The sequence below is a fragment of the Diceros bicornis genome, chromosome X (assembly GCF_020826845.1).
Source record: "Diceros bicornis minor isolate mBicDic1 chromosome X, mDicBic1.mat.cur, whole genome shotgun sequence".
In the NCBI taxonomy this organism is placed as follows: Eukaryota; Metazoa; Chordata; class Mammalia; order Perissodactyla; family Rhinocerotidae; genus Diceros; species Diceros bicornis.
In genome coordinates, this window is record NC_080781.1 from 86,390,297 (window position 1) to 86,462,385 (window position 72,089).

The window sequence follows — 72,089 nt, forward strand, 5'->3', positions numbered from 1 at the left end:
TTTAATTAGGCATATTTTAATGCCTTAAATTTGAAATGATCTTCGTGTTCTTTGTAGCTGACTCGTCAGCATCAGCAATGATTGGTCAAAAATGTGTTTTAAATTAATCCATAAGAAATACTTTAAAAATAAATTATAATAATACAATCATAAAATTCTATTGGGAAATCAGAGAGTTAATTTTTGTATCACATATTCCTACAGATGTCACTGCTTCAATTGCAGCTTCTGCTCTCTGTGATAATTTATTCCCTGCTTCAAATTGTTTAAATGAGCATGTGGATACATTTTCTTTCTGGCCACAGGGAAACAGATGTCAAATTTCTGCAGATGGGATCTCAAGTAAGAATGGAATGAATGTGGCAGAGTTGCACAAGGCAATTCAGACTAGTGAAGTATATTATTTGAGTTATGTTTTCTCAGGGTTAAAGCTGGTCCCTGGATCATAGAGTTTTGAAGAAACTGCATTTTTTTCTATTGAAAAATATATTATTTTAGTAACATACTATTATAGTATCGGGTATTACTTTAGTAGCATACTAAATTATACTCACTATTTGATAGAGAACTATAAAATAAGCTTTTTTTGCTTCAGATCTGTGACAAAATATTTAGTAGATTTGGTACTTGAGGAATCAGGTTATTGTGCTATTGTGTAAGACTTCAATTCTTTATAATCAGTTCAATTGTACGGCCTGAGTTCTTTTCATCCAGCATATTATAAGTGAGAAGACAATACAGTATAGAGATTAAACGTGCACACTTTGAAGCCAGAAGAGTCATCTAGATTTGAAGCATGTTTCTACCACTTACCAGCTGAAAGATTTTTAAAAGTTATGTAACTTTTATGCCTCAATTTTTAAATTTATAAAATCAGGATAACAATTATATCTGCCTCATAAATATTTAAGAGGATTAAATATTCAAAAGTGCTTAGCATTTTGCCTGGCAGTAGTAGGTGTTAATTAGCCATTAGTATTGGTATATAAGAGGTATCTCTTTTTAAATTCAACACTCAGATTTAAATTACTATCAGATCTATACAATAGGGAGATAACTTTTTAATCATTTCAACAGTTGTACTGCATCTTTAGGACACGTGATTATGCTTCCATGGCAGAGTATGCCTTTAGGAGTACAGAGTGATTTTCTTTTCTTTAGTATATGGCAAGTCCAATGTTTTTTTTGGAGCCACTAATAAACTTCATGTTTTTCCTAGTGCTATATAAGAGGAAACAAGTAAAAAATGCTCTCAAGGAATTTTAATTTTGGAAGAGAAATATGGTACACATACAATAAATATTAACTATCAATTTAAGACAGTGTCCCCAATGTTGGATATGATGTTTTTCAACGTAATAAAAGGATAGACTTACTTGGAAGAGAATCACCATTTTCTAGACTCTGCTCTGTTACTGGAATTAGAGAGTTTTGCAACACGTTGAAAATAAAAATGATTCCAATCAGTACTGTTTTCCTTATCTCCAGTAATTGAAAGTGGCTGATAGTCGTTTTCTGTTTGAATAAAATTAATGGTAGCCACATATTTTTGTATGTTAAAATAGTGGGTCTGGAAAAACCTATAGGAATTATTGTTTATGACTTGGTAAGGATTGTCTTCTAATTTTGACTGATCTGATGGAAAAGAGTAGTTTCTGATTATTTGGATTATGTATGTAGCTGATTATGGAAAGTAATCTCAATTACAAAATCCTTAACTGCTTCCACAACCACAAACATTAATATTGTATGCCTCTAAATCCTTCTAAGTAAAACTTTCCAAATGAAAAATAGACATACTCTTTACCTCACTGTTACAGATTTCATTACTCATTTATTAATATTTTAACAACTTGAGGGCAAGTCCTCTAAAATCTTGCTGAACATTCTCTTTTCTTCTTTTGTGTATGACTTTAAAGTGCCTGTATCATGTAAAGTATCACATGTTTTATATTTTGTTATAGGGTCAATATCAAATGAAAATTGTTCCAAAGATGTTTAAGCAGATACATTATACTATGTCAAAAGACAAAGTTCTGAAAAATGTCATCTCATGTTCACACAATGATTTAATAATGAGCCTTGTACTCTATTAAAATGTAATAAATAAAAGATTTCCTTTTTTTAAAAAAAAGGTAGCATAAATATTGGATGTTTATTGTCACATGGCTAACACAACACTTTTTTTCAGATATAGACTTTACTGTATATTTCTCTGGTCATTCTTAAATGCCCAATTATTACATATCAGAAACTCTACTGTTATACTGTCACTAATTTTACTGTAAGTAACCTAGTTCTCTATAGTATTGATAAGTGATTAGTGTCTACAAGCAATTTTTTTTTCTTTTTGGTGTGCTTGAAAACTTCATTACATGGAAAATTCATAGGTGAGTGCAAAGAGACTGCAGTTAGGTGATGGAGCAGGAGGACCATATAAACTATCAAAACTAACCAACAAAATCTCTCTTCTAAGACAAAGCCTCAAAGTGAAAGAGCCAATGAGATCCAGCAGGTTTCAGAAAGTATGGAGTCATATTTTAAATACAATATGAAAGTCGTAGAGGACCAATTAGAATCCTTATATATTTCTTGTAGGAATGTATAATGGTAAAACCAATTTGGAAAACAGTTTGACAATCTGCTCAAAGCAATTTAGACATTTTCTAACATACTCCTCAAAAATCATCCAGCCTCTGCTCAAACCCTAATTACAAAGCTGTCCTTACATTTTTAGGTATTTGTTACAGTGTAAGCCCCTTCTTAACACTGAGATATATATATATTAGTTTTTTAAATTGCTACTGGCATATAACAAGGATCTTCTATCCCTGATTTTAGCCTTGTGATACCAGGAGTAAAAACACCAGTCAAGTCCACCCACACCTCTGATCTAAAGTGGTGAGAAATCATAAATTTGTGTCATTTTAAGCTGCTAAATTTGCAGTAGTCTTTATGACAGTGTCTTAGTCTGCTCGGGCTGCCATAGCAAACTATCACAAACAGCATGGCTTAAACAACAAAAATTTATTTTCTCACAGTCTGGAGGCTGGAAAGTTCAAGATCAAGGTTCCAGCAGGGTTTGATTTCTTGTGAGGGCACTCTTCCTGTCTTGCAGACAGCTGTCTTCTCACTGTGCTCACATAACCTCTTTGTGTGTGTGAGGAGAGAGAGCAAGCTCTATGGTGCCTCCTTTTATAAGGACACTAATCCTATTGGATCAGAGCCTTACTCTTATGATCTCATTTAATCTTAATTTCCTAGGAGCCCCATCTCCAAATATAGCCACACTGGGGGGTAAAACATTGAATTGGGGGGGATAAAAACATTCAGTATATAACAGAGAGCAAAAGAATACTAATACAATGCATACAAGATTAAAGTTCATAATGATTTTTTAAAGAGAATTACAATACAATAAATGAAATGAGACATATTCCAACAAATTTCAATAAGATATTATGAACAATTGTGAAAAATGAAACTTACTAAAGTGGATAGACATATAGAGAATCTCCAAAGTCCCATATTTATTAAAAGTAATTATTTCCATTTTTAAAAACTTTCTCACAGTAATTCTAGGTTCAGATGGTTACAGTGTAAAATTATTTCAAATTTTTAAGAAAGAAATTACAGTATTCTACACAAATTATTCCACAAAATAATAAAAAAGAGGGAGCACTTTTTTACTAATATTTATGAGGTCAAAATATCCCAGATACCAAAACGTGCCAAGAAGATTTTTAAAAAAGGAAAAGTGTGTGCCAATCTTTGTCAAGGGCAGAGATGCAAATATATATAACAAAACATTAGAATATTGACTATAAAATATATAAAAATGATAATTATATAAAACCACATAAGGTGTATTCAAGGAATGCCACATAGTTTAGTGCTTTTAAAAAATCAATCAAGTTCGTTCACAAGATTAATAGAAAAAAAAGACAAATATAATGAAAATCTCAATAGATTAAAAAAATGCTTCTAGGAAGATAGAATAGACACACTTTTCCTTAGTTCTTTCAGTAAGTACAAATATACTCCAGACATTATATACAAAACAAGCATAAGGAAACTTTAAAAAATGGAAAGAAAAAGACAGACTGGCTAGGGATCTCAGAACCCAAGGAAATACAGAGTGGCCAGTTCTCTGGATTTCCTTTTAACTCATATACCCAAGATTTGGCTTTTAAGAAGCCTGGATCCCAGAAATGACAATAGATGCAGAAAAAAAGGGAAAGAAGACAGCACTCTGCCCCCATACTGGAGTGGTGTCAGAGGAGTGCTATTAGTCAGGACATTTACCATGGCCCAAAATAACAAGGCTACCCCTTCACCCATGGTGTCAGTAGAAGCCACTTGAGAGCAGTAACCAGGAACTCTTACCTTTCATAGGAAGAAGTATATCCAAGGAGCCTAGTGGATAGCCAGAATACCAACCCCTTCCCAGTGATAACAGGGACATCCTTCCTCTCTTGGGGGTCAATGGAGACCAGGTAAGGAAACTGGACTTCTACTTTCAATAGCTGGCTCTCCTGCTAATCTTCTGTTAGAGCAGTACAGAGAAACCTAGCTAAAACAGAAAGTTAAAATAAAATCCAGAATCTTATACCAGAATATCCAAAATACTCAGGCCTCAATTGAAAATCATACAACGTAACGAGAACCAGGGAAATCTCAACTTAAATGGAAAAAGAATCAAAAGATGTGAACACCAAGATGAAAGACATGTTAGAATTATCTGACAAATATTTTAAAGCAGCCATCAAAAAAATGCATCAACAAGCAATTACGAGCATGTTCAAAACAAATACAAAGTTGAAAATTTGAGGAAAGAAATAGAAGTTATAAAGAAGAACCAAATGGTAATTTTAGAACTGAAACATATAATAACTGAAGAGAAAAAAACATGTCAAACAAGAGTCTTTTATCTGGCAAAGTTGTCCTTCAAAAACGAGGGAAAAATTCAGACATTTTAGATAAACCAAAGCTGAGGGAATTCATTACCACAGGGCCCTACCCTGCAAGAAAAGCTAAAGAGAGTCCTTCAGGTTGAAATAACAGGAGACTAGACATAAAAAGAAATGAAGAAATCCAGTAAAGGTAAATATATAAAAAACTATAAAAGGTAGTATTATTATAATTTGGTTTGTAACTTTACTTTTTATTTTATACGTGATTTAAGAGACTAATGCATAAAAATAACTATTGGTCTATGTTTTGGACACAACATATAAAACTTAATATTGTGTCTTTAATAACTGAAAGGGGGTGGAGATGGAGCTGAATAGGTAGGGGCAGAGTTCTTGTATATTATTAAAGTTAAGCTGCTATAAATTTAGATTAAAGTTTTATAACTTTAGGATGTTAAGTGTTATCCCATAGTAACCAAAAAGAAAATAGCTATAGAATATACATGAAGGAAATGAGAAAGGAATTTAAATGTTTCACTACAAAGAAATCAACTAAACACAAAAGAAGACAATAATGCAGGAAATTAGGGACAAAAAAACTATAAGGCATGTTCAAAACAAATAGCAAATTTACAGAAGTAGGTCCTGCCTCATTGGTAATTACTTTGTATGTAAATGGTGCCAGCCAGGGGAGAGGGAGAATCCCCCTCTGCCCTTTCTCTTAAGGTTCTTATGGCTGGCCAAATAATTAAAAGAAAGGTTAGCAGGAGAAAATAATGCCAAGTTTAATAACATGTATACATGGAAGAAACCAGGGAAACTGAGTTTCTCAACAGAATGACAGAGATTCTCATCTTAAATACTGTCATCAGCTAAAGACAAAGGAGGATGTTGGGGGTGGCGGCTTTGAGATTTCAGAGGGGAAGAAGACAATTCATGTGGAGAGGGAAATGTAAATGTTTGTCAGAAAATTCTTTGCAGGGCCACCTATAGAGAATGCGGCTGGAGAGACAGAAATCACAGTAATCAAGAGTATGTAGATTTAAGTCCTTTCTTTCCATACTAATAAGAATTTTCACAGATAAGGTCATCCCTTCCTCTTCCCACTACACAGAGGGAGATACCTTTACAAATGTAAATATTTGGTGAACAGAACTTTGAAAAGAATGGGCTTAGTGAAGACCCTTCCAGTCTGTCCATAACCAGAGTTCGATTCCTTTAGGCAGTTAATGTGGGAGGTCAAATGTGCATCAGAGAAAATAATTAAGGTAAAGAGACATTTCAGGGTGGCCAAATTCTGATCTCCCACAATGGATTAAACTCTCCAATCAAAAGACAGAGATTCATAGAATGGATAAAAAAACATGATCCAAATCTTTGCTGTCTACAAGAGACTCACTTCAGATCCAAAGATACAAATAGATTAAAAGTGAAATGATGGGAAAAGATATTCCATGCAAATAGTAGTCAAAAGAGAAAGGGTGCCAGGGGGTGGCCGGGGGTGGGGGCTGCTAAACAAGTATCAGACAAAAATGGAGTTTAAATAAAAAAAGATTGTAGGAGTAGGGTCAATCAAGATGGTGACATAAAAGTTTCCTGAACTCCCCTCCTCCCATGGACACTGTACATGTGCAGCTACACATGGGACAATTACCTATAAAATAAATTCTAAAATGAGCTGAGTGACTATAACACATTAGACAAATGAGAAAATACTGACTTCAAAACGAGTAGGAAAGGTTGAGGCACACTCAACACAGGCACTTAAATCTCACCACTGGCACAGTGCCATACAATTCAGAGGGAACTCCCAATTTCCAGATTCTCCCTGAGGAGCAAAGAGTTTGGACCACACGTTTAGCATCCCAAGTTTTTAAGGCTCCCACCTGAAGGATAGACCCCCCAAATACCCAGCTCTGAAAGCCACTGAGGCTTTTATTCAGGAGACTCACAAGACTATAGTAAACAAAGGAGCAGTTGTTGATGGATGACAATCACTCACCATGGCTATCTCCCCAGGGATCACTGAAGAGGGAACAGGTAGAAACTCCCATTTCCCAGTCTTTCCCTGAAAGGGGTCTATTTGCATACTTTGAAAGCTGCTGCCTGAAAGTCTGACTTCTAACGTAGCAAAATCTAGGTGCTAGCTGCAGTCTTCCCTGTGAACCAGGGAAACTGGAAGATACCTACCCTGCCATCTTCCTGTAGCCCACTCCAAGTCACCAGTATCCCCCTGAAAGGAGCTTGCACACTTGTCTGCACCCCCCACTTTTGCACTGCTGCCTGATGGATGGTCCCTGGATTGCCTGGCTCTGATAGCCAACAGGGCTTCCATTCACATGTCGCACAGGATTCTAGCAAACAAAGAAGGAGTTCTTAACCAGCTATTCCTCCAGGGCTCAGCACAAAGGGAGCAGGCAAAAACGACCATCTCCCAGTCTTTTCCTGAAAGGAGTCCATTGGCATACTCTAAAAGTGGCTGCCTAAGGGTCAGTCTTCTAATTTAGCACCCATCTAGAGGCTCACTTTGATTCTCCCCAGGGACTGGGGAAACTAAGAAATACCTCCCTCGCCTTGTCCCTCTAGCCCACTCCAAATGACCAGTATTGCCCTGGAAGGAGCTTGTACTCACATCTATGCCCTAGCTTTTGTGGCTGCTGCCCAAGGGATGGGTCTCCACATTACTTGGCTCTGATAGCCAATAGAGCTTCCATTTATGAGTCCCACAAGACTGTAGTAAAGAAGCAATTCTTAAACAGTGTGAGCACTTGCCACACCTATCCTCCCGAGGCTCATCACAGAGGGAGAAGACAAAAATACCCACGTCCCAGTCTTTCCCTGAAAGATGTCTATCTGCATATTTTATATACTGTTGCATGAGGGTCAGGCTTCTAATTTAGCATGCGTCTAGGGGCTAGCTGTGCTCCTCCTCAGAGATGAAAAAAGCTGGTGGACACTGTTCCTGCCTTTTTTCTCTACACCTCCCCAGTTGCCAGTATATCCCTGGAAGGAACTTGTACACATATCTGGTGCCCCCATGTTTGTGACTGCTGCCTGAGGGACTGGTCCCCAGATCACCTGGCTCTGATAACCAATGGGGCTTGCATTCATGAATCCCATAGGACTACAGCAAAAAAGAAACGTTTCTTAATAGGTGCAGGAACACCTCCTCTGGTGGCTATAATTCAGGGCCCAGCACAGAAGGAGCAGGCAAAAATGCCCATTTCCCACTTTCTCCCTGGAAAGGGCTTAACTACATACTTTCCCAGCTGCTGCCTGACAATCCAGTTTCCAATCAGCTTGCATCCAGGTGCTGAATATGATCCCCCCTTTTGGGACCCTACTGAGTCTTGGCACACCTTCAACTACTGAGAGCCACTAAGAACAAAGATGGTGGCTTAGACAATCAAAAAGGTTTGAGAGACAAGCAGGAGCTTGGGTGGGCTGGTTGATGAAGTTCATCTCCTACACGAGACCACTCAGTGAAGACTGGGAGATGTGACTGTTTATCTAATGTGCAGAAACAAACACAAAGAGTAAAAACAAATAAAGAAATAGAGAAATATTTCTCAAATAAAAGAACAAGATAAAACTCCAGAAACAGACCTTAATGAAACTGAGGTAATTGATTTACCTGATAGAGAGTTTAAAATAACAGTCATAAAGATGCTCAAAAGGATCAGGAGAACAATGCATAAACAGAGTAAGAATTTCAATAAAGAGATGAAAAATATTAAAAAAATATCAAACAGAAATCATAGAACTGAAGAACATAATAACTCAACTGAGAAAATCAGTGGAGAGGTTAAACAGCAGGCTAGATCAAGTGGAGGAAATGATCATGGAAATTGAAAATGGAGCAGTGGAATTCATCCAAACAGAGGAGCAAATGAGAAAAAAGAATGAAGCAAATGAGCAAATGAGAAAAAAGAGTGAAGATAGCTTAAGGGACTATAGAACTCATCAAAGGAGCCAATATATGCACTATAGGGGTCCCAGAAGAAGAAGAAGAGCGAGAGAAAGGGGCAGAAAGCTTAATCATAGAAATAATGGCTGAAAACTTCCCTAACCTGGGGTAAGAAACAGACATCCAGATCCAGAAAGAACTGGAAAATTCCGACATGTGGATATTAAACAATATGCTCCTGAACAACTAATATGTCAAAGAGGAAAGCAAAAAAGAAATTAAAAAATATCTTGAGACAAATGAAAGTGAAACACAATATAACCAAACTTATGAGATGCAGCAAGAGCAGTTATAAGGGGGAAGTTCATAGTGATAAATACCTACATTAAGAAAAAATAAAGAGCTCAAATTAACAACCTAATTTTACATATCAAGGAATTGGAAAAAGAAGAACAAACTAAACCCAAAGTTAGTAGAAGGAAAGAAATAACAAAGATCAGAGCACAAATAAATTAAATAGAGACTAAAAAGACAGTAGAAGAGATCAATAAAACTAACAGCTAGCTTTTGAAAAGATAAAATAGACAACCTGTTAGCTAGATTTACCAAGAAAAAAAGAGGACTCAAATAAATAAAATTATAAATGAAAGAGGAGACATTACAACTGATACCACATGAATACAAAGGATTGTGAGAGACTACTATGAACAATTGTATGCCAACAAATTGCACAATCTAGAAGGAATGGATAAATTCCTAGAAACATAAAACCTATCAAGACTGAATTATGAAGTAATAGAAAATTTGAACAGAACAATTAAAAGTAAGGAAATTTAATCATTAATCCAAAACCTTCCAACAAAGAAAATTCCAGGGCCCAATGTCTTCACTGGTAAATTTTAACAAACATTTAAGAATTAATACCAATTCTTCTCAAACTCTTCCAAAAAATAGAAGATAAGGGAAGACATCCAAACTTAATTTATGAGGCCAACATTACCCAGATACTAAAGTCAGACAAGGACACTACAACAAAAAATTACAGGCCAATGTCCCTGATGAGCATAGATGCAAAAATCCTCAACAAAATATTAGCAAACCGAATTAAACAGTGCATGCAAAGTTTCATACACTATAACTAAGTGGCATATGTTGCAGGGATGCAAGGATGCTTCAACATCTGTAAATCAATCCATAGGATATCCTACACTAAGAAACTGAAAATTAAAAATCATGTGATGTTCTCAATAGATGCAGAAAAAGCATTTGACAAAATTCAATATCCTTTCATAATAAAAACTCTCAACAAACAGTATAGAGGGAACGTATCTCAATATAATAAAGGCCATACATGACAAGCCCACAGCTTTTCCTCTAAGATCAGGAACTATACAAGGATGCCTAGTCTCATAACTTCTATTCAACATAGTACTGAACATCCTAGCCTGAGCAATCAGGTAAGAAAAAGAAATAAAGGGCATCCAAATTGGAAAGGAAGAAGTAAAATCGTATCTGTTTGCAAATGAAACAATCTTATATATAGAAAACCCTAGAATCCACCAAAAAATGTTAGAAATAATAAGCAAATTCAGTAAAGTTGCAGGATACAAAATCAATATACAAAAATCAGTTGCATTTCTATACACTAACAATGAACTATCAGAAAGAGAAATTAAGAGAACAATTCCATTTACAATAGCATCAAAAATAATAAAATACTTGGGAGTAAATTTAACCAAGGAAGTGAAAGACCTGCACAATGAAAACTATAAGACATTGATGAAAATAATGAAGGAAGACCCAAATAAATGGAAATATATCACCTGTTCATGGATTGGAAGAATTGATGTTAAAACATCCATACTACCTAAAGTGATCTACAGATTCAATGCAATCCCTATCAAAATTCCAAAGGATTCCTACAGAAGCAGGAAAAGCAATCATAAAATTTGTATGAAACCACAAAAGACCCCAAATAGCCAAAAAAATCTTGAAAAAGAAGAACAAAGAAGGAGGCATCACACTTTCTGATTTCAAACTATACTACAAAGCAATATTAATCAAGACAGTATGGTATTGGCATAAAAACAAACACAGAGGTCAATGGAATGGAATAGAGAGCCCAGAAATAAACCCATATATATATATGCGGTCAATTAATTTTCAGCAAAAGAGCCAAAAATATACAATGGGGAAAAGATAGACTCTTCAATAAATGGTGTTGGGAAACTGGATTGACACATGTGAAAGAATGAAACTGGTTCCCTATCTTACACCATACACAAAAACTAACTCAAAATTAGTTAAAGATGCAAATGTTAAGACCTGAAACTGCTTTATGATTCCTTGACAACAGTCTTGACAATGATTTTTTTGTATTTGACACCAAAAGCAGAGGCATTAAAGGTAAAAATAAACAAATGAGACTTCATCAAAAAAAAAGTTTCTGCTCGGCAAAGGAAACCATCAACAAAATGAAAAAGGAACCTATGGAATAGCACAAAATATTTGTAAACCACATATCTGATAACAAGTTAATATCCAAAATATGTGAAGAGCTCATGCAACTCAACAGTAAAAAATCCCTCATATAACCCAACTTAAAAATGGGCAATGGAACTGAATAGACATTTTTCCAGTAAAGACACACAAATGGCCAACAGGTACATGAAAAGGTACTCAACATCACTAATCATCAGGGGAATGAAAAATCAAAACCACAATGAGATATCATCTCACACCTGTTAGAATGGCTATTATGAAAAGGACAAGTAATAACAAGTGTTGGCAAAAATGTGGAGAAAATAGAACCCTTGTTCCGTGTTGGTAGGAATGTTTTTGGAATGTTATTCAGCCTTAAAAAAGAAGAAAATCTTGTCATTCGTGACAACATGGATGAAACCGGAGAGCATAATGCTAAAATAAAGATAAATACCTGCATGGTACCAGTTATATGTGGAATCTGAAAAAAAAGAAAAAAAAAAAGCTGAACTCATAGAAACACAGAGCAGAAAAGTACTTCCTAGGGTACCAGGGGCTGCCAGCTGGGGAAAGTAGGGAAGTGTTGGTATCAGGGTATAAATTTTCTAAGATGAATAAGGTCCAAATAAGGTTCAAGGATCTAACGTAAAACTTGGTGACTATAGTTAATAACACTGTAATGTATAATTGAAATTTTCTAAGAGAGTAGAACTTAAATGTATTCACCATAAAAAGGTAGATATGGGGGGTGATGGATGTGTTAACTGTCTCAATTGGGGGAATTCTTACACAATTTGTACATGTATTAAATCATGTTGTACACTTTAAATATATTACAATTTTATTTTTCAATTATACCTCAATAAAGCTGAAAAAATGTTACAGGAGGCAAAGAAGGACATTATATATTGGTAAATGCTTCAATACAGCAAGGAGATATGACAATTATAAACATTTGGGTACATCATAATAAACAATAAAAATATATGAAGCAAAAATTGAAAGAATTGAAGATAGAAATAGAAAATTCTACAATAATAGTTAGGGACATCAATACCCACTCTCAATAATGAATGGAATAACCAGACAGAAGATAAGTAAAAAAATATCAGACATGAACAACACAATAAACCAACTAGATTTGAGAGACATATACAGACCAATCTACCAAACAACAGCAGAATACCTATTTTTCTCAAGTGTACAGGGGACATTCTTCAGAATAGACCATATGTTGGGAAAAAATTGTCTCAATCAATTCTAAAAAATAGATATTCTACAAAAAATGTTTTCTTTGATCAAAACAGGATGAAGTTGGAGATCAATAACGAAAGGCGGAAAATTCACAAATTTGTTGAAATAAACAATACTCTTTTAAACAATCAATAGGTCAAAGATGAAAACAGGGGAAATTAGAAAATACATACATCCAAATGAAAATGAAAGCACAACATACCAAAACTTGTAGGTTGCAAAGAAAACAGTCCTAAGGAGGAAACATATAGGTATTAACCTATATTAACAAAGAAGAAAGCTCTCAATACAATAGCCTAACTTTACAATTTAATAAAGCAGAGAAAGAAGAATAAAATAAACCCAAATCTAAAACAGAAAGGAAATAATATATATTAGAGCTGAGAGAAATATAATAGACAATAAAAAAATAGAGAAATTCCACAAAATTAAAAGTTGATTCTTCTAAAAGATTAATAAAATAGACAAAACTTTATCTATATTGACAAGAAAAAGAGAGAGAAGACTCAAATTACTAAAGTCAGAAATGAAAGTGGGGACATTAGTAACATACCTACAGAAATAAAAAGGATTATAAGAGTACTGTGAACAATTATATGCCAACTAATTGGATAACCTACATGAAGTGGAAAAACTCCTAGAAATACAAAACTTGCCAATACGGAATCACAAAAAGACGGAATATCTGAATAGACTCAACTAGTAAGAAGATTGAATTGTTAATCAACAAACCTCCTGACGAAGAAAAATCCTGGACCTGATGGCTTCACTGTTAAATTCTACTAAACATTTAATGAAGAATTAACACCAATCATTCTCAAACTCTTCCAAAAATTTGGAGAGAAGACTTCTTAACTCATTCCCTGAAGTCAGCATCATCCTAATACCAAAACCAGACAAAGACACTACAAGAAAACTATTGACCAATATCCCTCATGAATATTGATTCAAAAATTTTCAACAAAATACCAGCAAACAAAATTCAACAGCACCTTAAAGAGATTATACACCATGACCAAGTGGGATTTATAATGATTATTCAAGGTTGGTTCAACATTCGAAAGAAAATTGATCAAAGGACTACGCCACATTTACAAAATGATGAAAAAACCTACATGATCATCTCAACTGATGCAGAAAAAGAATTTGACAAAATTCAACACCCTTTCATGATAAAATACTCAACAACTATGAGTAGAAGATTCCAAACTCAACATAATGAAATATATATATGAGAAACCCACAGCTACCATCATATGCAATGGTGAAAGACTAAAAGATTTTCCTCTAAAATTAGGAACAAAACATGAAGCCCACTTTCATTACTTCCATTCAACATAGCACTGGAATTTCTACCCAGGGCAATTAGGCAATGAAAAAAATAAAAAGTATTCAAATTGGAAAGGAAGAAGTAAAATAATCTCTGTTTGCAGATAATATGATATTCTATGTAGAAAACTCTAAAGATTCCACAAAAACACTGTTATAATAAAAAAATTCAACAGACAAGCAGAATCCAAAATAAACATGTAAAAATCAGTTGTGTATCTATACACTAACAATGAACAATAAGAAAAAGATGCTAAGAAAAACAATTCCTTTTACAATAGTATCAAAGAGAATAAAATACTTGGGAATAAACGTAACCAAGTAGGTGAAAGACTTGGACAATGAAAACTACAAAATCTTGCTAAAAAAATTAAAGAGGACATGAATAAATGAAAAGAGAGCCTGTACTCATGGATTGGGAGACTTAACATTTAAGATTTCAAAGTGATCTATATATTCAGTGCAATCACTTTCAAAATGCCAATCATGTTTTTTGAAGAAGTAGATAAACCCATGTAAAAATTCATATGAAATCTCAAAGGACCCTGAAGAGCAAAAACAATCTTGACTAAGAACAAAGTTGAATTCTCTCACATCCTAATTTCAAAAATCAATGCAAAGCTACAGTAATCAAAACAGTGTGGAACTGGCATAAAAGCAGACATATAGACTAATAGAATAGAATAGAGAGCCCAGAAGTAAATTCTCCTTTATGTTGTCAAATGACTTTTGATATGGATGCCTAAACCATTCAATGGGGAATTGTCTTTTCAACAAATGGTGCTGGGAAAACTAGATATCTACATGCAAAAGAATGAAGTAGAACCCTTACCTAGCACCATATACAAAAATTAACTCAAAATGGGTCAAACATCTAAATGTTAAGTGCTAAAACTATAAAATTCTTAGAGGAAACCATTGAAGAAAAGCTTCATGACATTACACGTGGCAATAATTTCTTGGATATAACACCAAAAGTATTGGCAACAACAACAAAAAAATAGAAAAATTGGACTTCATCAAAATGAAAAAAATTTGTGCATCAAAGGACACTATCAACAGAATAAAAAGGCAACCCACAGAATGAACGAAAATATATGCAAATCACATATCTGATAAAGGATGAACATCCAGAATATAGAGAACTCATAAAACTCAACAACAAAAACAAAAAAACAGTGAACCAGATTCAAACAAGGCCAGAGGATTTGAATAGACATTTCTCCAAAGAAGATATACAAATGCCCAATAAGCACATGCAAAGATGTTCAGCATCACTAAGCATTGGGGAAATGCAAATCAAAACCACAATAAGATAGCACCTCACACTCATTAGGATGGCTATTATCAAAAAAGTAGAAAAGAAACGTTGTAGAGGATGTGGAGAATTTGGAACCCTTAGTATGATTGGTGAAAAGGTAATGTGGTGTAGCTACTATGGAAAATAGTATGGCAGTTACTCAATAAAATGAAACAGAATTACCATATAATCCAGCAATGCAACTTCTTGGTATGTACCCAAAAGAACTGAAAGCAGGGTCTTGAAGATATATTTTCACATCCATATTCATAGCAGAATTATTCACAATAGACCAAACATGGAAGCAACCCAAATGGATGAACAATGTCTTATATACATCCAATGCAATATTATTCAGCCTTAAAAAGAGGGAAGTTTTGACATGTGCTGCAACATGGATGAACCTTGAAGACATTATGATAAGTGAAATAAGCAGGTTGCAAAAAGACAATTACTGTATGATTCCATTTATATGAGGTACTTGGAGTAGTGAAATTTATAGAGACAAAAAGTAGAATGGTGGTTACCAGGGGCTGGGGTGAGGGAGGAATGGGAGTTGTTATTTAATGGGTACAGAATTTCAGTTCTGCAAGATGAAAAAAGTCTGGAGTTTATTTTTACTTTATAAATTTTTATTTATTTTCATTTTTAAATAACAATTGTATATATTTAAGGAGTACAACATAGCATTTTGATATGTATATACGTAGTGAAATGATTATTACAGCCAAGCTAATTAAGGTATCCATTACCTCACATAGTTCCTTTTTTTGTGTGATGAGACCACCTAAAATCTATTCTCTTAATAAATCTCCAATACAATTACAGTATTATTAACTATAGTCATTATGCTGTATATTAGATTTCTAAATTCATTCATCCTATATAACTGCAACTTTGTACTCTCTCACCAACATCTCCTCATTTCTACCACTTTCCCACCCCTGGTAACCACCATTCTACACTCTGTTTCTATGTATTTGACTTTTTTTATTGTATAAGTTTCTGGTGCACAGCTATATAATTTGACATCTATACTAAAAAGTAATCACCACCACAAATCTAGTTACCATCTATCACCATACAGTTGGCCCTCTTCATCCATTTTGCTCACCCTCAACCCCTTCCCCTCTAGTAACCAGTAATCTGTTCTCTGTATCTACGAGTTTGTTTTTGTTTTATTGTTTGTTCATTTGTTTTGTTTTTTTAGATTTCATATATGAGTGAAATCATATGGTATTTGAATTTCTCTGTCTGACTTATTTTGCTTAGCATAACACCCTCAAGTTCCATTGATGTTGTCACAAATGGCAAGATTTCATTCTTTTTTATGGCTGAGTAGCACTCCATTGTATATATACCACATCTTCTTTATCTATTCATCTACTGATGGACACTTAGGTTATTTACACATCTTAGCTATTGTAAGTAATGCTGCAATGAACATAAGTATGCATATTTCTTTTTGAATTGTTTTTGTGTTCTTTGGATATATACCCAGAAGTGGAATTGCTGGATTGTATGGTAGTTCTATTTTTAATTTTTTGAGGAACCTCCATACTGTTTTACATAGTGGCTGCACCAATTTAAATTCCTACCAGCAGTGTACAAGGATTCCCTTTTCTCCACATCCTTGTACAGCATTTGTTATCTCTTATCTTTTTGATAATATTCATTCTGACAGGAGTGAGGTGATATCTCATTGTGGTTTTGATTTGCATTTCCCTGATGATTAGTGATGTTGAGCATCTTTTCATGTCTGTTGGCCATCTATATGTCTTTGGAAAAATGTCTAGTTGGGTCTTCTGCCCATTTTTTAGTTGGATTGTTTGTTTTCGTGATATTGAGTTGTATGAGTTCTTTACATATTTTGGATATTAACCCCTTATCAGATATATCACTTGCAAATATCTTCTCCCATTCCATAGATTGCCTTTTTGTTTTGTTGATGGTTTCCTTTACTGTGAAAAAGCTTTTTAGTTTGATATAGTCTCATTTGTTTATTTTTGTTTTTGTTGTCTTAGCCTGAGGAGACAGATCCAAAAAAATCACTAAGACGACGTCATAGAGTTGACTGCTTATGTTTTCTTCTAGAAGTTTTATGGTTTCCAGTCTTGTATTCAAGAGTTTAATCCATTTTGAGTTTATTTTTGTATATGGTGTAAGATACTGGTCCAGTTTCATTATTTTGCATGTAGCTGTCCAGTATCCCCAGCATCATTTATTGAAGAGACTGTCTTTTCCCCATTGTATATTCTTGCCTCCTTTGTCACAAATTAATTAACCATATAAGTATGGGTTTATTTCTGGGCTCTCTATTCTGTTCCATTTATCTATGTGTCTGGTTTTGTGCCAGTACCATGCTGTTTTGATCACTACAGCTTTGTAGTAAAATCAGGAACTATGATTTCTCCAACTTCGTTCTTTCTTAAGATTATTTTGGCTATTCTGCCTCTTTTGTAGTTCTATACAAATTTTAGGATTATTTGTTCTAGTTTTATAAAAAATGCAATTGGTATTTTGATAGGGATTGCATTGAATCTGTAGATTGCTTTAGGTAGTATGCACATTTTAACAATATTAATTCTTCCAATCCATGACCACATTATGTCTTTCCATTTGTTTGTGTCACCTTCAATTTCTTTCAACAATGTCTTATAGTTTTTACAGTATAGATCTTTCACCTCTTTGGTTCAATTTATTCCTGGGTATTTTATTCTTTTCGATGCAATTATAAATGGGATTGTTTTCTTAATTTCTCTTTCTGATAGCTCTTTTTAGTGCATAGAAAAGCAACAGATTTCTATATATTAATTTTTTATCCGGCAACTTTACTGAATTTATTTATTAGTTCTAATAGTTTTTTGGTGAATTCTTTAGGGTTTTCTGTATATAGTATCATGTCATCTGCAAATAGTGACAGTTATACTTCTTTTCCAATTTTGAGGCCTTTTATTTCTTTTTCTTGTCTAAATTGCTCTGGCTAGGACTTCCAATAGTATGTTGAATAAAAGTGATGAGAGTAGGTAGTCTTGTCTTGTTTCTGATCTTAGAGGAAAAGCTTTCAGATTTTTACCACTGAGTATGATGTTAGCTGGGGGTTTGTCATATATGGTCTTTATTATGTTGAGGTACATTCCCTATATGTCCACTCTGTTGAGAATTTTTATTATGAAGAGATGTAGAATTTTGTCAAATGCTTTTTCTGCATCTATTTAGATGATCATAGGATTTGTATTACTTATTTTGTTAATAAGATGTATCATGTTGATTGATTTGCAGATATTGAACCACCCTTGTATCCCTGGAATAAATCCCACTTGATTCTGGTGTATGATCCCTTTAGTGTATTGTTAGACTTAGTTTGCTAATATTTTATTGAGGATTTTTGCTTCTATGTTCATCAAGAATATTGGCCTTTAATTTGTTGTGTGGTGTCCTTGTCTGGTTTTGGTATCATGGTAATGCTGGCTTGGTAAAATGTGTTTGGAAGCTTTCCCTCCTCTTCAATTTTTTGGAAGAACTTGAGAAGAATAGGTATTAAATCTTCTTTGAATGTTTTGTAGTATTCACCTGTGAAACCATCTGGTCCTTGACTTTTGTTTGTTGTGAGGTTTTTGATTACTGTTTCAATATCCTTACAATTATTTGGTCTTCAGATTTTCTATATCTTCATGATTCAGTCTTGGAAGATTGTATGTTTCTAAAAATTTATTCATTTCTTCTATGTTGTCCAATTTTGTTGGTGTATAATTGTTTATAGCAGTCTCTTATGATACTTTGTATTTCTGTGGTATCAATTGGAACTTCTCTTTCATTTCTGATTTTACTTATTTGAGCCCTCTCTCTTCTCTTCTTGGTTAGCTAAAGGTCCATCAATTTTACCTTTTCAAAGAACCATCACTCAGTTTTATTGATCTTTTCTATTGTCCTTGTAGTCTTTATTTCATTTTACAGTCATGCATCACTTAATGACTGGGATATGTTCTGAGAAATGTGCCATTAGGCAATTTTATCATTATGTGAACATCATAGAGTACACTGAAAGGAAACAAAATTTGCTGTCCCTAAATGTGTCTCTTTATCGTGACGATTATTTTAGGCTGATTATTTTTAAGAAACAAAAGACTCAGAAAGTTTTCCTTGTTACCTCCCCCTTAACAACCTACAAGAATTCAGATTAAAAAAAACTTGTCTAAAGAAGCAAGCTATCACTATAGCATAACATGAACTAGATGGTAGACAGGGGGAAACCTAGAAAAGCCTTTTGTTGGGCTCCTCTCTGTGCTCTCCTGTGTATGCCTAAACACTTGTTTTCCAAACATTTGCTCCTTTTCACCTACCTGTGAATTGCCTTCCTTCCCTTTGAAGTCCCTGACTCTCCCCACACCTAACACCATCTTTTGTCTTTAGCTAAGGATCTTATTTAGGATGAGGGCTTCAGCCATCTTGGTGAGTTACTCAGTTTTCCTGGGTTTCTCCCATGTATACATGTTATTAAACTTTTGTTAGTTTTTCTTCTGTTAATCTGTCTCATGTCAATTTAATTTAGACCAGCCAGAAGAACCTAGAAGGGCAGAGGAAAATTTCTTCCTCCTCTACATTACTTACACAAACCTAAATGGTATTGTCTACCACACACCTAGGCTATATGGTACTAATCTTATAGGACCACCATCGTATATGCAGTCTGTTGACCAAAATGTCATTATGCAGCACATGGCTGTATTTCCAGTCCCACCTTTATTATTTCCTTCCTTCTGCTAATTTTGGGTTTTGTTTGCTCTTTTTATAGTTCCTTTAGGTGTAAAGTTAGATTGTTTATTTGAGATTGTTCTTTTTTCTTGAGGTAAGCCTGGATTCCTATGAATTTCCCTCTTAGAACCACTTTTGCTGCATTCCACAGATTTTAATAATTTTATTTATTTATTTATTTTTTCCTCAAAGCCCCAGTAGATAGTTTTATGTCATAGCTGCACATCCTTCTAGTTGCTGTATGTGGGACGCGGCCTCAGTGTGGCCGGAGATGCGGTGCGTCGGTGCGCGCCCGGGATCCGAACCCCAGGCTGCCAGCAGCGGAGCGCGCACATCCAACCGCTAAGCCACAGGGCCTGCCCCATTCCACAGATTTTAATATTGAGATAACATTGGTTTATAACATTATATAGATTTCAGGTGTACATCATTATATTTTTACTTCTGTATACACCACATCGTGTTCATCACTAAAAGTCTAGCTTCCATCCATCACCATACAAATGTCTTCCTTTACCCTTTTTGCTCTCCCTCCACCTCCTTCTCCTTTGGTAACCACCAATCTGTTCCACAGATTTGGGTGTGTTCTATTTTGATTTTGATTTGTCTGTAGGTATTTCTTGGTTTCTTCTTTGATTTCTTTGATGACCCATTGGTTGTTCAGTAGTGTGTTGTTTAACTTTCACATTTTTGTGGTTTTCCATTTTCTTCTTCTAATTGATTTCTGGTTTCATACCATTGCGGTTGGAAATGATGCTTGAAATGACTTCAGTCTTGAATTTATTGAGACTTGTTTTGTGGTCTATCATGTGATCTATCCTGGAGAATGTTCCATGTGCACTTGAGAATAATGTCTATTTTGTTGTTTTTGGATGGAATGTTCTGTATACGTCTATTAAGTCCATCTGGTTTAATGTATCATTTAAGGCTAATGTTTTCTTATTGATTTTTTGTCTGGATGATCTATCCATTGATGTAAGTGGAGTGTTAAAGTCCCCTACTATTATTTTATTGCTGTCAATTTTTCCCTTTAGGTCTGTTAATATTTGCTTTATATATTTTGATGTTCCTATGTTGGGTGCATGCATACTTATAAATGTTATATCTTCTTGCTGGATTGACCTCTTTGTCATTATGTAAGCCCTTCTTTGTCTTTTATTACAGTCTTTGTTTTAAAGTCTATTTTGTCTAGACCAACTTTCTTTTTATTTCCATTTGCATGAAATATCTTTCTTCATTCCTTCACTTTCAATCTGCAGGTGTCTTTAGTTTTGAAGTGCCATGACAGTGGTGCAAAAATGGGCAGGTCTTGCCCTTGCCCCTGTGGTTGCTGCAGTATGTTGGTGGACAAGGCTAACCATTGTATTGGCTGGGGGATGCCCACACTGTTGTGGCCCATTGGCAGGTGGGACTGGCCCCTAGACCAGCTATGAGATGCATCCTAGTTTGCTGCAGTGCTTTGGTGGGTGGGGTTATAACTCTACCCAGCTCAGCTTACAGGGGTGGGCAGAGCTCTCAACAAGGTGCACTCACTGGTGCTAGCAGGTTGGAGGGAGAATTCCAAAATGGCTCCCACCAGCACCAGCATTAGCAAGGTAGAGTGTGATCTCAAAAATGGGTCCCACCAGTGTCTCAGTCCCCCAGGAAAGTCCCAACTTGGTCTTGCTTCTCCAGCAGATGCTTTAAGATTGATAAATGGATCTCCTTTACCTACAGTATTTGTGCTTTTCAAACTGGTGTTTTTGCACTGGCTTCTGGGTCTTGAGTCTGTGAACAAGCTCTTTAAAGGCAGATTTTTCATTCTCTACTGTTTTATAGTTTTCCTGGACATAATCTCCTTTCATTTTTAAAGCCAGGCATTTTGGGGACTTGTCTCCCCTGTGCAGGATCTAAGGGTTGGGTTGCCTGATGTCAAGCTTGAATTCCTCATCCTTCAGGGAAAAGTCCTGTCTTTGAGATCCCTCCTGATTATCGATTGCTGTGACTGGGGTGTAGTTTGTTTTCCTTGGTGAGACCACTTCTCTGCCCCTCCTGCCTGTCTTGATGTTGTCCTTATATCTTTTGTTGTGGAGGCTCTGTTCACGCAGATTTCAGGTCCCTTTCAGAGGGAATTATTCTATATGTAGTTCTAGATTTGTTGTGTCCATGGAAGGAGGTGAGTTCAGGATCTTCCTACACCATCATCTGGAGCCCCCATATTTCAAAATTTCGAAAGATTGATGGTGGTGATGGTTGCACAACAATATGAATACATTTAATGCCACTGAATGGTACACCTGAAAATTATGGTTAATATGATAAATTTTGTCACGTATATTTTAATACAATTTAAAAGAAATTTAAAAGCTTCAGTAGAGACTTCTAGTTTCAGCTCCAACATCTAAAGACCTTAGAAGTTGTCATATCCATTCTTACAGCAAGAAAAAATTGATAAAAATGAAAATCAACAACTTTTATTATTAGGCCCATTAGCAAACTGAGATTGCAGGGCAAACAGCTACTCCAAAATCTAGACAGAAAAGGGAATACAGAAGGTCATAGTTGAGATCTGCTTACCTGGAGCAAAAGCCACTAGAGCTATGAATTGGAAGGAACACTTAAATCGCAATTTTGAGAATCCAAATGAGAATTTTGAGAATTCCTGTGGACTAGCATGAGACAGAGAAATGTCTGGAGGCCATAGTTTTAGGGGGTGCCTCATACTTTCACGGATTTTACCTCCAGAAATCCCACCAGGTTTTCATGATGAAGATCAGAGCAAGATCCCCTTATGGTTCAGATAATGAGAGGGAAGAGTAATTACTGTGAAATACACCCATAGCATTCTCCATAACAAAGGCCTACTCTCCAGGGAAAATACTTTCTCGGAGCCTTATCCTAGCAGGATTTCTTCCACTCCAACCTCTTCTAACCTTTTTGTCTCACCTCAAGGGTAGGAGGAAAACTAAGAAACACCTGCAAATGTCAAAGCCAGTGGACTCAGACCCACTAAAACATTGATATTTAATCATAAGATTATAGAATGCTTCCCCTCTCTCACACATTATCACCACAGCAACAGGGCTCCAGTGAAACAGCAGGGAATTACAGCTCAAAGAGTTCCAAGACACACTCTCTGAGAATGAGTGCTTACTGATGGCCAAAGTTAATAGAAGAGACGAAAACAAGTACACAAGAGGAATTTGAAGCCTCTTACATATACAGCTACAGTTATCAAAAACATAACCCAAGCCCTACCCATATTAACATAAATCCTCACACTAAAGACCTATTTAATTCAGATCTTATTAAACCATACATCATGTACAGCTTTCAATAAAAACTTAGAAGGCATGCCACAAGAAAAGAAAAACCGTGGACTGAAGAGAGAAAGCAAACATTAGAACAAGACTCAGATATAATCCAGATTTGAGACTTTTCAGGCAAGGAGTTTAAAATATCTATGACAAATAGGTTAAGGGATCTATGAGAAAAAGGAGATAACATGTAAGAATAGATGAGTAATATAAGCGGAGAGATGGAAATCCTAATAAGGAATCAAAAGTCAGTGTTAGAAATCAAAAACACTGCTGCAGAAATAAAGAAGAACTTTGATGAGCTCATCAGTATACTGGACACGGCCAAGGAAAGAATCATGAGTGTGAATATATGTCAATATAAACTTCTCAAACTGAAATGCAAAGAGTAAAAAGAATGAACAAAACAGACAGAACATCCAAGACCTGCGAGGGCAATTTTGAAAGGTGTAACATACATGTAATTGAAATATCAGAATAAGAAAGAGGGAAAGAAACAGAAGAGATATTTGAAGTAATAATGGCCTGAAACTTTCCAAAAATAATGATAGACACTAAATCAAAGATCCAGGAAGCTCAGAGGACATGAAGCAGATTAAATATTAAAATAACTACACTTAGGCATATCATATTCAAAGTGCAGAGAACCAAATAAGAGAAAATCTTGAAAGAAACTGGATGGGAGAAAGTGGGGAGTTGGAGGGACACCTTATGTATAGAAGAAGAAGGATAAGAATTACAGTGGGCTTCTGAGCAGAAACTGGGCAAGCAAGAAGAAAAGAATGAAACATTTAAAATATTGAAAGAAAAAAAATCACCAACCTAGAATGCCATAATGAAATTTTCCTTCAAAAGTAAAGGAGAAATAAAGACTTTATCAGGAAAAACAAAAATTGAGGGAATTCATTCCCAACAAACATGTCCTGCAAGAAATGTTAAAAATAAGTTCTTCAGGGGGCCAGCCCAGTGGCGCACATGGTTAAGTGCGCATGCTGTGCTTTGGCGGCCCAGGGTTCACAGGTTTGGATCCCTGTTGTGCACCGATGCATGGCTTGTCAAGCCATGCTGTGGCAACATTCCATATAAAGTAGAGAAAGATGGGCACGGATGTTAGCTCAGGGCCAATCTTCCTCAGCAAAAAAAGAGGAGGATTGGCATCAGATGTTAGCTCAGGGCTGATCTTCCTCACACACACACAAAAAAATAATAATAATAATAAGTTCTTCAGGCAGAAGGAAAATAATACAGGCCACAAACTCATATCTACCAAAAGAAGGGAGGTGTTTTAAAGAAAAAAAAATGAATATAAAATAAAATACTTTATTTTTCTTATTCTTAACTGATCTGAAAGATGATTGTGTTTAAAATAATATTAATTTATTTCATGACTACAGCACATGGATAAATTAAATGAATGATAACAATGTTATAATGTACACAAGAGAGGCATTGGGAATACTCTGTTATAAGGTATATGCACTGCACACGAAGTGATATGGTATTATCTGAAGATGGACTTAGATTATTTAAAAATGTATATTGGAAAGTGTAGGGAAACTAGTAATTTTTTTTAATGAAACATAATTGAAATGTTAAGATATGAGTTAAAATGGTATCATATACAATAGTCAATTAAAATCAGGGAAGGCAGAAAAAGAGAGTACAAAAGAAACAAAAACAAACACAATGAATTGAAAATTGCTACAAAAAATGGTAAATATTAATTCAGTAATACCAATAATCACTTTAAAAGTGTGTGATCTAAGCATACCTATTAAAATACAGATATAGTGTGAAATAAAAAAACAAGACGCAACTTTATGTTGTATACCAGAAAGACATATCAAATTAAAAGACTCAGATTAAAAAGAAAGGAATGAGAAAAGATATACCATGCCAATTCTAAGCAAAAGAAAACTGGAATAGGTACGGCAATTTCAAAAAACGCAGACTTCAGAACAATAAAAATTATGATATAAAGAGAGACATTACATAATAATAAGTGGGTGAAATATGCAAGAAGACATACCAATCTTAAATTTACATGCACCTAAATACAGAGTGTCAAAATACGTAGATCAAAACCTAATAGAACTGAAAGAAGATATAGACAAATCCACTATTGTGGTTAAAGATATCAATACCTCATTTTGTAATTGATATATCAAGCAGACAGAAAATCAGTAAGGATATAGTTGACTTGAATAGTACTATCAATCAACTTGATCAAGTTGACACTTATAGAATACTCTATCCAACAATAGCAGAATATATATTCTTCTCAAGCTCATATAGAACATTTACCAATGTAGACAACACTATTGGCCATAAAACACACCTTAATGAGTTTAAAAGAATAAAAATCATGCAAAGTATATTCTCATACCACAAAGGAATGAAACTAAAAATCAATAACATAATAGAGTTGGAAAACCCTCAAATATTTGGAGATTTAACAACATTTTTCTAAATGGCACATGAGCTATTTTGTTTGTTTGTTTCACTTTAGTATCCTTAATTTTTAGAGCAATTTTAGGTTAAAAGCAAAACTAAGAAAGTACAGAAAGTTCTCACATCCTTCCCACCTCCAAATACACCTAGCCTCCTCTACTATCCACGTACCTCACCAGAGTGGTACATTTGTTACAATTAATGAACCTACATTGGCACATCATTATCATCCGAAGTCCATAGTTTTAGTAGGATTCACTCTTGGTACTGTATATATTATGAGTTTGAACAAATGTATAATGATAAGTATCTAACATTATAGTATCATATATAGTTTCACTACCTTAAAATTTTTCTCTGCTCTGCCTATTCATTCCTCCCTGGCAACCACTGATCTTTTCGTTGTCCCACAGTTTTGCCTTTTCCAGAATGTCAACTAGTTGGAATCCTAAACTATGTAGCCTTTTAAAATTGGTTTATTTCACTTAGGTATATGCATGTAACTTTCCTCTATGTCTTTTTTATGGCTTGATAGCTCATTTCTTTTTAGTGCTGAATAATATTCCATCATCTAGATGTACCACAGTTTATTTATCCATTTCCCTTCTGAAGGACATTTTGGTGGCATCCAAGTTCTGGCAATTATGAATAAAGATGCTATAAATATCTATTTACAGGTTTTTGTATTGGCATAAGTTTCCAACTCATTTGGGTAAACACCAAAGAGTGTGATTGTTGAATCATATGGTAAGAGAATGTTTGGTTTTATAAGGATCTGCTAAACTGTCTTCCAAAGTGACTGTATCACTTGGACCATTCTAATAGGTGTGTAGTGGTATCTCATTGTTGTTTTATTTTGAAAATCTCTGATGACATGATGTGGAACAACTTCTTACATGCATATTTGTCATCTCTATGTCTTCATTAGTAAGGTATCGGTTCTATTTTGCCCAATTTTTAATTGAGTTGTTCATTTTCTTATTGTTAAATTTTAAGAGTTCTCTGTATACTTTGGATACAAATCTTTTATCAGATATGTATTTTATAAATATTTTCTCCCAGTCTGTGGCTTGTCTTTTAATTCTTTTCACATTGTCTTTCACAGAGCAGAAGTTTTTTAATTTTAATGAAGTCCACCTTCGATTTAATTATTTTCACATGTAGTTAAAAATAAGGTACTATCATTTAGAACAAATACAGGTAGGTAAATGAGAAAATGAATGTTGTTTATATTTTAAATAGATATGTCCATGGCCAGTATAATTTCTTTAAGACACAAGAGGAAAATATGGTACTGAAGCATAGAAAGGCATTAAAATGTGCTACTTGAAACAACTGCCTCAGCTGCTTATTCATTATTACGTGGTTTAAATTAGTACTGGGTTACATGGAGTACCTGTAAACACGTTGATCCCCTCTTCCTTACAGTATAGGATGCTCTAGAATTCATAGAGTCATCATAAAATCAAGACTCTGTCCACACTATAACAATCATCAAAGGAAATCCAAATACTTCAGGCACATCTGATAACACATTGGAGTCTTCACATCAGTTTCCGAACCACCATCATAGAAACTCTGGGGATAGTGTGGATTTTCTAAAATTTTCTCAAGCTTAACACAATCTTTCTGCCTAATTTCTGTTGAATCAACCATGGGCTCCAAAGACATCATATTTGAGTGAGAGATGGGCTCTCTGTGCCAGATGACTAGCTAATCTGCCCCCCAGTGCTTGGTTAACTGGTAAAATCACTACTATACAAGTTATATTTTCCAGGTCTAGAAAGAACTGGTGTATTTTCAAATGACATTTATATTCTTAATGACATATACTTAGAATGAAATAAAGTACTTTAGATTCACTATTAATAATTATGATTTATTATTAATTTTTGCTTTCCACACTCCAAACTAATTCTGATGGGAAATCTTTGAAAGTCAGAAACATAGAAAGAGACCAAGCAATAAATTAATAAAGGGTTAAAAATATACGATTTATTGGATTTGTGAAGACACAAGACATTGTTTTGTCTTCTCATTCTCTTGACATTGTCTTTCACAGAGCAGAAGTTTTTAACTTTAATGAAGTCCAGCTTATCAGTTATTTCTTTCAATGGATTGTGCCTTTGGTGTTATATCTAAAAAGTCCTCACAAACTCAAGGTCATCTAGATTTACTCCTATGTTACCTTTTAGGAGTTTTATAATTGTGCATTTTACATTTAGGTCTATGATCCATTTTGAGTAAATTTTTATAAAAGATGTAAGATCTGTGTCTAGATTCATTTTTTTTTTTTTTGCTTGTGTGTGTCCCGTTGTTCCAATACCATTTGTTGAAAACTCAATTTTTCTCCATTGTATTGCCTTTGTTCCTTTGTCAAAGATCGGTTGACTGTATTTGTGTTGCTCTATTTCTGGGCTGTCTATTCTGTTGCATTGACCTATTGGTCTATTTTCTCACCAATATTGCACTGTCTTGATAAATGTAGCTTTATAGTAAGTCCTGAAGTTGAGTAGTTTCTTGCCTCTTTGTTCTTCTTCCATATAGTGTTGGCTATTCTGACTCTTTTGCCTCTCTGTATAAACTTTGGAATCTGTTTGTGTATATCAACAAAATAAGTAGTTGGGATTTTGACTGGGATTGCATTGAATCTATAGGTGAAGTAGTAATAATTGATATCATAACGAAATTGAGTTTTCCTGTCCATGAACAATGAATATATCTTCATTTATCTAGATATTCTTTTTTTTTCTTTCATTCATACATTCAGTTTGTAACTGAATGTATATACCATTTCTTGTTCATCCACTCATCCATCAACGGACATTTGGGTTGCTTCCACCTTTTGGCTAGTGAATAATGCTGCTAATGTCATGGATATATAAATATCTCTTCAATACCTTGCTTTCAACTATTTGAGTATATACCCAGAAGTGGAATTGCTGTATCATATGGTAATTATATCTCTAATTAATTTAAGGACTCACCATGTCTTAGTCAGTTCAGGCTGCTATAACAAAAATTTAATAGACTGGGTGGCTAAAACAACAAAAATTCATTCCTCACATTTCTGCAGGCTGGAAAGGCCAAGATCAAGATGCCAGCCAATATGGTTCCTGGGAGGGCCCTTTTGCTGGTTTGCTAAGGGATATCTTCTTGCTGTATCCTCACATGGCAGAGAGAGAGAGAGAGAAAGAAAGCTCTTTCTTATCTCTTTTTATAAGGGCACCAATTCCACCATGAGGGCTCTACTCTCATGACCTAATAACCTCCCAAATACTCTGTCTCCAAATACCATTACATTAGGAATTAGAGTTTTAGCATATAAATTTTGGGGGAATGCAAACATTCAGTCCATAGCAAGCATATTGTCTTCCAAAGGGGTTGCATTATTTTACGTTCCCACCAACAGTGCACAATGGTTCAAATTTCTCTACATCCTCTCCAAACTTTGTTATTTTCTGGGTTTTTTTTATAGTAGTTATTCTAATATGTATGAGGTGATATCTCATTTTGATTTTGATTTGCATTTCCCTAATGATTACTGATGTTGAACATCTTTTCATGTGCCTATTGGCCATTTGTATATCTTCCTTGGAAAAATGTCAATTCAAGTCCCTTTCCCATTTTTCAATTGGGTTTTTTTGGTTTTTTGCTGTTGTTGAGTTGTAGAAGTTCTTTATATATACTGGATATTAACATCTTATCCTATATATGATTTATAAATATTATCTCTTTTTCAGTGGGTTGCCTTTCACTCTGCTGACTGTGTCCCTTGGTGCACAGAGGTTTTCAACTTTGAGGTAGTCCAATTTATCTATTTTTTTATTGCATATACTTTTGGTGTTCTATCTAACAAACCATTGCCAAATCCAACATCACGAATCTTTTCTTCTATGTTTTTGTAATGGAATGAATTTTTTACCCCTAAAATTCATGTGTTGAAACCCTAAGCTCCAGTACATTAGAACGTGACTGTATTTAGAGATAGGGCCTTTAAACAAGTAATTAAGTTAAAATGAAGCCTTAAGGGTGGGCCCTAATCCAGTCTGACTTGTGCCCTTATAAGAAAAGAAGATAAGGACATACAAGACACACAGAGAGAAAGAGAGATACCAGGGATGTTGTTGTATAGAGAAAAGGATACATCAGACAGAGGGATGACCACATGGGGGACACAGTGATAAGGCAGCCATTTACAAATAAGAGAGACCTCAGGAGAAAGCAAACCTGCCAACACCTTGATCTTGGACTTCTGGTCTCAAATTTCTGTTGTTTAAGGCACCCGGTCGGTGGTATTTTGTTACGGCAGCCTTAGCAAACTAATACTGATGTCTCCTAAGAGTTTTGTAATTCTTATGTTTAAGTCTTCGATTCATTTTGATTTAATTTTCCTGTATTGTCTAAGGTACAGGTATAACTTCATTCTTTTGAGTGTGATATCCATCTGTGGAAAGCATAACCCTTTCCTCCAATGGATGGTCTTGGCACTCTGAAAATTATTTGACCTTATATGTGAAGTTTTAGTTCTGGACTCTCTATTCTGTTCCACTGATCTAAATATTTGATTTTATGCTAGTACATACTTTTTGATGCTACAGTAAATGGAATTGATTTCTTGCTTTTCTTATTATTCATTGTTAGTGTATAGAAATGCAACTGATTTTAGTGTGTTGATTTTGTATCCTGCAACTTTGCTGAATTTGTTTATTACTTTTAGCAGTTTTCTGTGGAATCTTTAGGATTTTCTACATATAAGATAATATCATATGTAAACAGAGGTAATTTTACTTCCTCCTTTCCAATTTGGATGACTTTTGTTTCTTTTTCTTTCCTAATTGCTCTAGCTAGAACTACTTGTTCTATGTTGAATAGAAGTGGCAAAAGCAGCCAACCTTGTCTTGCTCCTGATTTTAGAGGAAAGTTTTCAATCTTTCACTTTTGAGTATTATGTTAACTGTGGATGTTTTATATATGGCCCTTATTATGTTGAGATAGTTTCCTTCTATTCCTTGTTTGTTGATTGTTTTATTATCCTGCAAGCGTGTTGAATTTTTTCAAATGCTTTTTCTGTATCAATTGAGAAGATCATGTGTTTTTCTTTTTCTTTCATTCTGTTAATGTAGTATATTACTTTGATTGATTTACATATATTGAACCATTCTTGCATTCCTGGACAAAAATAGCACTTGGTCCTGGTGGACAATCCTTTTAAAGTACTGTTAGCTTCTATTTACTAGTATTTTGTTGAGGAATTTTCTATCAATATTCATCAGGAGTATTGGTCTATAGTTTCCTTTTCTTGCAGTGTCTTTTGCTCTGGTTCAGGGTAATGTTGGACTCATAGAATGAGTTTGGAAATATTCTTTCTTTTCATTTTTTGGGAAGAATTTAAGGAGAATTTGTGTTAATTCTGCTTTAAATATGTGTTAGAATTCACCAAAGAAACCATCTGGTCCTGGGATTTTCTTTGTAGGGGGGTTTTTGATTACTGATTCAACATCCCTACTAGTTATATGTTTGTTCAGATTTTCTATTTCTTCCTGATTCAGTGTTGGTAGGTTGTGTGTTTCTAGGAATTTGTCCATTTCATCTAGGTTATCTAATTTTTTGGCATACAGTTGTTCACAGTTATTCTCTTTTAATTCTTTTTATTTCTGTAGGTATGGTAGTAATTTCCCCACTTTCATTTTCTGATTTTAGTTATATGAGTCTTTTTTTTTTTCTTACTCAATCTTGCTAAAGATCTCTTGTTTGTTGATCTTTTCAATGAATCAACTGTATGATTCTCTATTGTTTTTCTAATGTCTATTTTGTGTATCTCTGCCCTTATCTTTCTTATATTTTTCCCTCTGCTGGCTTTGGGTTAAGTTTATTCTTCTTTTCTAGTTCCTTAAAGTGTAAAGTTAGGTTTTTGATTTAAGACCTTTCTTAATTTTTAGTGTAAGCATTTACAGCCATAAATTTCCCTCTTAGCACTGCAAAACAAAATAGATATAAAAAGGTATATTTACTTTACCTCACTTTATGAATAGTACAAAGAACTTAGAATACTTTAACTTCAAACATCTGCATCTTGATTCACATGTCACTTTTTATCTATTATTTAATGATTTATGTTGTCTACTAACACTATACATAATAAATTATTTGTATTAATTTATAAAGAAAACTTTGGATTTATATACCTGTTCATCATTTTATTTATTTGTTCACTATTATGCATCTCAGACTATTCTTCTGACATCATTTGTTCATCCTTAGAAGTTAATTTAATGTAGGTCTCTTGTTGGTACAGAGGTCTCTTATTGGTAATCTCACTTTTTTCTTCATCTGAAAGTGTCTTTATTCCACCCTTATTTCTCAAATAACAAAACACCATTTATTTTATTTGATGATGATTCTATGAATCATCACTTTGGGCTGTGGATAGGCATGGGCTTGTTGATCTAGGGTAAAGTTAATAAACTTCAACAGTCTTGACATCTTGAATGGAATAATTCTACGTTTTGTGGGGCTTTCCTGTGTATTGTAGAATGTTTAGCAGCATCCATGGCCTCTATCTATTAGATGACAATAGATTGTCAAAGGTGTGACAACCAAAATTGTCTTCAGACATTGACAAATGTCTGCTGGGAGGTTCAATTGTCTCTGGTTGAGAAACACTTATGTTTCCCATTGCTGCCCGAACAAATTAACATAAACTTAGTAATTTGAAACAACCAAATTTGTTATTTCACAGGTCTGGAGCTCAGAAGTCCAAAATGGATCTTACTGGGCTAAAATCAGTGGGTTGGTAGAAGTGCCTTCCTTCTGGAGGCTTTAAGAAAGAATCTTTCCTTGCCTTTTATAGTTTCTAGAGGCTGCCTGAATTCCTGGGCTTGCGGGTCCTTCCTCTGTCTTTAAAGCCGGCAGTGTAGCAGAAGCAGGGTAGCATCTTCATCTCCCTTTTTTCTCTCTCTTTCCCTGTTTTGGTTGTCACATCTCTTTCTTTGACTCTTTTAAGGTACCTTGTGATGACATTAGGCCCATCCAGATAATCCAGAGTAATATCTCCATCTCAATGCCCTTAACTTAGTCACATCTGTATGTAAAGTCCCTTTTGCCTTGTAAGGTAACATATTCACACATTCCAGAGATTAGAATGTAGATATCTTTGAGGGGAGGGCATTATTTTGCCTACCACGATTCGCCTAGGAGGATCTCATTTGGGATGATTTATCTCTGCTCCACATGTTTTCATCTTTCAGTAAACTATCCCAATCTTCTTCATATGATAGAGGTTGAGTTGCCAGAAGTAAGAGGCTAAGCCCCAATGCCCAAGTGCTTTTTAAGCCTGACATTTTGTAATGTGCTATTGGTCAAAGCAATTCACGGGACCAACCCCAAAGTTAGTATGGGAGAGGGCTATACAAGGATATGGTTATAGGAAGGAAAAAATTCATGTGGGGCAATTAATAAAAATGTAACATGGTATGGTAATCTAGGTTGAATTATTTTCTCTCAGAACTTTGAAGATATGGTTTCACTCTATTCTAGCTTCAATATTTTAATATGTTGTAATTACAATTCTTGTTCCTTTTTTGGTGGTCTCTCTTTCTTTTTGGATGTTTGTGTATGCTACAGTTTCTGGACCTGTAGATTCTTATTTTTATCACTTCTGGAAAAGTTTTCAGCCATTATCTCCTTAAATATTATCTCTTCTTCAGTTATCTCTATTCTCTCCTTTTGTGATTTTCTTTAGACATATGAAAGACCTTTTAATTAAAATTTCTATATATTTTAACATATTTTTTTTTTCTTAATTTGCCATATCCTTGTTTCCTGAGCTGTTATTTGGGTAATTTTTAGTGGTACATCTTCCACTTTAATTCGGTTTTTATTTGTCTATTCTGCTGTTTCTCTTGTCAGATGAGTTTTTTACATGTTTTGAAGTTGTTTTTCAATCTCTAATATTCTAGAGTTGATTGGTGACTTTTGTAATTGTGTCTTTTATTTTTTTAACTATTATATGCATATCTGTTCTATGTTCTCTATGTGAGTAATCCAATATCTGAAGTCCTTAGGGCTCTGAATCTATTAGTTTTCCTCCACTTACTTTCTCTAATAGTGGCTTATTTTCTCTTATGTGCTATGATTTTTTATTATAAGGACTCTACTACTTGTTATTAGTTTGGAGTCCTAAATGGACATGGAAAATCATTCCTTCAGAAATGATTTGCTGTTTCTTCTATTTTTAGCAGTTATCCAGACCATTGAACTAGAATCAATAAGCCTTCCCTATGTGATCTCAGCTCAGAGCTTAAGTCTAAGTTTACTTTTCACCTTACAGCCTAGGGATCAGTTTTCAGATAACAACTTTGCCTAAGTCATCTGTGATTCTTCCACCTGCTTCTTTGGTTCTGGCTCTAGATGGACCATAGTCCTTTATGTTCTTTTCCCAGCTGATAGTCTTATTTTTCTTTTCTTTTTAAAAGGTGAGGAATACTTGAGACCTTTCTCTACCTTTTCTGAGAACTTCAAATGTCTCACAAATAATATCCTGCAAAGCTTTAGCTGTTATAGAGCTGAAGGGTCACTTGGAGGATCTAATTATCTATAATGAAGAAACAGAAGTGTTACATAGATTTTTTAATTATTAAAGGTAGAAAGGAAGATTCTTTAGGTAGAGAAAAAAGCATGAATGAAAACATAAGAATGAAAAGTCTAAGCCTGTTTCATGTAATTCCAAGTTGTCTAAGTTCATCTAAAGTAGGTGTTAGGAGATACAAATGCCTAGAGAACTCAGGAAATTCTTCTCTTATGTATACATATGTGCTCTCTTCCATTTCTCTTAAAACACATTACTATCTGCATGTATATTTATTTTGTTTTGTTTATTTATTTGTTGGTTTATTGAGGTAACACTGGTTTATAACACTGTATAAATTTCAGGTATACATCATTATACTTCTATTTCTGCATGGTATATTTGTTTTACCAGAATAAAAACATGGTGAGAAATATTAATTGACACTTGGCCTTAGAGTCACAGAGACAAAAGTGAGAAATTGCAAATCTGATGGTGTGGAGCATGCATGTTTAGTACAAAGGGAACATCTGCTACTCAGTTCCAACTTCTTGTTGCCATTCAAGAGTAAAAGCCCAATGTTGGCACATCTTTTGATATTTAAGACAAGCCGCAAATCCAGATGTTTCTGACAAATTTGACTTTTGACAATTGAATAAATAATTTTAAAATAATTCTGTGCAACTCAGTATTGTTAGTATCAAATTATCAAAGTCAATGGGGGCAGATTTGGCCTAATAATTGGTGATTTCTGATATGCATCAAATTGTGTACTGATGGAAAATGGTAAAAAAAAAAAAGAAAATGTTGGAGATATTAACTGGAACCAGACACTAGAAGCCCTCTTAAAGCATTGTACTTTATTCAATAAAGAACGGGAAAATTTTGGAGACTTTTAACATAGAAGTAGCAAGACTTAAGTAGTGTTTCATGAAGAATAATCAACTTGTAATATGAAAGATATACTAGAACAATGGTCTCTAATTTTTTTGGTCAGACATCCATCAATAAAAATTATTTGATTATATACTTTTCGATATGCAGATACTTATTCAGTTATAAAGTATATCTATTTCTGGCTGTACTACATGTGCATTATAAAGTATACTCAAAAATAAAAATTTAAGAAGGATGAGATTTAAATGATATAAATAATACTTTATAATGTGTTTCTAATTGTGATGCTTTACACCATCACTAGCCAATATCTCAAAGCAGATACACATTTTGGTAAAGGTTCATCTTTAACAGTAGTGGTTATAAATATATATTTTAAATATTTTTGCTAACATTAGCAAAATTTGGATGACTTCTTATATATGATTTAATTATTGTCATTTTTACTTTGTAACAAGACTGAAGAAGTACTTCTTCTAGATGTGTCAGTGCTCATTTTCATATTATTCATCTGTATTTGCAATATCAATATAATTTTTAATCTTCAATTTCACCCTAGAAATATTTTTAGGTCCCTTGGCCATTGTTTGATTACTCATTTTGTTAAACATGTGTAATGTAATACTTAAAGCCACTAAACTGGAATAGGTAAACCACAATATTTAATAAAAGCTGAAGACAAATGAAGAGGGAAGTCACCACCTCCTCCATATTGGAGTACTCCCACCTTTTCTTCAAGATAACATGCATCCTAGCATTGTCAAATAAACATATGACATATGAATTGAGTTGGAGACCAGCGTCAATATATATGTTAAATATTGGTAAAACTAAATTTCTTTCTGATTTTTAAGACATCAAATAAATATAAATAAAATCTCTAATTTTCTGTCCTGAATTCTAACAGAACATTTTGAGTACTTTTTGGTTATTGTACCTCACCTTACAGATGACTTTGTTAGAGGAAATATTATTGAAAATAGAGAAAATAATTAGGCAGCTATTTGCATAGTTCATGCACATGTTATGAAAGATTGAACTAGGTTTCTGGAATGTACTCTGGCTATAGAGTCTTATGTAAGAAACGATGTCATGAAAAAATGATAATAGTTATTGAGTAACTGGATGTAGAGAGTGATGTAGAAAGACAAAAAATAATTCTGAAGTTTCAAGATTGAAAACTGAAAAAAAGAGTGGTAACCATTAACAGAAATGAGGTTTTGGGCATTAGATTATGGGTTCAGGTTTTTGACATGTTGAGAATGAGGTCTTGGTGGAACATCAAAATATGAATAGCCAGCTATCAAAGAGAAATATGAGAGGAATGCTCCAGAAAGGTTTGGACTAAGTACATAAACTTCACATAGAAGTGATAAATGAGACATTGAGATAAATTAATTCTCTAAGGAATAAAGTGAAACTAAATCAAGGACAGCACCTTATGTTTAAGGAGAAGGAGAAAAAAGTAGTTATTAGGAAAACAACAAAAAACTCAGTTGAAAAGGTGAGAGAAAAAAACAGTAATGAAGGGTTACAAAGTTTAACAGCATTTCAATAAAAACAGGTTGGTTAGATGAGATCGGGTGCGTTCAGGGTGGTATGGCAGTAGACACGTGATAAGATGTTCAACATCATTAACTATGAGGGAAATGCAAATCAAAACTACAATGAGATATCACCTCACTCCCCTCAGAATGGCTATAATTAACCAGACAGAAAACAACAAGTGTTTGAGAGGATGTGGAGAGAAGAAAACTCTCATACACTGCTGGTGGGAGTGCAAACTGGTGCGGCCACTATGGAAAACAGTATGGAGATTCCTCAAAAAATCAAGGATAGAACTACCATATGATCCAGCTATTCCACTGCTGGGTATTTATCCAAAGAATGTGAAAACACCAATGCGTAAAGATACATGCACCCCTGTGTTCATTGCATCATTATTCATAATAGCCAAGCCTTGGAAGCAACCTAAGTGCCCATCAAGGGACGAATGGACGAATGGTGTGGTATATACACACAATGGAATACTACTCAGCCATAAGAAACGATGAAATCCAGCCATTTGTGACAACATGGATGGACATTGAGGGTATTATGCAAAGTGAAATAAGTCAGAAGGAGAAGGTCAAATACTATATGATCTCACTCATAAGTAGAAGATAAAAACAACAACAAACACATAGAGACAGAGATTGTCTTGGTGGTTAGCAGAGGGGAAGGAGGGAGGGAGGAGGGTGAAAGGAATAATTAGGCACATGTGTGTGGCAACGGATTGTAATTAGTCTATGGGTGGTGAACATGATGTAATCTATGCAGAAATAGAAGTATAATGATGTACACCTGAAATTTACACAATGTTATAAACCTATGTTACCACAATAAAATAAATGAAGGAAGGAAGGAAGGAAGGAAGGGAGGAAGAAAGGAAGGGAGGAAGAAAGGAAGAAAGAAAGAAAAAACATGGGTTGGTTAGTCAACTACTGCAGGGAAATCAATTTTAATGAGAACTAAGAAATTGTTTTTATCATTTGGAGATTATTCCAGAGAATAGTTTTAGTATTGAGGTAGAGGAAGGAATCATATTACAAAGAATTAAAAAGTGGATTGATATTTTCAAAATAAAGGGAATGATTGCATACTATTTTCAAAATGTTTGAGTGAACAAGAAGCCAGAGATAGGCAGGACTTGGCACTAAAGGCTGCTTCATGAGGACAGGTTTAATGGGCTGGTGGTGAAGTTACTTATGCCACCCACTGAAGTCTCAATAACAATTTTAAAACCATTGGTCCTGAGCAGATCATTCAAACAGAAGTATCTCAACTGTAGGATATTTAAAGAATGGTCAGTCCTTATCTAGGACATTTTTCCATGGAAACAGAAGGACTAAATCCTCATTCCCTAGGTACTAGACTGAACGAATGTGTAAGTCTCCAGTTCTAGCAAAGATAGGGTATAAGTATGTCAAAACAGCAGGTAGACTAGTCAGTGAACTAAAGATAGGGCAGGACTCCAGTACTAGACTAAGAATTTGCCAGAAAAAATAATCTGTGAGAATTAACAAACATAGGCCAAGAGAGAAACCCTGCTCTATTGAACAAACTAGCTTGGGGATGGAAAGTATAACTGTGAATTCAGGGCAATGCATGAGTCTAAGGGTTATCCATCCATGAGCCATGTTCTACCTTGTTTGGCAGCAAGACTTGGAGAGGAGGAAGCAGTATATTTATATAAAGCTATTGCTACTCGTATTACCAGGAGAGCTAAGGTCATTGATATGAGGTCTATATCAATTGAGATTTGCTAAGGATCAAACTTGCAGATAAAAGGTATCTAGCTAAGAACAGCAGGTAAGCCAGAGGCTGAGGAATAAAGGCATGTCTTGACAGAGGGGGTAAGGTTTTAATTTTGTTTTGTTAAAGGTAACCTGAGCCTATGTATGACAGAGGGGAAAGGAATAGTTGAATCGAAGACATTAAACATTCGACAGAAAGAATAAAATTTACAAAGGGAAGTAATGAATTAAGTGGGAGGAAATAAAGTTAATATGTCATTTTACTTTTCATTAATAAAAGTTATTTATACAGTGGACAATTTTTTTAAATATGTCTATGTCAATATTATAGAGTTGTGATCAATAAATACAGGGATTTGCCTTCATGAAGCATACAATCTAGAAGGGGAGAAATAAATAAATAAATAAATACTGTGATAAGACTTCTACAGAAAAGAACAGGATGCTGTAAGAAAAGAATAACATGGAGGGGGGGATGGATTAGGGGACCAATTTAGACTAGGTTGTCAAGAAAGGTCTGCTTTAGGAAGTTTCATTGGAGCTGAAACATCATTGGATGTGTTGAACAAGGTGCTGGCCTGGTGGAAAAGCATTTTAAGTAGAAACAGTCGGAAGAGAAAAAGCTCTTAAAAGGGAACAAGTTTGGGATATTGAGAATCAAAATGAGGACCAATGGGGCTGGAGCATATTGTGTGAGGAAGAAAGTAGTAGTAGAAGGTATGAGAAAGTCAGTGAAGGTTCAGATCATACCGAGTTTTATGCAGGTTGTGGTAAAGAGTTTGGATACTAAATTCTTAATGTGAGGGGAGAAGACATTGGAGGATTGAACAGGACAGTGAAATTATCTGATTTACATTTTTAAAAGATTACTCTGCTGTGTGGAGAGTAGAATTGGGTAGTGAAGGGGATTGGATGCAGGGAGACCAGATATGAGGCTATTTTAAAATCCAGCTGAAGAAAGTTTATCTGAAGAAAATGAAAACACTAACTTGAAAAGATATATGGACCCCCATGTTCATTGCAGCATTATTTACAATAGCCAAGACATGGAAACAACTTAAGTGTCCATTGATGGACAAAAGGTTAAAGAAATTATGATATATACATGATGGAACATTATTCAGCAATAAAAAAGAATGAAATCTTGCCATTTGCGACAACATGGATGGATCATGAGGGCATTATGCTAAGTGAAATAAGTCAGACAGAGAAAGACAAATACCGTATGATCTCTCTTATATGTAGAATCCAAAAAAAAAATAAAAATAAAAACAATCTCATAGATACAGAGAACAGATTAGTGTTAGTGGTTGCCAGAGGCAGGGGGTGGGAGAAATAAAATTTTAAAAATAAATAAATAAAATAAAATGGGGAAATAAATTCCAGACTAGCTTATGGCAGAGTATGGTGCCTAAAATCTAGTGAAATAGTAGATACGGAAATGTTCTGAAAACTCTAAGGGCTATACAACAATAAGGCCACTTGGTATTTATTAAACCCTTATCATATGCCAGGGACTACACAAAGAAATTGAAATAAAATTTCTTACCTTATTAACTATGAGGCAAAAATTGCTATAGGCAAGGCAGCTGAAGGCCAGAGCACTAAAGTAACCTGCCCAGGACCATAGCTAGAAAACTGGAAGGCAAGCCCATATTTGTTGTGCTGCATAGTGCTTGTTTCAGGAATAACCACTTCAATCTTGTAAATAATAATAATAATAAGGGTGTGTGTGGAGTGGTTTCCATTTCCACTGCCTGATGTTTGTCCTGAAGTAAGGCTGGTACATGTAGAGGTTAGGGGCGTGTGCTACCCAGTGGTTCCCAATTTTCCATGCCCATTGGAATCACCTGGGGAGTTTTAAAAAACACTAACACCCTGTAAAAAAGAAAAAAATCCAGCCAAGAGATGAGGGTGGCCTGTCTTAGGTCCTAGGCTGGTGGCAGTGGAGAGGGAGAGAAACAGACATGTGGGATATGTTTTGAAAGTAGAAATTGCAGGACTTGCTGATAGATTAGATGTGGGTAAAGACTGAGAGAAATGTGTCCAGAAAGAAACTAGATTTCTATTTCAGGCAGTTACTTGATGTGCCAAATAGTACATCGAAGAATAGGGTTAAAAAGGAAAACCAATTTAGTCAACCTGGCAGGTGAGAGTCAAATGATCAAAATGGCAATTTATTTCATCTACTGACATTCTTTTATGATGAGGTTGAAATTGAGTAGTGGATTAGAATGACCTATGTTTGGATTATTTTCTGCTCATCATTATCCAGACATGACTAAAAAATAAAAGCACCTGGGAAATTGAGGCTTCTAGCCTTGGATTTCTGTCCTCATAAGTCAAAATGGAAACAGTTGAAACTCAATTGTGTTGAAGTAGGTAGAAAAATTTTAAAATACTATCTACTGCAGAATTCTTCAAAATGCAGACATATTTTAGTAAGTGGCTTCAAATTCCATTTGCTTTTCATGAGACAGCTTAGAAAGATTGAATGGAAGTATCAACTAAAATAAAACATATTAATGTGTATGTTAAAGGCTATAAAATATATATGCAGATAAAATTTAAGGATTTGACCTAGTTGACCTCCAGAAGTTCAAGTCTTTGTTACAATAAAAACATGTCTCTAAGTATCATCCTTACAATAACTTTGATTAAATGTAGTGTTTCTTTTCTGCTGTGAATAAAGCTGGCTACTTAATAAATTGTAAAGTATAAAAACCTGCTCTTTCAAATTCTTTTAGTGTAAGTTTTTTTTACTCCTTGCTTTCTGTACACTTCTTGGGGGTCCAATATTTTATTTCTGCCTTCTTGCTTCCCTTGTCCTACTCTAATTGTGGTATGCTACAGAAGACTAACATCTGCACCCCAATTTTGTGGACATTTTCCTCCCTCTTCTGCTTATTCAGGCTCCTATCAAAACCTAACTGATTCACAGATAACATGATCCTATATATTGAAAATCTCAAAGGATCCACAAAAAAGTTACTAGAGCTAATAATGAAGTCAGCAAAGTTGCTGGGTACAAGATCAACATATAAAAATCAATTGTGGGGGCCGGCCCGGTGGCGCAAGCGGTTAAGTGCGCGCGCTCCGCTGCGGCGGCCCGGGGTTCGCTGGTTCGGATCCCGGGCGCGCACCGACGCACTGCTTGGCAAGCCATGCTGTGGCGGCGTCCCATATAAAGTGGAGGAAGATGGGCACGGATGTTAGCCCAGGGCCGTCTTCCTCAGCAAAAAAAGAGGAGGATTGGCGGATGTTAGCACAGGGCTGATCTCCTCACAAAAAAAAAAAAAAAAAAAAAAATCAATTGTGTTTTTACATACCAGCAAGCAATGAACAATCTGAAAGGAAAATTAAGAAAATAATTTCATTTAAATACCATCCAAAAAATTAAATACCTAGGAATAAATTCAACCAAGGAGGTGAAAGACTTGTACATTGAAAACTACAAAACATTGCTTTAAGAAATTAAAGAAGACATAAATAAATGGAACATCCCACATTCACGGATTAGAAGCCTTAATGTTGTTTAGATGGCAATACTACCCAAAGTGATCTATAGATTCAGTGTAATCCCTATCAAAGTTCTAACAGCCTTTTTGAAGGAATGGAAAAGCCAATCCTCAAATTCATATGGAAATAGAAGAGATCTTAAACACCAAAAAATAAAGAAAAAGAACAAAGTTGGAGGACCCACACTTCCTGATTTCCAAACTTGCTACAAAGCTGCAGCCATCAAAATAGCGTGGTACTGGCATGAGGTTAGACATAGGAATGAATAAAATAGAATTGTTTGGTTGTTAGCACCTTGAGTCAATTCTGATCCCTAGCGACCCTGTGTACAGCAGAGTGGAACCCTGTCTGGTCTTTTTGTGACATCCTCTCATCTTCAGCACGATTATCAGACAATGCTCTGCTGCTATTCATAAGGCTTTCATGGCGAATTTTCTGGAAGTGGGTGGCCAGTGCCTTCTTCCTAGTCTGCCTTAGTCTGGAAGCTCTGCTGAAACCTGTCCACCATGGGTGACTCTGCTGGTGTTTGAAATACTGGTGGCATAGCTTTCAGCATCACAGCAATATGCAGCAGCCACAGTATGGCAACCAACAAAGGGGTGGTGTGGTTCTCTGACCAGGAAATGCACCCAGGCTGTGGTGGTAAGAGCACCTAATCTTAACCACTAGACCACCAGAATAAGATTGAGAGGCCAGAAATAATCACATATATCTCTGGTCAATTGATTTTCAACAAGGATGCCAAGACCATTCTATGGAGAAAGAATAGTCTCCTCAACAAATGGTGCTCAGACAACTTGATAGTCACATGCAAAAGAATGAAGTTGGAGTGGTATCTTGCACCATATACAAAAATTAACTCACCATATACAAAAAAAGTACTTTAGATCAAAGACCGAAATATAAGAGCTAAAACTCGAAAACCTTTAGAAGAAAATAGAGGTTTTCATGCTCTTCACGACCTTGGATTTGGCAATGGATTCTTAGATATGACACCAATAATGCAAGCAACAAAAGGAAAAACAGATAAATTGCACTTCATCAAAATCAAGTCTTTTGTACATCAAGGGACATTATCAAGAAAGTGAGGGGCCCGCCACTTGGAGTAGCCGTTAAGTTCGCGTGGTCCGCTTTGGTGGCCCAGGGTTTGCTGGCTCGGATCCCGGCACTGACCAAGGCATCACTTGTCAAACCACGCTGTGGTAGCACCCCATATAAAGTAGAGGAAGATGGGCATGGATGTTAGCCCAGGGCTGGTCTTCCTTGGCAAAAAGAGGAGGATTGGCAACTGATGTTAGCTCAGGGCTGATCTTCCTCAAAAAAAAAAAAAAAAGAAAGTGAAAGCCTACAGAAGGGAAGAAAATATTTGCAAATCCCGTATCAGATAAGGGTCTAGTATCCAGAATATATAAATAACTCTCCTAACTCAATTACAAAAAGTCAAACAATCCAATTCAAAGTTTTATAATTCAACAACAAAAAACCCAAATAACACAAAGATAACCAATCCAAGGGCTTGAATAGACATTTCTCCAAAGATACACAAGTAGCCAACTAGCACATGAAAAGATGCTTAACATCATTAGTCATTAGGTAAATGCAAATCAAATCCACAGTGAGATACGACTTCACCCCCACTAGGATGACTATAATAAATTTTTTTAAAAATGCAAAAAAAATGTTGGCAATGATGTGAAGAAATTGCAACCCTTGTACACTTCTGACTGGAATGTAAATTGCTCAGTTGCTGTGGTGAAGTTTAGAGGTTACTCAAGAAGTTAAACATGAAATTACCATATAACTCAGCAATTCTACTTCTAGGTATATACTCAAAAGAATTCAAAACAGGTACTCAAAAAATACTTGTACATAAATGATCATAGTATCACTATTCATAACAGATAAAAATTTGAGCAACTCAGATGTCCATAAAAGGCTGAATATAAGAGGAAATTGTGATGTATACATAAAATGGAAAATATTGAGCCTTAAAAAAGTACAAAATGCTGACACATGGCATAACCTCAAAAACATTTATGCTAAGTGAAAGCAGCCAGAAACAAAAGGTTGCATATTGTACAACTCCATTTATGTGAAATACTCAGAATAGGAAAATCCAGGGAGATAAAAAGCGAGTTGGTGGTTTCCAGGGGCTAGAGGAAGGTGTAATGGGGAATAATTGCTTAATGTATATGGAATCTTATTCTGGGGTGAAGAAAATGTTTGGAATTAGTTAGAGGTGGTGGCTGCACAACATTGTAAATGTGTTAAATGACACCAAATAATTCACTTTAAAATGGTCAATTTCACTTTATGTTAGTATTACTTCAATAAAAAAAAGAGCTGTGTCTCATTTCCTTAAATCTAACCAATCTGAAGTTTACATTTAATGGCCGAATGTTCTACTCTTTCTCAAATAATATGTGCAGTCTGATGGAGGAGGAATTATAGTACTTTACCACAAAGAATTGGCTAAAGGTGGAAATTTCTGGAAGGGCTAGTTTGATAAATATTATTGGCTATGGAGGTTGCCTGACCTCCTCAATTATACAAATGCAAACATATCTTTTCTGACTCAACACTTTTAGTACACTAGTAATGGTGCTACCTCATGATTTTTGCCATTTTGGTGTTTTTAAATCCTAATTATGTGCAGAGCTGAAATGTAGTGCTCGAGGGCAGCTTATTATATAACCAAGCCTTTATTTCTGGTAGGAAGTGGTCTTAAGTGCCAGCAGTTTTGAACCCCAAATTTTTAGAAATATTATGATGTATATACATTTTTAAAGGTTTTGTCTTTTATAATGGGAGAGCACCTAGGGCTTCTGAAGCAGGCTTATTGATAAATAGGCCGTCTGTCATCCTACCATTTAAAAACTTTCTTTGGTTTTGTGCTTCTATAAATGGACCTCTTTAATTTGAAACATCTGTGTCTGGCTTAAAGTGATACTATATTATGAAGCAGTAAAATCATTCCTTCTTTATGACTATTTAGAGTAAGTACTACTGAAATAGATGAAACTTTTCTTCAGAGGAACCTCTTCTTTCCACAGAGCTGAATAAAGATACCTTCCATTTCTCTCCAAGCAGGTGTAAAAGATACAGTTACAGCAGTCTTTGGGTTTGAGGGAACTAAATTTTGTCATAAGACTTCATATTACACTAAACGTGTCATAAACTTAAAATGGGCGCTGCAACACATTCTAAAATGCTGGAATGAAATGCCAAGCAATAAGCAAGCCCAAGAATCAAAATTGATACGTCAGAGTATTTCAACAGCCAAAGAATATGGCTTAGGAAGAAAACTTGCTTCAATTATCTCACCAGAAAAGGAAGGAAAGGAATAGGAAAAAAATGTTCAAAATCAGTTCCTACTGAAGCTCTGGTTATTTTACGAAAGTTTTAGAGTTCAGTTGCCTAGTTTTTTTCCACTGTTAAAGTGAGTGAGTAGTATTTCGAGCAAACTGACTAAACCTGAAAACAACGTTTATTAAGATGATCTTTACTTGCTAGAGAAAAAAAAACAGTAACTGAAATAATTTCTCCAAAGGAATTTTACTTTTCACTTTCCCACATGTCATTTTATATGTAATATTTTGATATTTATCAATGAATACCTTCAATAAGGTTTAGAAACTATTATTAGGTGTTCATGTATTGGGGCAATTTCTATTGCTGTCACTGTCACTAGTGATTTTGGAAGATATTTCTTTTTTTTTTGTTTGTGAGGAAGATCAGCCCTGAGTTAACATCTATTGCCAATCATCCTCCTTTTTTTTTTTGTCCCCAAAGCCCCAGCAGATAGTTGTATGTCATGGTTGCACATCCTTCTAGTTGCTGTATGTGGGACGCGGCCTCAGCATGGCCGGAGAATCGGTGCGTCGGTGCGCGCCCGGGATCCGAACCCGGGCCGCCAGTAGCGGAGCACGCGCATTTAACCGCCAAGCCATGGGGCTGGCCCTGGAGGATATTTCAAAAAACTGACAGCTATTTGATAGTTTTTTATGTTAGGTTCATAATTAGTTACAAGAACAATTAAATTTCATTTGAGAGCAGAAGGGAAATTAATGGTTTAAAGGGTAAGAAATCTCATCTATAATCTCCATAAAAAATTGGTCCTATCAAGATTTCTGCTTGTACGGGCTCTAAAATATTATGAGGAGCCTATAGAAACGTATCTCTGTGTATGCAACCTAAAGGCAAACTTAGAAAATTTTTGCTCGAGATGATACTTCTTCCTCCTCCAGAGGAAATGGAGGATGGAATTTATCAGGAATTTCAGAAAATAAATTCCCAAGGGAAATCTCTCACAATGGATTCTCACACATCACTAGAACTACGGACTAGCCTGGATTCCACATCACGTACTGGGTCATCTTTCTTTATTCAACACCTTTTCCCACTCCTTAAACGTGAAAACACAAAAGAACTCTTTTGAATTCTAGAATAAAATTCCTGGAAACTTTCTGTCTGTGGCTATCCACCATCAGTTGTCTTCTTCAAGTAACAGCACCTTGACTTCCTTTTATAGGATTGCCTCTTCCCCATTGTGATTGGTCTTTATGGGACTGTCGAACAGAGTGTTCATCTCTTTCTTAAGCAAATTGTGGTTGAAAATCCAAATTTAACCAATTGGAGTCTCTCTTGAGCAGAGTGATAAAAGAATAAAAAAAGGGCCAGATTTGATTCACTCCAGCAGAAACAGTGTGGTATGTCTGCTATGTGGCTCACTAGAATCATTCTGGTTCTTAACCTTTTTGTATCTAGTCATTCAGTTATTCTATTCAGAATTCTTTTGATTCTGAGAGCTGTTCATCGTGTGTGTGTGTGTGTGTGTGTGTGTGTGTGTGTGTATGTGTAAGCATGTGTGTTATCCAAAGTCAATTTTTGGCAATGGACCTTTTTGACAGAATGATGAATAATATTGTCCTGACAAGGTGCTTGCGAGTGTTAAAAAAGATAAGAAATGTAAAATGCCTAGCATGGTGTGTGGTACCTAGGTGTTTAACAATAATAATAATAATAATAATAATAATAATAGTGAACGTGAATTGATGCTGACAGTGCTGAGCACTTTACATATATTATTTCACTTAGTTCTCACTATGGATCCATTTATAGACGAAGAAATTGAGATGAGAGGCTCAAACTTACACAGCTATTAAGTAGAAAGACTGGGATTTTAAATTTGACAATTTTCAGATCCATATTTAAACACTACATTCTAAATATATTCCTCATTTTTCTTGTGTGGCAGTGAAGAAGCCTTAATTGGTGAAATCTTTTGTCCATAGTGTAGTATAGTCCTATCTTCTACTTGAGAAATGCCATACTGAGCAGCTGTTTCTAACAAATAGCACTGCCCAGTATTGAAACATCCCTCTATTAATTGGTTCTCTACTAGGTGCGGAGTTTCTTGAGTCATTTGTTGACTATCCCGTCCCATATTAATAACATTAGTAGCAAAGAATATTCCCAAAGACATGGATATTGCTTCTCCAATGTGCAATGTGGGAGAGATTTTAGTAACTACATGCAACTGTGTCTTCAACGCTAAATATGTAATACATCTGTGAAGTAAAACAATCTGTATTTGATCTTTGAAACCATAATTATGTTTTTCATATGAATAGGATTATTATGGCCTGTGCAAAAGCAACATCTGCCTCATTCTTGCTTAAGATTCCTCTAGGTTTCTGCCATAGCTACAGGCTTGCAAGAAATGATCCAAGTTTTCTCATACTTCCTATGTAATGAAACCATTTTGGATTAGAGGCTGAAGTAAAGCAAATGCTGCATTACGAAAACAGTAAGCAAGAAATCTTCCAATTGGTATTTTTAGCCTTTTTCCCTCTTGTAGGGTAGAATTCAGTGCTAACCAAGCAAGACTACTTTTCTGAGATAGCCGTTGATCAGCCTACACTCACAAAACAAATAGTCCACCAGGAAAAGATATTGCCAAATCCACTGAAGGAGAGTTGATGCTAACCGAATGTCATTTTTAGTTGCATTTAGTCATTTTTCTTCTCTGTTGTCCTTAGGAAATTGTCTGACCAAGTGATCCTTAAAACACACTGCATAAAGCTTGGACCTAAAGTCATTAATAGAATTACCTCCCAAGTATGACAAATGAGGTTTCAAAAAGCATCCAGGTCTTTCTTTGGCTTCAGACATAATAAGGACATACTTAAATTTTCAAATAGCAGTTCATTATTGTAAATGGATCTGTCATCCTTTCCAGCCAAAGCCTTCTTTATCCCTCCAGTTTTGGATCATGGATGAAACAAGAGATTATGGTTGAGAAAGAATGTACGTGCTTATGACTCAAAAGTCTGTACCTCTTATTTTGGCTTTGAAACCTTTTAAAATGTTTTCAACATGTTTATTTTCAAAATGTCTCATTTACTCAACATATCTTCAGGAGTTCTAGTTAATTGGCAACGTTCTGCCTCATGTTCTGAGGCAGAATCTTTCATATCTGATATATATTTTGTGATTTTAATTTATCTTTCAAAGCTTTCATGTGGTCTTTTGTGTGTGTGTGTGTGTGAGGAGATCAGCCCTGAGCTAACATCCATGCCAGTCCTCCTTGTTTTTCGCTGAGGAAGACTGGCCCTGGGCTAACATCTGTGCCCATCTTCCTCCACTTTATGTGGGACGCCGCCACAGCATGGCCTGACAAGCGATGCATTGGTGCGCACCTGGGATCCGAACCCGGGTTGCAAACAGCAGAGCACGCGCACTTAACCGCTACGCCACGGGGGCCAGCCCTTATGTGGTCTTTATTGAGTTAGCTGTTAGTATTATAAAATTGCTGATTAAGTTGATGGGAACTTTAATGTCTACTATAAATAAGAACCATATTGTGTTTTCAGTGAGTACGTATTGAGCAGCTAATATGTGCAAGGTTATGTGCTCCGGGATAAAAAATTGAATTGAAGCATGATTTCTACTTTGGCAGAGCTTACCAGTTAGTCATTATCCTGGCTCAATGGTTTTTCTCAGGATATTTGTATCCTGCCACTAAAAGTTAAACTCTGAGCGTCATGTTGTACTTCATCTACATGCTGGAGATATCAAATTATCTCCTTCTGTTCTTTGCTTTTTTTTCTCCATAAACTACTGAAGCATCAATGTCTAGATTAAAAAAAAATAAAAGTAGCAATCAGAAAACCTAGGCTCTAGCTCTAGTTTACTTTCTAAAACACTTTATGAGCTTGGGCGTGTCTCAGCTACTCAGTTTCTTCATCTTCCACATTGACCATCCAGGTTATTTACTCCATGGATAAACTGAGGGAAATACAGTATATATTTATTCAATTGGTTTGGTATCTGCAGTCTCTAAATTGTAAATAATTCTCTATGACAAGTTTCTCAGCCTCATGACGTCTGCCTGAGAACTAGCCAAGTACTGGCCATCCTGAGGCTGCTTAACGACGTTTGTTGAATGAGTCCCTTAAGGGCCTCTCCCAGGTTAATGATGCTATGTCACTCTCCACCATATATATCACTTTATTTGTCTCAGCCTCTATTTTTTCTTTTTCTATTTTTTTCAAATCTATTGCTTATTCTTTCTCTTTTCTTCTGCACTTTTTTTCTTCTGCTTCTTACTTTATCTTACACTTCTCACTGATATTGTTTAATCATTTGCAGACACTCAGGGCTCAACAAATTTGTTAACACTCAGGGGTTTCCAGATTAAATACAAGATGCCCAGTTACATTTGAGTTTTATAAACAGTGAATAATTTTTAGTATAAATCTATCTCATACAGTATCAGTGAAAGCATGTCCCATACTAAAACAATTATTCATTGTTTATCTGAATCTCTAATTTGATTGGGTATCATGTACTTTTATTTGCTAAATCTGGCAACCTTGACCCTCATTAGGACATTTTCTTTTTTTAAATTAAGATATAATTGATATATAACATTGTGTAAGATTAAGATGTACTACGAGTTGATTCAATACATTTGTATATTGCAATATGATTACCACCATAGCGTTAGCTAATACCTCCATCACATCACGTAATTATCATTTCTTTTATGTGGTGAGAACATTTAAGATCTAGTCCCTTAGCAACTTAGTAGTGTATAATACAGTATTGTTGACTATAATCACAATGCTGTGCATTAAATCTCCAGAACTTTTTCATCTTCTAACTGCAAGTTCATACTCTTTGACTCACATCGCCCCATTTCCCCCACGCCCCAGCCCTGGTAACCACCACTCTACTCTGTTTCTATGAGTTTGGGTTTTTTAGATTCCACATATAAGTGAGATTATACAGTATTTATCTTTCTCTGGCTGACTTATCTCATCATAATGCCCTCAAGGTCCATCCAGGCTGTTGCAAACGGCAAGATATTCTTCTTTCTGAGGGCTGAATAATATTCCATTATGTATATATATATATATATATAAATATATATGTATATATAAACCACATCTTCTTTATCTATTCATCTATTGGTGAACACTTCAGTTGTTTTCATATCTTGGTTATCATGAATAATGCTGCAGTAAACATGGGACTGCTGATATCTTTTTGATATTCTGTTTTCATTTCCTTTGGATATATATACAGAAGTGGGATTGCTAGATCATATGGTATTTCTAGTTTTAATTTTTTTGAAGAACCTCCATACTGTTTTCCATAGTCACTGCACCACTATACATTCCCACCAACAGTGCACTTGAAAAGAATGTGTATTCTGCTGCCGTTGGATAAAATGTTCTCTATGTATCTGTTAGGTCCATTTGGTCTAAAGTATGGTTCAAGTCCAACGTTTCCTTGCTGATTTTCTGTCTGGATGATTTATCTATGTCTGAAAGTAGGTATTAAAGTCTTCTATTATTATTGTATAGTTGTCAATTTCTCCCTTCAGACCTATTAGCTTTTGCTTAATATATTTGGGTGCTCTGATGTTGGATGCATATATATTTATTTGCAATTGTTATATCTTCTTCACAAGTTGACACCTTTATCATTGTACAATGACTTTCTTTGTCTCATGTTACAGTTGTTAGATTAAAATCTATTTTGTCTGATATAAGTATTGCTAACCTCTCTTTCCTTTTGTTTCCACTTGCATGAAATATCTTTTTCATCCCTTCACTTTGAGCCTATGGTTGTCCTTAAAGCTGAAGTGAGTTTTTTGTAGATAGAATAGAGTTGTCTTGATTTTTTTTTTTAATCCATTAAGCCACTCTACGCCTTTTGATTGTAGGATTCAATCAATTTACATTTAGAAAAATTATTGATATGTAAGGACTTACTAATGTCATCTTATTAATTGTTTTCTGGCTGTTTATTATTTTTATTGTTCCTTTTTTCCTCTTTTACTGCCTACCTTTGTGAATTAGTAATTTTCTATGGTGGTCTCCTATGATTCCCTTCTCTTTATCTTTTGGAAATCTACTATATATTTTTGCTTTGTGGTTACCATAAGGCTTACATAAAACATCTTATAGTTAAATCTATTTTATGCTAATAGCAACTTAACTTTGATTACATATAAAAGATTTATCCTTTTACTCCCCCCTTTTATGTTTTTGATGTGACAATTTACCTTTTTTTATATTGTGTATTCATTAACAGTTATATATATTAGTTATATTAGCTAACTATATTAGCCATAGTTACTTTTAATACTCTTTTTCTTTAAACTTTATAGTAAGTTGAGTGGTCAACACATCATATTACAAAATTAGAGTTGTCTAAATCTGACTGTATTACCTTTACTAGTGCGTTGTATATTTTCATAATTTTTCATGTTACTAATTATTGTCTTTTCATTTCAGCTTGAAGAACGCCTTTCAGCATTTCTTGTGTGGCAGGTCTAGTGGTGGTGAATTCCCTCAGCTTCTGTTTGTTTGGGCAAGTCATCAGTTCCCTTTCATTTCTGAAGGATAACTTTGGCAGATAGAGTATTCTTGGTTGGCAATTTTCTTTTCTTTCAGTACTTTGAATATATCATTCCACTCTTCCCTGGCCTGTAAGGTGTCTGCTGAGAAATCTGTTGATAGCATTATTGGGGTTATTTTGTACGTTACAAGCTTTTTCTCTTGCTGCTTTTAGGATTCTTCCTTTGTTTTTGACTTTTGACAGTTTTATTATAATGTGCCTTGGAGAAGATCATTTGAATTGAAATGATGGGGTGATTTAACTTCATGAACTTGGATGTTAAAGTTTCTACCCAGGTTTGGAATGTTCTCAGTTATTATTTCTGTAAATAAGCTTTCTGCCCCTTTCTCCCTCTCTTCTCCTTTTGTTACTCTAATCATTCTGATATTCATTCTTTTGATGGTGTCCCATAGATCGTGTAGGCTTTCTTCACTCTTTTTCATTCTTTTTACTTTTTTCTCCTGTAACTGAGATATTTCCAAGTTTCTATCCTCTCACTCAGTGATTCAGTCTTCTATTTGGTCTATTTTGATTTTGATGTTCTCTATTCCGTTTTGATTTCATTCATTTAATTCTTCAGCTCCAACATTTCTGTTTAGTTCTTTTTAATGATTTGTCTTTGTTACATTTCTCATTTTTTTGCATATTGTTTTCCTGATTTTGTTGAATTGTCTTTCTATATTTTCTTGTACCTCATTAAGCTTCCTCAAAACAGCTATTTTGAATTCTTTATTGGGTAATTTGCAGATCTACATATCATTGGGTTTGGTTAAAGGAGGATTATTTAATCTTTTGGTGATGTTATAGTTCCTTGATTCCTCATGTTCCTTGGAGTTTTGCATTGCTATTTTCTTATTTGAAGTAGCAGTCACCTCCTCCAATATTTACTAGCTACCTTCAGGTGGGAGATACTTTTCATTGGTCCTGCTTATATCCGAGGTTTTCTCCAATCTCATATGAATACACTTGTTCCACACTTCTTGCTCCCTCTTGTGGCAGAATTCTTAAGTTTGTATGTCTTCTCTCAATCTTATGGTACAACAGGCTGGCTGCTGGAAACCTCTCTTTTATTTTCCCAAAGGTGGAGCTACAGTTCAAGATTGTGGTTTCTCCCTTGCCCACAGACCCTGGATTGTTTTCTGCATACACTCCATGTCTACCCAAGGTCACTCTCTCCACTGCCCTCAGAAACTTGCACATGGAACTAGCCACAGAGTGGGGGGAGGTGTGAGTTTGGCACTGGGGAAATTGGGGGTGCCCACAGGCCAGGTGAGGAGATCCTCAGGTGAGATTTTCCCAGCAGCTCATGGGTAGGCTTCCTGCTGGAGTCCAGATGCAGTCAGCAAAAACCTCATCGCTTTAATGCCCTTTGATATTCTTATCTGCCTCTTTCCCATTCTCTTCCCTCTTCCCAGTCATGGAGCTCTTGCTTTAAAACTCTGGGAGAGAGATGAGTTTCTTTAGGAGCATTTCACACAGCTGGGGAAGCTTGGTGCTCACTCACTACTCTTCCTTTTCCTCCATGGGAAAAATTTCTGGCCTCATAGCTCTCAGCTGCCTTGAGAGACGGAGTGATATTGGTAAAGTTCCTCTTACTCATTCCAATGAGTCCAAACTCATATTTTTGTTTTTTGGTTGGAACAGAGTGCTGAAACTACTCCTCTGTAAAACCTGGACTTCACCCAAGTCTCTCTCATCCATGGGTGTCTGCCCAAGTCAATGTTCTCCAGTTGCTCCCAGATTGTCACCAAGAGCAGCTGAAGCTGGTTTACAGGCTCCTGCAAGTTCCACAACCGGTACCAAGGTCTGCCTGCCTATTACCTGATGCACAAGTGGGCGAGACTCCTCCTTCGTCTCTTGGGGTGTGGTGCTGGATTCCACAACTGCCACAGGGGCACTTTATTTATGGATGGATGCCAAAATTTAGTTGTTAAAGGGGGGACAAAAAGGAGGGATGTTTTATGCTCATGTCACTCTCCAGGACATTTTCTTCCTTACACAATTAAATACTAATATGTACTTTTATCCTTCCTTTGTCTCTAAGGTATTTAAAGGTTACTTTTCTAATTGATATTTTTTTTTTTAAATATGAGTTCACGTTTATTTTACCACTGAGAATTTTATGTCTAAAATTGAATATTCCCCCCATTTCTGACCTCCTTTTATCTGTGAATGATGCAATCATTTTTCCAATTGGTTGGACTTGAACTCAAAGTCTCGTCTTATTCCTTTTTGATTGTCACCCCTTATATGCAAAAACTTGCCAGGTTTTAATTCTCCTCTGCAATTTCTCTCAAGTTCATCCGTTCATTTCCACAGTCCTTAGTACTTTTGTGCCTGTGTAACATATTATTGAAAGTATAAAAAGCATATTTATCAAATTTTTGGATGATCCAACTTATGAATTGGTAATTAATGTTGCAAGATGAGAAAACTAGAATTTCTCTACTGATAAACAGAAACCAGTGAAACAATATAAAGTAGAAATAAATGTAACATTTTGCAATTGTCATTTTTAAAAATCAGCTGCAAAAATGGAAGATACAGGATGTCTGAATTGCAGTGCAATTTTGCATTGTCATATAATTTTTCTTATATTAGTAATTATTTGAATTTTTAAAATTCATGGTATGTTTTATATATATTCTAATCAGATCATCTCAACAGCCTTGTGATGTGATTTCTAGTATTATCTCTACTTTATAGATGAGGAAACTGAGTCTCAGACAAAATAAAGAACTGTCCCAAATTCCTAGCACATTTTATAGCACCTTTATCCATAATAACCCAAAACTGAAACAACCCAAATGTCCTTCAACCAGTGAATGGATAAACTTTCTTATATTCATACAATGGAATACTACTCATTAATACAAAGGAACAAAGCGTTGATACACAAAACAACTTGGATGAATCTTAAAGACATAACACTGAGTGAAAGAAGCCAGTTTTCAAAGGTTACAAACTGTATGATTCCACTCGTATGACATACTCGAAATGACAAAATTAGAGTGATAAACAAATTAGTGCTTTTCATGGGTTAGAGGTGGGGGAGAGTGTGACTATGAAAAGATAGTACAAAGCAGGTTTTTGGGATAATAAATGTGTTCTGTATTCTGACTGTAGTGGTGGGTACATAAATCTATACATCTTAAAATTAACAGAAATGTGCACCAAAGAAAAAAAAAGTCAATTTTACCATATGATAATTTTATACATTAACTTATTTTCATATATAGCTTTCAGTCTAGTTTCCAGACAAAGTAAAATTCATCTTAATATAGAAGATTATAATGGAATGTTTTTGTTTTTGTTTTTTTTTTGCGAGGAGATCAGCCCTGTGCTAACATCTGCCAATCTACCTCTTTTTTTTTGCTGAAGAAGACTGGCCCTGGGCTAACATCCATGCCCATCTTCCTCCACTTTATATGGGGCACTGCCACAGCATGGCTCGCCAAGCAGTGCGTCGGTGCTCACCTAGGATCCAAACGGGCGAACCCTGGGCCGCCGCAGCAGGGCACACGCACTTAACGACTTGCGCCATCGGGCTGGCCCCTGGGTTTTTTGTCTTTTGTTTTTTGTTTTTTTGTGAGGAAGATCAGCCCTGAGCTAACATCCACGCCAATCTTCCTCTTTTTGCTAAGGAAGACTGGCCCTGAGTTAACATCTATTGTCAATTCTCCTCCTTTTTTTCCCTTTTTCTCCCCAAAACCCCAGGAGATAGTTGTATGTCGTAGTTGTACATCCTGCTAGTTGCTGTATGTGGGATGCTGCCTCAGCATGGCCGGACAAGTGGTGCGTCGGTGTGTGCCCAGGATCTGAACCTGGGCCGCCAGGAGCAGAGAGTGTGCACTTAACCGCTAAGCCACAGGGCTGGCCCCTGGGTTTACAGATATTTCTAGCAGGGGCTAGATGCTATTCATTGATTTAACTGAATTCATAGCACAGATTTTATTTTAATAATTTTAGCAACAGTTTTGGAGACTTCTTAATTAGTCATATTATCATACTGTAGGAAAAGAAAAATAAAACAGAATAGAATTTAATATGAAAGTAGGCATGAGGGATTAGGTGCTGGGATATACAATAACGCTGACTCTTTCTGCTCTTGATGGGTAACAAAATAATATACAAAAATGAATTGCATGTATATGTACAAAAGAAGATGTGGATGAGCAAACTGGGTATATTCATACAAAAGCATACTACTCAGTAATAAAAAGAAAAAAAAACTACAGATACAGATAACAATGTGGGTAACTCTTAGAAACCTGATGCTGAGTAAAAGATGTCAAACTCAAGAGTACACATTGTATGATTCCATTTACATGAAATACAAGAACAGGCATAGCTGATCTATGGTCATAAAAATTAAGAAGTTATTGCTCAGGTGAGGATGAGGTAAGTGAGGTAGAAAGGAACGGGGGAAACTTTCTGGGGCCATGGAACTGTTCTATAACTTCTTGTGGTTGGTGCTTACATAGGTGTATACAATTGTCAAAACTCATAACAAGAAATATGTGTATTTTTATGTAAATTATACTTTAATACTTAAGAGTGATATTTAATGATATGAAAACATTTTCAAAATACGTTACATTAAGGAACATAACAAGAGAATATACATATATATATATTTTGTGTGTGTGTGTGTGAGGAAGATCAGCCCTGAGCTAACATCCGATGCCAATCCTCCTTTTTCTGCTGAGGAAGATTGGCCCTAGGCTAACATCTGTGTCCATCTTCCTCTACTTTATACGGGACGCTGCCACAACATGGCTTGACAAACGGTGCATTGGTGGATGCAGGCATCCATACCTGAGAACCCCGGGCCACCCAAGCGGAGCATGCACACTTAACTGCTATGCCACTGGGCCAGCCCCAAGAGTATATTAATAAAAATCAATTGTATTCAGTTTAGATATTGCATATAAATTTCAAAAATGATAAGAAATTGTGCACGATAGCCAAAATGTACGTGTTTAGCTGCACAATTTTAGACTACATTTTGGCGAATCCTCAATTTCTGTTTTTTTCCTCTTCTTACTCCCCAGGTGCAGAAAAAAATCACAAAATGTGTGGATTGAGTCCAATACAAAAGTCATATTTATATTTTTATGACTAAGTAAATATTTACTGCAGATTCAAATGGTATATTATGGTGTTTCATTTACCTTTCTCTGTACCTATTATTAAGTCTTTCTGCACATTTTAACATGTCCTAAATACAATAATATTCCACGTCTTTAAGCTCAGGTTCACCCTTAGGATTTGGAGGCCAGGGGCAAAAGAACAAATGGAGGCTCCTAGCCCATAGCCTGCTCCCTTTCTCTTCCCACCTCTGGATCCCTTTTCCACCCAGAAGACAAGTGTGTGGTTTTTTATTAGCACTGCTGAGTCAATTACAATCCTTTTATCTACTTCCCATCTTCCTATCCAGGGGTGTGATATTACAGCAACATTCTGATTTCATCAAATATGGAGCTTGTGTTTTAATTTCCTCATTTTTTCCCCTTATTTGGGGATAATTCTCAGAGGATAAAGATGTAGAAGTCCTTCATTCTGTCATCCTAAATCCAGATGTACGCTCATGACATTTTGTACTTCTTTGAAAATGTTTATTTTGTTTTATTTTACTTTTTTTTGCTAAGATTCACCCTGAACTAACATCTGTTGCCAATCTTCCTCTTTTTGCTTGAGGAAGGTTGTCCCTCAGCTAACATTTGTTCCAATCTGCCTCTATTTTGTATGTGGGTTGTTGCCACAGCATGGCCACTGATAGATGAGTGGTGTAGGTCTGCGTCTGGGATCTGAACCTGGGCGACTGAAGCAGAGCGTGCCGCACTTAACCACTAGGCCATGGGGCCAGCTCTGAAAGTTTTTATGCTCTTCTCTTATGCAGCATTCTCTTTTGCACAGTTGTCTTAACTCCTTCAGTAGACTCTAAACTCTGTGAAGACAGGCTGTGTCGTTGCTTACTCATTTTTGTTTCCAGTGAGGAATCTAATCTGGTATCTTAATTATATGAGGCATCAGCAAATACCCGTTGAAATAAATTAGGTTAAATTAGATTTAAAGTGTTTCGGGAAAAACAATATATATATACTACATTTATGCATATCCTGTCTTAATTACCAGAGTAGAACAATTTCACTTTCTTTTGGAAATCCATAGCCATCCATGGCCAGCAAAAAGCATTTCTGTAACTGGCCAGCATTATCTATTAGAAGTCATAATGTCTTTTGATGTCAGACAGTTCTAGATTCAAATTCATTTCTTTCACTTACTAGCAAGGTCTTATTATTTCCATGAGGTATCACAGTGAAACCCTCAGAGTTAAAAGTTCTTAGAGTAGTGATTTAGTTTCTGCTGATGTTTCTCTCTGTTGCTGTTTCCTGTCATTCCTCAGTACTTTAACTTCTAATAGTACAGCATAATGGTTAAGAATGCAGGCTCTGGAACCAGGCTTCTTGGCTTCTAATCATGGCTCCACCATTAACTGGGCTTTTGACCTTGAACAAGGTATTTAACCTCTCCGTGCTTAAGATCCTTCATTTAGGGATAGTCATAGTATTTATTTCATAACCTTATTTTTAGGATGAAATTAGTTATATAGTACATTTAAAACAGTGTTTAGAACAAAAACTGCATATGGGTTAGTTATTATATAAGTTCTGATCTCCAGTTGCTTCTACGTTTTGCTTTTTTAAAAAATAATAGGCAAACATAATTTAACACTTAATTCTAAGCTGCTGTCAGTCTTGCAGATGGTTCTAGGAATTTGCAAGAGGAAAAGTTCATAAATTCTGCAGAAGCCATCTTTCCCATTTATTTATAGATTTTGGATGATAAAACATACCAGTAGCATAGCATGGCTTTTAAAAACGTGGAAATATGGTTGATGATTTACAAGGTGATTTTGCCAAAATAGGCTAGGCAGAAGCTTCTAGTGTGCACCAAACCTGTGAAATTATTCCATATGGCTATATTCTATCCTTTGCATGGAAAAAAATAATAGAGTCAAATTGTTCACCAATCTATTCAGTGAAATACCATGAGTTTTTCTGGGAAAGAGGATAGCTATAGATAACCTCTACATCTAGATTTTTTATTCAAGTACTTTAGATCTATTTGTTTAAATATTTAATTAAACCTTGAAGGTAATATCCTCCCCACAGCTTTCACAGCTGTATTAGTTGAGTGGAGTGGGAGTAGGAGTATGTTATTATATTCACGATTAATTCATCTACAGTTGAGTAGATAGAGGGGAAATGGAATGAACTTAAATCAAGAATGAAGAATCTCCTCTCCCTGTCCTTTCAACCAATATCAAGTGTAATTTTATAGACATTAAATTTGAAGTCTTTTCTGCCCATAGGGCTTAATCTTCAGTTATAGTGAATACTTACTCTCGTCTATAATTAAATTCCACCATGATTTACTGTTTGGCTAGTATTTCTGATGAATTTGGGTTGCTAATTGCATTCCTTCTTTGTTGTGCTACATTTCCCATTACTTGTAAATGCATTCCTCTACCTCTGCAAATCCTTCATATCTCTATGTCAGCAAGTACTACAATTTGTTGAGGATGTAGTAGCAGGAAAAGCATTCCCTCCTTCAAATATGACATGTGGTGTATTACCTGCATGTGCAGTATTGTCAGGGGTGTAGTTTTTGACCTGCAATGCATTACTTGCTTGACTGAGTTTGAGGTTGTTTATCACTGATGACATATTTCTCTCAGGAACGTGTCATTTTTCTTGTCGCTGTTTTAAAACAGTCGATGGTGAGATGAACATGGAATTTTCCAGCACTTTGTGAAAGAAATGAAAGCAATTATTTCGAGTTTCGTCCCATCCCATGAAAAATAACCTTTATAGTGAATTTCCAATGTTTGTGAATAAACTGTATCCTGGCATACAACAAGGATATATCAAGAGCTTTGTGCATTTGGAGTACCTATCTTATTATGCCTAGTGCTCATAAAATGCAAATGATAATGAACAAGTTATTTTTCAAACCAAGAAAGAGGCCTTTTGCAGATAGGGAACTCTTTTTCTTGTATTAAAAAAAAATATTTGGAGACCATATCATATCCTTATTCCTGTGGGAAACCAATATATTTATATCTTAATAATATTGTCAATATCACTTTAAAATGTAAATAAATTTTAGTGTGCTGGACTCATAGTAATAATATTCCTATTCCCTCTTTCTTTCTGATAATGTTTAAATATTCACTTTTTCATAATTTGTCAAGTCAAACCCACAAAACTGAATTAAATCTTAGGAAATAATTTGTTTAATCCCTACCACCTTACCACACCTTTCACCATTCTCAGTATAACTCAGACTTTGATAAATGAGGGTTGTCTGTTGGTTTATGATCAGTTTTCTGGATACTGCAGACTTTAAACCATTGATAATTTCCCAAAGCCATCACTTTTCTTGGGGGGAGTGGAAAATGTTGATTGCAAAACAATGATGACAAGAACATTTCTTCCCATTTCACAATAGCCAATTCTGTTTTTTTTTTCCTCCCTGTGATAGAGTACAGAGATTGATTCATTCATTCTTTACTTAAGGAAACATTTATTAATAGCTCACTGTGTTCCAATGATATCATAGATAATTGAAATCTGCAGTTGACTCAAAACTTTGATTTTAGCCATCTCTCTCAGTAAACTTTATTTTTCAGATCTGCAAGCGCCAAGTAGTTGAACTGCCTCATTTGTTACTTATGTTTCATCTTGTTTCTTTCTTTATGTATAAGGAGCCAGTTGGAATTGTAAAATTTTAATAAGTACATAGCTTTAAGTAACATTCTCTCTATACTTATAAAATGAACATCAAGTTAACTCACAACTGCCTCTTCCTTCAGATAGAAATGCCCCTAAATTTGGTACCACACATTCTTGTTTCAGAATCAGTTTAGCATTAAACAAAAAGATCTCTCCAAGGTCTTTTCAGTGGGACCAATTTTGTAACTATAGGTTTACAGTTGTCATAATTGCAGTCCAAATTGCATTCACAATCTACTACGGTAATTATATGCATGAACATATAATTTTCTTCACTCATTCTGTAACTTAATATGTGAGACAAAAATCATTCTTCTTTTACTCAACACTCGACTTTAATTTGTTTTACTAATTAAACATCTTTGTAAAATATGGAACATTTCGCTCAATGTTACTTTAAATCCATATTATCCATCTTTTTTCTCCATGTAGATTCAATATCCAAGATTTGTTTAATAAAGAATAGATTTATTTCAAACTCATTATTCTATTTAAGTTTTTCTTTCAAAATTCATTGGTTACTGCTCTTGAAAATCCAACAATCTTTCTTCATATCCTATCTGCTTCAACTTCAATGACATTCATTCACATAACAGATATTTATTGAGCAATAGCTATATGTCAAGCCGTGTACTAAGGTTAAATGAAAGAACAAAACTGATAAAAATTCTGCCCTCATAGAGCTATCATTCTAATGTGTGCATTTGGTGATGGTGATGGTGGGGTATTTGACACTCTTGAATACCTCAACTTTAGCTATACTCAATCCTGACTTTATTTCTGTGACTCATTGCCATTTTTTCAAACATCATCTTTCTAGAAGAGATTTTGTCAACCATTTTTTTAGTATTTTTAAAAATTGAGGTATAATTTACATATGTGAGAAAAGGATAGATCTTACAGGTAGAGTATGATGAGTTTTTGTAACTGCATAATCATCCTCCTATCAGGTTATTGAACATTTCCATCACCCAAGAACGACCCTTTTTGCCCCTTCACATTGAACCCCAGTCTCACTCCTAGGAAACCACTGTTTTGATTTTTTGTGACCAGAGATAAGGTTTTCATGTTCTGAAAGTTTAGATAAATGGAATCACACAGTATGTACTTATTTTTGTACAACATTTTTCATTGTAACAACTTTGCACAACTTGTTTCTGAGGTCACCCATGTCTTGCATGTAATGGTAGTTTATTCTTTTTCATTGCTGAGTAGTGTTTCACTGTATGGATATACTACAATTTTTTAATCTATCCCCTGTTGATGGATATTTGAGTTAGTTTTTATTTGGGACTATTATGAATAAAGCTGTTATAAACATTCTTATAGCCAGCCCTGGTGGTCTAGTGGTTAAGATTTGGTGCTCTCACCACCACAGGCTGGGTTCATTTCCTGGTCAGGGAAGCACACCACCCATCTGTTGGTTGTCATACTGTGGTGGCTGTGTGCTGCTGTGATGCTGAAAGCTTGGCCACCAGTATTTCAAATACCAAGAGGGTCACCCGTGGTGGACAGATTTCAGCGGAGCTTCCAGACTAAGACAGACCAAGAAGAAGGACCTGCCCACCCCCTCCTGAAAAAATTGTCCATGAAAACCCTAAAAATAGCAGTGGAACATTGTGGGCTATAGCACCAGAAGGTGAGAGGATGATGTAGAAAGACCAGGCAGGGTTCTGCTCTGCTATACAAATGGTCGCTAGGAGTCAGAATCAACTCGTTGGCACTAATAACAACAACAAAAACATCTTTCTACAGGTCTTTTTATATACACTTTTTTCCATTTTTCTTGGATAAATACTTAGAAGAATTGCTGAGTCATAAGGTAGGAATATGTCCAATATTAGGAGAAACCGACAGCTGACTTTCCAAAGGAAACAATTTACACTCCCACCATCAATGTGTGATAATTCCAATTGTTCTACATATTTGCCAACATTTAATGCTGTTATTCTGTTTTATTTTAAGCATTCTAAATATCATTGTGGTTTTAATTTACCTTCCCCTGACGATCAGTGATATTGGGTACTTTTCCTGCACTTATTGCTCATTAGCATCCAGGTAGGCAGGACCAGAACAGTGCTTAATCTTGAGCTGGTTATTTGCCACTCCTGAGACAAGATCCTACCCAATTCCCTGCAAATATTGAGGTTTTCCAATCTGGCAAATGGGAACAGGCACTAATCGTATATTTTTTGGCTGATTTTGTTCTTGTTGTCATTGTTCTTTGAGTTGGGAGAGTAAATCTGGCACCTTGTACTGCATCTTGTTCAAAAGCAATAGTCTACAGATCGTTTATTGTTTCTAATGTAGTGTAAGAGCTATACATTTCCCTCTAATTATTCCTCTAGCTGCATCCCACACATTTTCATATGTAATGTTTTCAATATCATTTAACTCAAAAATTTTTCTAACTTTTCTTGTAATTTCATCTTTGATACATGGGTTATTTGAAAGTATGTTGCTTAATTTCAAAATATTCATATTTTCCACATACCTTTTGTTGTGATTTCTAATTTGGTTGCATTTTGGACAGAGAACATAGCCTGCATGATTTCAACACCTTAAAATGAGACTTGTTTATAGCAAATTATGTGGTATACCTTAGTGAATGTTTCATGTGCTCTTGAAAAGAATGTGTATTTTCTTTTGTTAGGTTTATTATTCTATCAATGGAAATTAGTTTGAAATGATTGATAGTGTTTTTCAAGTTTTCTATATCCTTATGGTTTTCTTTTCTATTTACTCTATCAGTTCCTGGGAGAGGAAGGTGATAATCCTCAAATATAATTATGGATTTGTCTATTTCTCCCTTACTTCAATTATATTTTGTTTCATGTATTTTGAAACTTTGTTATTTGTTAAATATACATTTACTATGTCTTATTGATGAATTGACCTTTATATCATTGTGAAATATTCCTCTTTCTCTATTTTAATATATACTGTCCTGAAATCTACTTTCTCAGATATCAATATATCCACTCCAGCTTTCTTCTGATTAGGGATTCTGATTCCTGTTTGGGTTCCCATGCCATAGTCTTTCTTCACTCTAATCATGTCTGAATAACACTTCCAGGGCAATCTTCACAAAATATCACTTTCATAAAGCTCTTCCAATGCTCATCAATCTTTATTGGTTCTTTATTACTTATAATATACAAATTCCTTACTCTGCCATCCATAGATTTTCACTGTGTGACCCCAACTTATCATTCAAAATGGTTTTCCCATTACTTCCCTATAAGAATCTTTTGCATCATTCAAAGTGGCCTGAAAATCACAGAATTCCAAATGGCTTGTGCATTCTTACCTGTAGTAGATTGACTAATTGACTCTAATCTTCGCCTACCTTGAATCCATGCTCTTTAACACGTCTTTTTGCAGCTCTTCACACTACATTCCGTGTGTGCTTGTCTACCAGTTGACTTTGGACTTGGCTATATAACTTGCTTTGTCTGGGATATGTTAAAAGATGTGACACAAGCAGATGTCGCATGAGCAGAAGCTTGAAACGTGCTTGCAAAGTTGGGCTGGTGGGAGTGCAAACTGGTGCAGCCACTATGGAAAACAGTATGGTGATTCCTCAAAAAATTAAGGATAGAACTACCATAGGATCCAGCTATTCCACTGCTGGGTATTTATCCAAAGAACATGAAAACACCAATGCATAAAGATATATGCACCCCTGTGTTCATGGCAGCATTATTCACAATAGCCAAGACTTGGAAGCAATCTAAGTGCCCATCAAGGGACGAATGGATAAAGAAGATGTATATATACACAATGGAATACTATTCAGTCATAAGAAACAATGAAATCCAGCCATTTGTGACAACATGGATGGACATTGAGGGTATTATGCAAAGTGAAATAAGTCTGAGGGAGAAGGTCAAATACTGTATGATCTCACACATTAAGTAGTAGATAATAACAACAACAAACAAACACATAGAGACAGAGATTGGATTAGTGGTTACTAGAGGGGAAGGGGCCAGGGAGGAGGGTGAAAGGGATAATTAGGCACATGTGTGTGGTGATGGGCTATAATTAGTATTTGGGTGGTGAACATGATGTAATCCAGGCAGAAATACAAGTATAATGATGTACACCTGAAATTTATACAATGTTATAAACCAATGTTACTGCAATAAACAACAACAACAACAAAAGTTGGATTTTTCCTCTCGTGTTTCTACTATCACCATGATATTTGGTTTTCACGCTGGTCTAAGGAAAATGCAGCTTATGGCTAAAACCAGCAAAGCTCAGTTGAGAGCAGCCAACTTCCAGTTGACTCACAAGTGCCTGAGTGAGAGCCAATGATTGCTGTTTTAGGTCACTGGCTTTTGAGGTGCTTTATTACACACCATTATTGTGTCAATAGTTAACTGATGTATTACATCTATATCTTTGTTCATCGTCTTCTTTTCATCTCTCATCAATCATTTAGACATTTCTTAGATGTAGACTCATTGTACAAGGTTCACTTTAATGAGCTCTCCTCTGGGAACTCTTCCATTATCAATTTAGCTCACAAAGAATTTTTCCTTTTTCATTGTATAGCACTTCCTATCTATATCACTACTTTGGGAAATATAACTTACCACACATACCAATTTACATGTTTGTGTCCATTATCTCCAATTAACTTGCTGCATTCTTTCCCCCACGCCCCCCGACTTTGTTGAAGTATAATTGACAAATAGAAATTGTATATATTTAAGGTGTGAAACTTGATGTTTTGATATATGTGTATATCGTGAAATGATCACCACAATCAAGCTAATTAACTTATGCATCACTTCACATTGTTACTATTTTCTTTCTTTCTTTTTTTGTTTGTGTATGTATGGTGAGAACACTGACGATCTACCCTTTTTGCAAATTTCAAGTATACAATATAGTATTGTTAACTATAGTCACCATGCTGTACATTAGATCTCCAGAACTTATTTATCTTACATAACTGAAACTTCTTATCCTTTGACCAACACTTCCCTCTTTCTTCCTCTCCACCTTCTCTAGAAACCACTATTATTTCTGCATTTATAAGTTTATTTTAGACTCCACATATAAGTGAGATCGTACAGTATTTGTCTTTCTGTGTCTGACTTATTTCACTTAGCATAACATCCTCTAAATGTATCCATGTTGTTGCAAATGGCAAGAGTTCCTTCTTTTTTAAGACTGAATAATATTTCTATATATATAATAATATTCCTATATATATATATATATATACATATATATATATATATCTCACACTTTCTTTATCCATTCATCCATTGATGGACACTTAGGTTGTTGCCATATCTTGGATATTGTGAATAATGCTGCAATAAACATGGCAGTATAGATATCTCTTTGAGATCCAGATTTTATTTCTTTTGGATGTATACCAAGAAGGGGGATTGCTGGAGCATATATTCCATTTTTAATTTTTTGAGGAACTTTCATACCATTTTCCATGATGACTGTATCAATTTACATTCCCATCAATGATGTACAAGGGTTTCCTTTTCTCCACATCCTAGATAATACTTGTTGTCTTTTATCTTTTTCATAATAGTCATTCTAACAGGTGTGAGGTGATATCTCACTTTGGTTTTGATTTGCATTTCTCTGATGATTAGTGATGTTGAGCACCCTTTCATATATCTGTTAGCCCCTTGTATGTCTTCTTTTTTGAGATATATCTGTTCAGGTTTTTTGCCCAAATATGTATAAAAAATATATATAATCTCCAATATGCATAAGGAACTCATACAACCCAATCATAACATTCTTTATTTTTTATTTTTTTGGAAGATCAGCCCTGAGGTATCATCCATGCCAATCCTCCTCTCTTTTTGCTGAGGAAGACTGGCCCTGACCTAACTTCCATGCCCATCTTCCACCACTTTATGTGGGATACCACCACAGCATAGCCTGACAAGTGGTGCGTTGGTGCGCGCCCGGGATCTGAACCCCAGGCTGCCAGCAGCAGAGTGTGTGCACTTAACTGCTATGCCACGGGGCTGCCCCAGTAGCATTGTTGAAACTAAGGACTTCTTTATATTTCATGTGACTCCTCAAATAGTAAGTTCTTAATGGTTACTTAGGATTTTGTGATATGGCACTTTTCCCAAATCTCTTCCTACTCTCTTGACTATTCTTTCTCTTTGTTTACTATCTCAACTTCTTCCTCTTGTTCCTTGTGTTAGCTCTTCAACTTCCTTTTCTTTTCTAACTTTATTCACTCCCACATGTTCAATAGTGTAGACTCTGGATCAGATGGCCTAGCTGTGACCAGGAACAAGTTACTTAACCTCTATTTGCCTCAGTTTTCTCTTCTATAAAGTAGTTCATAATAATAATACCTCACTTATAAGTTCCTTGTGAGGTTTAAATGAATTAATACACATAAGGAGCTTAAACCAGTATCCTCATCAAATGTTAGCTACTGTTATTATTATCGGTGAACTTAATTTATGGCTTCAGCAATGACTTTTATTCTGATGATTTTATGTCTCTCCAATATATATCTCTAGCCCTGATTTCACTCTTGTCTGTGTAGCATGCCCATGTTTTCAACTGCCTTCAGGACTTCTCCTTTTGGTTTTTGTCATCATTACCACAAGCCCATAAGTATGCAAGCAGACTTTATCTCTCCTTTCATTTTGGTTAATTATCCTATTTCTGTCAGTAATGTCTTTGTTCCCCTAGCATCTCAAACTAGAAACCTCAGGATGACCATTCATTTTTCACCTACTTTTATGTCTTGCCTTGTCCATTTTTCCCACCAAATGTCTCAGATTCACTCTTTTTCTCTACTTCCACTGCTAGTGCTTTAGTCCAGGCTCTCAATAGCTCCTTCCTAGATTAGCATATCATTCTAGCTAGTCTTTCTGTGTCTAGTCTTTCTGTCCTAGATCTAACCTAAATAACACCCTATCTGATTAGCATGGTTGTCCATTTTTGGGATCAAACTCAGCATATCTAATCTTATCTTCCCTTTGATCCTAACACAAACTCCATTGTGTTAGGAGTAGATCTCCCTATCTCCATTGTTAAGTTTATTTTCTCAGTTAGCCAACAACCCTCGTGGTTTGGTACTATATAGCACTGACTTTAAAAGCAATCAACATTTTGTCATAGAACAACTAAACTAAAATGTTGTCCATATTAGAATATTATATCTGGAAGAGAATTAAAGATCATTTAAGGAAACTCCTTAATGATTTACCAAGGTCACATAATAAGTTCGTGACAGAACTGAGGCTAGGCCCAAGCTTTCTGATGTGTGGCCCAGTGTTCTTTCCATTACATCATGGTATTTCTTCTTCAAAATGTCTTGAAATATAATCTAAGTCTTGGTGGTACTAGCTATAAATCCTAACTACTGGATTAGGACTTTTATATTCTCTGATTATTACATATATGTTAACTTTGCTTCTGACAAATAAACTCTAAAATAATCAATGCTGGGACCATGTGTTAAATTTTCTTTCTTTATAAATTCTTCATCATGACTTACACAATTCTGAGTATATAGCTGAAGCACAATACATATTTTTATTGATAAGATGAAATAGTAAATATACAAGTCATTATTTCTAGATCTCATATATGAAGAATAGTATAACAGAATGAATGGGCAACACAATATATTAACTGTGGGTAAAACTCCTGTTGTTTCACTATATGGTGCTATATTTTAACCAAGCAGTCAAAATGCTATGAAGAAAAGACCAACATGCACTACTGTGATCTAAAGATTTTGGGGGTTCAAAGAGTATTCATGTGCAAGAACACAAAGTTTGTCATTAGGTTCATCAGATTTTTTGTGGCTTTACAAAGATAGGCATACAACAACATTAAGTGTTTCCTCCACCTAAATGATCTTTAAAGTTTGTTGAAACGCTAATATCATCCTAAGGTCCAGTTCAAATATTACTTCTTTCCTAAATCCTCCCCAGTGAGGAACAATTTTTCCCTCTTACACCACACGGGATATATTTCTATTACAGCAGATTTTATTCATGCTATAGTTATGTGTTTATATGTTTACTCCCCAGCTATACTTCGAGGATAGAACTGGACCTTAATTTTGTATTCTTAGTTAATAACAATGTAGTGTTATTAATTGTAGTATAGGGTTCTTTTTGAATGGATCCCTTAATTTAAACTGAAACATGTGTATCTGTGTGTATATATATAAATATTTATGTACCTCCTACCAGTGCATAAAGCAAATTACAAGACACTACCTACAAAGTATAATTACTGCTTAATACATAGTCCAAGAAATACTCCCTAATCATAAATCAATAGGTTTCATACAGAAAATAATTAAACTGCCAAGGGACTCATGTATTTATCACACAAATCAATTTTTCACAAACCTGTAAACTCAGGAAACAGATCAATGTGCTTAATTAACAAATCAGTTTATTAAAGACACAAGTTTATTACTTAACTAAATCAATATCATAAAGAAGCCAGCATGAAAACAGTAAAAAATGGGATTAACAGTTGGCTGACATTTTGTTTGTACATAGAGACTGGCAACTATTTCGACTGACCCAAAGCAAAATTGTGATGAAGATATTAGTCTTTTTAGAGTGCCAATATTCTCCCGTCCTTCACTGTCTACCTCCTTGATTTTTAGGACCCCATGGCTATCCCTACTATCTTGATTACCAAGACCTTACACCACCTCCGCCTCCTATAGTGGTGCTTCATAAGAATTGCTCTGCTCATTTTCCATTCATTTATGTCTCTGTTTTTATCTATAAGAGTGATGATTCAAGAGGGTATCTACTGCTGGATTCCAGGATCTCACAATTTTATATAATTCACTCAGTGAAAGGCAGGTCATACACATTTAAGAGCTTTCTGTAAGGATCTTGATAAGAAGATACATAATATTGTTGCTTATAACTCCTGCTAGAGGTGTTACACAATATCATTTTAACATGTAGTTAAATGAGAATTGCTACAAAATTGGTTCAATAAGGTCTACTTTGAAGAATTTTTGTGAGAATGAGAAGAAATTATCTATATCTATATGTGTGTATACATGTGTGTATGCATATACAGATATACATGTATACAGTGTGTGTGTATATATAATATAATATATATACCTTTGTACAGTATCCAATTCATTATAAATATTATTCTCCCTTCCATCAATAAACTGAATATTTAATTATTTAATAGAGCATCATTGCAACTACTCTGTAAATATCTCTCTTGCTCTCTTTTTCCTTGGCATACCATAGAAATAATCTCTTCAGTTCTGTAGTGGACAGAAAGAGTGTGCCTGCCAAATGGAGTGGTTCTCTTATATACATTTTTTGCAGCAGCCTTTTGCTAGTTTGCTCCGTGGAACAAATTTTAACGTTTTCTAAAAATGAGATTTAATGTTTCATGAAATTTTAAATGCACAGCATACTATACCCCTCTATTGGAGAATCACAATGCGTATTAGCATTATGAAAGTTATTTTATATGTGTATGTGTGTATATGTGTGTGTGTGTGTGTGTATTCAGTTTAACCTTGTTTCATCCAACATTTTCCAAATTTTTTTTACTGTGGAGGATTTTTTTTTGAACAGATGATATCTCAGGTATATTATCATAGAGTCTAAATCACTAAAGAAAAGAAAAGGAGACTACAAAATACCGTCGTTTAAACAAGAGAGAAATTTGTTTATCTCCTACATGATAGTCCTGAGGTAGGCAGTCTGGCTATTGTAGGACTGGTCTGCTCCTGAAGTTTGTACAGAGGACCAGCATCATTCTATCTTGTCGTTCTGCCATCCTCAATTTTTGGATTCCATCTTGTGGTTTAACATGATTCCTTCAGCTCTCTGTTTCATGCCTGCAGATAGTGTAAATGGCAAGGGGAGCAAATCCCTTTCTTTTTAAGTGGGTGACTCAGAAGTAACACACTTTTGTCACATGAAAACACCAAATTACAAAGGAGGCTAAGAAATGTGTTCTTTAGCTGAGTGATCATGCGTCAAGATAAAACTTGAGAGTTCTGTTTGTTAAAGGAAGAAGAAGATAGGTATTGGTGAACAGCCAGTTTTCTCTGTTTTAAGAATGGGCTAATTTTTTCTCTGTAACACTGTTACTCAAAAAGTATATTAGAGAATCTGAGAATACAGCCCTTTTTGGTACTGGTCATTTATGCATGTTTAAGAGACCCATGCAACCACTCTCCATAAATACAAGTAAGATAAGTTACATAATGTTTGCATCAATTGTCTCAAAATGATTACACTTGTTTCTGAACTGTTCCTCTTTTGATCCAGTTCCATTCTGGTTGTTTACTGTTGGACCAATCACTCATGTACATTGACTCTGTTTAAGCCCTTTGTGCTTGTTGTTTGCACCTGTTCATTTCCGCTTCTCACTGTCTTCTGTGACAAGTGCTTTGGCTGAGTTGACATTACTAGATGTACCTGCGTTCTGTTTGCTCAGGGCATAATCCCTTCCTCAACCTGCTCTTTCAGCCTTAAATTCTCGCCTTCTGGCCAAACTGCTTAACATCCTACAAGGAAAATATTCAGACAGTTAGCATATGCACACTAATATTGACTTGTGACAGTTCACTTTAAAACATATCAAAGAACCTCAAGGTTGGAAGGAACCTTAAGAACTTTCTAGTCTGACAGCTACCTGATGTTTTAATCATATATTATCATCAGATGATATTTACTAGTTCTTGAGGCAGTCCCATTAGTTATAACTCACATCAAACGCTGCTACTCTATAACATCCAGTAGTGGATCCTAGTTCAAAATCATATTCCAAAACTAACCTGCAGCCAAGCAGAACAAATTACAATCCTCGTTCACATAAACTTCCTTTCAAACTTGGAAGGCAAGACTTACATTTCTTTTAAAATGTAAAGCCAATAGGAATTTTATAGGGTGGCAGTCGTTAGAGCCTGCACAGAGCTATAAGGTCCTGGAGACCAAGCTGAAACAGAAGACCAACCCAAAAAGGGGAAAATGGAATGAGTGTAAATCTCAGTCAGTGAAAATAGCCAGAAGTCAGAATGAAAAAAAACATTAATAAAGGTCAAGTTACACAAGCTTGAGATGAGGCTGTATATATGAATATGAGACAAAAAGTCAAAGGTAAATTTTTGTAAAAATTTAGAAATCACAAGTCAGTTTTTTATCAATCCTTTATTTATGCATTAAATTTAATTATTTGTTTTGTTTTTCACTTGAATTGGAGCAAGCACAAATCTTTACCTTTAACTTTAATCACCCTTGTATTGCTAGAATATAGTGCATTGAAGAAAGCATAAATCAGATTGACTGGGAGAAGTGTAGAAAGAATTTTCTGTGTGTCTATTACAGGGGTAGAATGAATTTGTCTTCTCCCTGTATCTTCTCCAGCCTCATT

General features: G+C 35.2%; 1 long non-coding RNA gene across 1 annotated transcript; it reads left to right on the forward strand.

Moving 5' to 3' along the window:
* The first annotated feature begins 4,398 nt into the window (after positions 1–4,398).
* LOC131401213 (uncharacterized) lies at positions 4,399–51,897 on the forward strand. Its single transcript, XR_009217601.1, has 3 exons — positions 4,399–4,496; positions 50,727–50,806; positions 51,777–51,897. It is a non-coding gene; the product is annotated as an uncharacterized LOC131401213 (long non-coding RNA).
* The last annotated feature ends 20,192 nt before the right edge of the window (positions 51,898–72,089 follow it).